Source organism: Malus domestica, chromosome 11 (genome assembly GCF_042453785.1).
Source record: "Malus domestica chromosome 11, GDT2T_hap1".
In the NCBI taxonomy this organism is placed as follows: Eukaryota; Viridiplantae; Streptophyta; class Magnoliopsida; order Rosales; family Rosaceae; genus Malus; species Malus domestica.
This window is the reverse complement of record NC_091671.1, coordinates 14,559,244-14,631,332: the sequence shown is the minus strand read 5'-3', so window position 1 is coordinate 14,631,332 and position 72,089 is coordinate 14,559,244. Positions and strand designations below refer to the sequence as shown.

The window sequence follows — 72,089 nt, the reverse complement described above, 5'->3', positions numbered from 1 at the left end:
AATATTGTAGAGCCAATTAAGGATGAGGATGATTCTGATGACTCAGATGATATTGGTGATTCTGATGATGATGATGACGATAGAAGTTCTGATGAGGTAACCAAAAGGGTTTCATAAGAATATGGCTGTTCTTTTAATAATTATAATTGAAATTTGTTCTGAATTGTCCCAAAAAGTATACAGATTATGAACTTTTTGCACACTGACGATGTCTTTTGACATCCCCTTGGCCTTTTTGTTTCATCCACAAGTTAACTTATTTTAACTGCTGTGGTTTTAGCCAATGTCTAAAATTAGTTTGAGCTTTATTTTTTTCCTCTTTAGTTCTGAAAATTTGTTCGTGGGCTGTGTTTCAACTTGTTTGTTGTTGGAGGTTCTTTGGTCAAACATTAGCTTTGGATTTAGCTTTAAGATTACCAGTTTCTTGCTTGTATCTAATAAATAACTTTCAAAATTTGCGTTTCCTATTGTAGGACATGCTTGGAGCTGATAGCAGTGATGAAGATGATGATGACAGTGAGGAAGAAGAGGAGACCCCAACTCCTAAGAAGGTAATCAAATGAATTCATTTGGTTCCCGTTTGTTTGCTTTTGGCTTCCGGATTTTTAACTTGCTATCTATGCGAGTTCTAATTGTTCATAATTTGATAATTTATCTAGAACTCCAAGAAAAGGCCCAATGAATCTACTCCAAAAACTCCTGTCTCTGCTAAGAAGGCAAAGCAAGTTACTCCACAGAAGACTGGTACTTTTCCTCTCTCACACAGAAAAGCATTATTTAGTATAATATTTCTGCGAATGATTCTTCCTGTTTTCTAGCTTTAGGAATTTATCTTGCATGTCAACATGTGATGTAAATGTATAACGATTGGGGAAACTCAACATGCAAAATTAATTCGTAATTCTATAAAATTATCTCATTTACTTAGCGCAATTGGTTGCTTCTGTTACAGATGGAAAGAAGGGTGCCCACACTGCTACACCACACCCTGCAAAGAAGGGAGGAAAGACTCCTGCTACCTCTGACAAGTCCAAGCCACAAACACCCAAGTCTGCTGGCGGCGATCACTCTTGCAAGCCATGCAACAAGTATGTTGAAATGAAAACTGTTTTTTTCTTTACTATCAGGTGTCTATCGTATTTTGTTGCTGGTTTTCATGTGGTGTTTTGCTGTTTGCAGGTCATTTAACTCGGATGGTGCTCTTTCGTCTCACAAGAAGGCCAAGCACGGCGCTAAGTAGAACGAGAGGGATGTACGGAAGCGTGACATGTCTATGATATATAATATTTTTGATAATTGAGATTACAGAGGGTTGGGCGTAGTGGTTGTCCTCGTGGTTTTTGAGATCGTCGTCGTGTCCTCATGGTTTTTGGTCCCTTTGTATTGGATATTGCTCATGAATCTGAAGTTAGGTGTAATATGTTTTGAATCTCCTAATCTCACTGCACACTCGTGACTCGTGATGTTTGTTTTTTGTTTGATTTATTCAGTTTGACAATTAGAGAGTGGTTGGTTGGCGAAAAGTGTTTGGATATCATTTTTCTTATCTAAATATCGGTTTAAATCTTATATATTATTCTTATTAGAGTTTGACAAATTGATATTTTACCATAATATAATCTCACAGCTTCAATCTAAGCCTAACATAATCAAGACTGGTGTAGAGTATGGTTAGCCGGAACACCGCAACTTGCCAAGTATGGCGGCCGGATCTTTCATTAACGTGCCGGTCTGGTTGGTGAAATGGGTTCTTGGTAATGAACACCCTAATATCAACACACTTGTGGGTGCCGTTTGTCTCCGTATATCCGAAGTTTATACTTAATAGAGAGATGCATAAAAAGAGAATTTTATCCGGATTATTAAGCATAAAGTGCACGAATTGAGGGGGCTTTAGAGTAAGAAATGCTAGCTACCTTTTCCAACTGCTTACTTTCTTTGTTCGTCGTATACAAGTGTAGAAAAAGATTGCGAGGATTAAATGGTATGGAATATAATGTACTCTAAAAATTTGGTGAATGTAAGAGGGATGTGGACTTTACATTTATAGCGGAAATGAATATACTTTAATCCCTTTGAATCCTTTCCCACGTAGCAAATGCAATCATTAAATAAGGATAATTACCTAATTACTAGGATTTAGGAATGATTTCGAATTGGTCTTAACCATTTGAAACATTCTTAAGTACAGTAAAATCTCTATAAAGTCATAATGTTGGGACTAACCACTTTAACTTTAAAGAGGTTAGTACTTAATAAAGCTATGGTTAAAAAAATATTATTTGTTGACTTATTTTCTTTAATGATTGTTGTGTTTCCCAAATGGTATTCATATGTCGTATTAAAATACTAAAAGTTGTATTTCCCAAATAGTATTCATATACGGAAATACTAAAAGTTTCTTGCCAGGAAGTTATAAACATGCTTGAGTTGTTAGAAACATTTTGGGTTCAACAAGATGGTGTCTATGTTGAAGAGGTATTACGCACTCACAGTCTCAAAATGCGATATCCTCTAAAAACTAAAACATTGTCGCTATTTTAGATAAGTATTTTAGTTCATCTTAAACTTATATATGTGACATTGCAAATTTTTGTATCATTGACAAATATTACCATATGAAAGTGTGTTTCTTTAATATGGAGTTTATTTCTATACAGAATTGGTTAGGACCGAAATTATTTTATGAGTGATATTGCATATTTTTTGTATCATTGACAAGTATTACTGTTTGAATGTGCATTTCTTTGATATGGAACCAAGAAATGTTATAACTCAAAGTGGAGTTTATTTCCATATATAACTGGTCTCAAGTTAAAATCGAAATTATTCTATTACTTGGGTCATTACTTTATAGAGTATTACTAGAGGGTTTTACTGTGACAGTAGCTGCATAACAAAATTGGACGTCCGTTGATCTATCCATGGACCTCAGAATCCCCATACTAACCTCTTTTAGCAAGCAAATTGGGGATTCAATTTAGCTGATGGGATTAAGATTTCTTATTAAAAGACAAAAAAATGAGGGAAAAAATGTGATTGGTTGCCTGCATAAATCTTAACCAGGTAAGATTACGATGGTCTTGGTCTTGGTTTGTTCACCCTTAGATAAAATGACACAAAATGCACCCTTAAGCCCTCGGATTAATAGGGTCCTCCATCCACCATGGTAGCTAATATATACAATTTTAACCTTTCTCCATGTTAATTCTTGTCCTCTGATCATCTTCAATTCATTAAATCTGACAGTAAAAAATTAAAAGAAGCGTGAAACGTAAAATGAGGTGTAGATAGCATCATACATGACAAAAACTTAATGCTTTAAAATTCACCAATATATATATGAAAAGAGACGTAATGTTGGAGAAGGATAGTCTATCATTAAAACAGAGACAACATCATATGATCATGCCAACTAAAAACATCAAATGATAATCCTTGAACATTCCGAAATGTAAACCAACTTGTTCAACAACATGAGAGATTTTGTTTGCCACACTCAACCTGCAACACAATTAGACTACTACTTTAGGCTACTACTACTACTACCAACAGTAATAACCTGCAACATTCGTTCGAGCAATGGAACACGAAGATACTTTCATACTCCTGAATCGAAACCTGAAACATCGAATAATGACATTCTCCTGAATCCTGAAACACTGCACCAGCAAACCTGTACACAAATTCCATGGTAAGCTGCAATGAAAAGAAAAAGGCTCGGACCATAGAAGCAGGGGAACCTGAACCTGCAAAACTTGTCAAGAATGTAAGATCATGACTTTTTTTTATTCCGTAAACTGAAACAGAAAAATAAATAAAGCTACAAAGGGAGAAGAAAACAAAACCCAAGACAGAACCATGACATTCGATCTTTCACTACTCTTGATTTGTGGTTGTCACAGAACCTGACTGTAAATTGTGAATGCATGAATACAAGCAAACAAATTTCACACGTCTGTAATATATCAACTAGGGATTGGTTTACATGGAAATAAAAAAAAAATGCCAATTTGATTAAACTAAGTTAGATCAGCCCCTACTGCCCAGACAGAAGTTCTTTGTTCGGGAGCTAAGAACTAAAAGTTTTTTTTTTTTTTTTTTGTTTGTTTCAAATATCCAGTTCAAATTGCGTCCTAGCATTCTTACGGCTGAAGAGATAAGGCTTTGTTGTTATTGGGCAGTAGGGGAAAAAAATATATTCAGGTATATCATGCAGGAAGCACGCAGTCATACATATGAATTAGATTAAAAAAAATGCAGTCATATCAATTCCATATCACTAGTGTGAACCTGCACACCACCTGCACATTGGAAAATGTGCCGTAAGCTATATTTATTGAACGAATGCTTGCTGTTGAAACATAAATTTCTTTTGTGATTGAGCACGCATAATATATGTTGATACGTATGCATGTGTGTACGCATGAGAGAGAGAGAGGGAGGGAGAGAGAGGGAGAGAGCGTATCTCTATATGTGTGTGTGCATCTACATATATGTATATTTACAGAGAGAGAGAGAGTGAGGCAAAACCAGACAAAAGCTTTATAATATCAGTAGTCATACCCTCATTTCTCTGGAAGTTGCTATTGCTGCTCTTACTCATGGCCATTGTACTGATTTTCCATATGTGCATGCCCATCATTGTCGCTTCTGTCAGTGTTGACCCTACTAGCATTTTCATTCTGTTCTTTTTCCCTATTCCACTGCTCAATTTTGGCCCGTCTCTCCTCACTTCCTTCTCTAACTGGACTGTGGTTTCTTCTTCTTCCAGGGCTTCTACTTCTACTGCGTCCTCTCTTTCGACCAGGGCTTAGAGTCTTGTTCCTCCGGCTCCAGCTTTCAGGATAACGATCATCATCATCATACCTTCTGCTAAGAGCACGGCTCCCATGAGAGCGCTCTTCGTAACTACGATGCCTGTAAGGGCTGCGACTCCTACTTCGACTGTGGCTGTGCCTTCTCCGATAGCTTCCAAATAATTCACGCCTCAATTCCCTGACATTGTAAGTTTATAACAAAGTATGAGTAAATTTAATTTATCAGTACATTCTGTAATAAGAAAAAAGAGGTCGCACTTGGTGCGATGGCAAGTGCCTTCGCCCATGAGCGGTAGGTCTCGGGTTCGAGACTTGGGAGCAGCCTCTCCATAAATGGGGGTAAGGCTAGCCGACATTCACCTCTCCCTGGCCTTCGTAAAGCGGGAGCCTTGTGCACTGGGTACGACCCTTTATTCTGTAATAAGAAAAGATCATCAAGTAAAGCTTACCTGCCAATCCTTTTCAGGTGCATAAAATTGCAGTATCCACCACGGTTGCATGTATTCTCCTCATATTGCCTGCAGGTGGCTTCACGGAAGTTTGTCACTGGTGAATAGTCAACAATGATAGGACGACCTGCAAATGATTTACAATGGGACAGAAGTTCAGCATATAATAACCATATAATTTAGGCCTAAATAGAGATATAAACCATACCTAGTAGAAACCTTGAGACCAAAATCCAAAGATGAAAGATACAGAGAAACACTAACCAGCATAAAATCTTCCACTCAGGTTCCGAAGTGCATTTGCAGCGTGATCTTCCTCCCTAAACTGAACGTACACATTGCCCACCTGCCCAAATTGATAAATTTCCCGGCAGAACCAAATATCAATAATCTTTCTGTTGAAACAAAAAATAAAAGAGGAAAACTGAACAAGAGCTTAACTCTCCGTTCAATATAACATACCATGTGGTCGGCTAGGTTGTCACAGACATTCAGACTTTCAATGTCGCCATACTTACTCAACTCCTGATATAGATCCTCATAAAACTCCTGCAGTTCCCATACATCAAAATTTTAATTGTCGGGCGTATCACATACAGAATACAAATGGATTTGCACAACCTCTAAAAGTTTCCAACTATTTCACAGCTGTGTATTAAGCATTCGGGGGTTTAAGGTAACAAAAGATCATACAAAAGTTTATTTTGTACCGAACGCACCCTACAACCGATTTCGTAATTTTATTCAACTCTACTTTCTCTCCTCTCCAACTAAAAATACTAGCAACAGATAAAATCTTTCAATTTCGTTTCGGACTGTTTGTTGAATAGTATTAACGATTCAATGTTTAATCACAGCAATTCAGATAAATTCACAAATGGGGCAATTGCAGAGACTCTAATATGGATAACAAAAAACCCTAATTCAGAGAAGCAGCACATAATTAAACGATAAATCAAATCAAATAAAAACAGCACAAATTCAATTCAGTTTCCGTTGAATCATGGGTTTAATTGCACAAAACAACATTACATTAAAGCAAATCCGGCAAAAGGGTTTTCAATTTTCAATACAAAGAACAAGAAAAAGAAGGTTGAGGGAGACCTCGAAGTGCCTTTGCATCTGGCGGGGGTCGATGGGCTGGCCCTGGGCGTCGACGCCGGGGGTGATCATATCGGGCCGCTGGTACATGTTGGAGAGCAGGAGCGTGGGGCTGACGCTGGGCTTGGTGTGGAGTCTGGAGCAGCGGTCGCCGTGCCTGCAAGCCCCAATTTTGAAGTAGAAAGGGCAGTTCACTCGGTCCTTCTCCGTCCCGAATATCGAAGCCAAGTGCTCCGCCATGGCTGTCTTCGATTCTGCTGTAGTTGTCAATTAATGGGCGGAGGGAGGAAGCTTGAGACGGTGGCCGGAGGCGGAGGGTGGGCTATAAATCTTGAGGAAAGGGGAGACAGGAAGTGGTTGTTTGCAATTGTGGTTCTGGTTCTTCTAGAGGGTTCGTTCCGACGTTGGACGTGTTTATGTGAAATTGGGATCACGTGAGGGTTTGCATTATGTTATGTGGCCGCTCATCAATTACACGCCGATATACGATGAAATTGAATCGGATAATTTCTTACGCGACATGTTAAAACGACACATAAATGACATGAAAGCAGTGGTGGATTCAGGATTTTAACATAGGGTGGTCTCAATATAAAAGCTCCAAAAAAAATAGACGAAAATAGCGGTGAACAAATAAATGGCAAACTACAACTTTTCATTCATAATCTTTATGCTAAACAAGCTAGAAATCCTAAATTTGTCCACAAAGGGATTTCATGCTTTGAAATCGTGTCATGATAGTTTCATTGTCAATACAAGAAAAAACATCTTTCTCAATGTAAACAACTAAGCTATCATTTAACCATTGATCCCCTATTCTGTTGCGGAGTGGACTCTTAATGATATTCATGGCAGAAAATGCTCTCTCCACTGAAGCAGTTGCAACCGGTAAAACCAAAGCCAATTCAATAAGTAAATACACATATTGAAATACTTGATGCAACCCTTTTTCCACCATTTTCTTAGCAAGATCACTAATGCTTTGCAATTGAGAAAAGTCACTTCTCGAACGCATAGAGTGAATATAAATATCGAGTTGATCTTCAAGTGCCGACAGGTCTTACTTAGTAAAATCTTGAGTGTACAATTGAGCAAGGCGAAGTAACTTTTCTTTGTCAAAAGCTATAAAAGAATCATTTGGACTCAAAGTAGCCAAACATATGAGCAATTCAGTACTTGTCTCATTGAAGTGATCGTTTAACTCTGTAAGTTGGGAATCAATGACAACAAAAAAGAGCTCAACTTTGTAACGATGACGGTTGGTCTTTTTGTGGGTATTACGGCGCGACCTCCCTTGAGCTACATATGTCTCATCTATGTTAATAATCTCCATATGATGTTGGACACAAACTAACGATACTTTATCAACCAAAAGATCAAACCCCTCATCATTCCTCATGTAGAGTAGTTGTTCTTTACATGTGTTGACTAAAGCCATTGCATTCACAATCTCTTGATCATTCTTTTGTAATGTTTGTGATAAATCATTCGTGATTCCCAATATAGATTTCATCAAAAATAGGAGAAACACAAACTCAAAAGATTGTATGTCTCTCAATAACCTATTTGCTTCGGCCACACTATCATTGGTATTATCATCAACAATCATTGGTATTATCATCAACAATCATTTCAAGCACATTGACCACAGACGAGTACATAGAAATCAAACTAATCAAAGTACCATAATGTGAATTCCATCTTGTAGCTTTGGCACATTTGAGACTAGTTTCTTGATTTAAGCTTCATCCCGTCATAAGAGAATTATTTTCAAGAGCTTTCATAAGTTCTTTTTGTTGCATCTCTCTAAGTGCATCACGACGCTTACATGAAGCTCCAATATTATTTACCACATTATTAGCCAATAGGAAAAATGTATTAACATCAACATTATCCTTTGCTACGGCAACAAAAGCTAATTGGAGTTGATGAGCAAAGCAATGAACATAGAATACACAAGGTTGTTCATTCAAAATCTTTGTTTTGAGTCCATTGAACTCACCTTTCATATTACTAGCACCATCATAACCTTGCCCTCGTAAATTGGAGAAGCTCAACTCATTGAAATTAATGAACGCATCAATAGACTATTTTAGTGTGTTTGAAGTAGTGTCGGGAACATGTTGAACTCCTACAAACCTTTCAATGACTTTCCCATTTTGAAAGCCTACCTCAGTAAAGACGTCACTGCCTGATTGTTCAAAATTGACTTTGAATAAATAGCAATAAAAGCAAAATGCAGCATCTTTAGATATACTATATTCCAACCAATGAAATTCTTTCAACCAATTACCAACGAATCGTTGCCTCTTATTCGAATGCAAAGTGAATGGAAAATCATGATATTTAGCTCTAAAAGGCTCCATTAATATGTATGCTCTTCGGACCTCATCTCAAATATTTGGAGGATAGTCCTTCATTGGAATTCTCTTTCCGGGGTCTCTCTCAAGATTATCCAAATCAACTTTTAACTATTTTGTTGTGGAGTGGAACTACCCCCAATTGGATCAGAACAATTTGGAATTGGAGCAGAAGTTGGGGAACTATTCGGAATAGGATTGGAACTATCCAAGTTTGAAGGTAACTATTTGGAATATGATTGTCCGAACTAATCAATAATGATTTTTGCTTGTAATATCGTTCCATACTTCTAATTTCTACACATATCAATTAATAAAAAAAATCTATATCAATTGATAAAACTAAAAAATATATATGAACTAACATTGTAACACAATCTTCAACAAAAAAAAAAACCTATAACACAATCCAAGTAACATCAGAATTCTAACGAATCAACAATAAATATGTATGAACTAACATTAAAATAGATATGAAAAAATCCTAAGAAATTAACAATAAATAAGGTTGATGTTGTTCAACAATCCTAAGAAAAAATCCTAAAATAGATATGAAAAACTCTAAAGCATCAACTGTAGTCTGTTCGGCCCCTTTGTTTTTAATTAGTGATGTTTTAAAAAATAAAAATAAAAAACTAAAACTAAAAATCCTAAAAAATCTGTATCAACTAACACTAAAAAGTAAGAACTAACACTAAATTAGAAAACTTACAGAAATTTTAAAGTTGATGCTGATGGGTGATGGCCTTCGGCTGACTTGGGAAGTGTGAGGAATAGCCGAACAGGAGGTTTGCTGATGGGTGATGGCTTTTGGCTGGCTTGGGAAGCGTGAGAGGCAGACAATTAGGTATATAAAAATTGGTAGTGTGAATAAGAAAGCAATCTGACTAATGAATGGGCATTTATAATATTTTAAATGATTTGACTTTTATTAAATGTATAAATTGGTGGTAGTGTGAGTGAGCATCACGTGAGTTTTAAAAAAAAAATTAATGACTTGGCTAAAAACGACGTCGTTTTGGCCAAGTCAGTTTAAAAAAAAATTTGCTTTCTTCTTCCTCTTCCTGTTTTGCACAGCGCACATCAGCCATAGATGTTGTTCTTCTCCACCACTGCCCAGATTTGGGTGGTCCTTCAAGGTCCTCACAGCCATTTATCCAAGCTTTTGGGTGGTCCTTGGACCACCTTGGTCCCTTATTAGATCCGCCTCTGCATGAAAGTAATGAGTTTTGGATTGACATGATAATTAATCGAGTCGTTATCGAGTCACACGATAAGAACTTGTTAATAACGGGTCCTAACAGATTTATACAATGGTGGCACGTGGATAACCCATTTCAACAGGTTAAAAAAATGTTAATTTGATGATTTTAATTTTTTAAACTAATAAAAAAACTTACTATAAAATATAATAGCCATAGTGTATGTGTATATATTGTATATTAAATATGTATTATTGTATTATTATTATATATAAATAAAAAAAATTAAGTTTATTTATTTATTTTTGTAGTATACAGGGCGTTTGTTTGCCCTCACTAAGTGGCACTGGACTGGACTGGACTAACAATTAGTCTAGTCTTGTGTTTGTTGTTGCACGGGACTAATGTTAATGAGACTAGCTGAGATTAGCCTAGACTAAGGGCATCGCTAGAGGTTCTTAGCAAGAGTCCCCGAAAACCATGGGACTAGCTAAGACCCCTCTCTGCTCTCTGTTTCACGAGACGTTAACCACATCGTTCCCGCTCTCCCTCTTACACCACCAGACGGCCACCACCCTCTCCCCCTTCGCTCTGAACCCACAATCACAAGACCTCAGATTCGCCCATCCCCGAGATGCTTTATCGTTGAGCTTGTTGTCGAGAGGCAACACTTCTCTGCTTAGTTCCTCGGCTTCATCGACTCCCAATCTTGCTCTCCCAAAATCATTTTTAAACATAGATCTAACGGACTTGCAACACTTCGCCAAACAACTTTTGTATTCGATCTCTCCTCATTTGATTCGTTGTGGGTATTTTGGTCATTCACTCATAACTCCACCAATCTACTCCTGGAGAAGAATTAGTCGCCACCATGTTTCTGCTGGACTGCTTCTACGCGTCATGGCAGAATGAGGCCATGATTCTATTTCTGGGTTTGGATGGCGATTGGGATGATCTGGGGACTGGGTTGCTTTGGACGAAGAAAAAAGATGGGGAGGGAGAGAATAGAAAAATGGAGAATTGTTATGAAAAAAGAAAGAATGGAGTATACTAATAATATAAATTAAATAATATAATATTAATATATATAGAGTAAATAATATAATATTAAGATTTGTTAATTATTCTGTTTTTTAGTCCGACACTGCACCAAACGCTTCACTAAGTTAGTCCAACTTAATCTAGTCTAAGCCAGTCCATCTTAGTCCCTGAAGCTAATCCAGTCCGAGATAGTCCGGTGTAACAAACGCACCCATAGGCATAGAGGGAGATTAAAAAAAAATTATAAAACACATTAAAAGTAAAAATATAAAGTAATTTAAAAATACCAAACACATTAAAAAATTATAATAATTAATTAACAAGTGCAAAAAATGTGAAAAAATAGGCAAATGCTTGTGATTGTATCCTCTACGCTTTGATGATGGGTACATCGCTGTTTGAACTTTTAGAACCATACAAACCCTCATGAATAGTGTTTTAAGGGAGTTCAAAATAAATAAAATTCATAATCATTAATGTACAAGTATGAAAAATGTGAAAGTATATATAAACGCTTGTGATTCCATCATCAACCTTGAAACGCAACTCCTTTTGTTTTGCATATCCTTGGACATGGTACTTTGTAGTAATGTACGAATGTTTTTTCAGTAGGCTTTTACTTTGGGTTATGTAATACTTGAAAGACAAATATTTTTTATGTTTTGAAGTAATATTTATGTGACAATGTGGTATGCATATACTAATTTAGTATTATATTTTTCATTTTTTGGGGTCAAATTATGTTTTTCATTTTCATTATTTATTGATTTAAAATATAATTTCTTTAAATGGTAACAGGTTGGGTCATATTACCTGATAACATTAACGGGTCGATTTTGGGTCGGGTCATATTATTTGTTTACTTTAACAGGTGTTATACGACATGACCCATTAAAATATTGAATATGTCACGAATACACCAAAAACACAACACGAATGTCAAGTTTAGATGGAATGATAGAAATAGTATAGTTTTCGAAAATAAAACTCGTCATCGGTGGGAGATTGTTACGCATGCACGACAACTATGAGAGAAATTTATAGATGGTGAATAGGCTAAATGGGGTTGCTGCTCATGCTACTTGGGAACCACCAATGGCAGGAATGATGAAAAACAACTTGTTTGTAAGAAAAGCAGAGCTACTTTCTCCTCGAGCTGTCGAATGTATTGTCGCGAGAGAAGGACTTATGTTTGCTTATGAGGTGGAGAGCATTTTGGAGAATGAAGACAATAGAGGTGTGGATGGGAACTTGGTGGAGGAGATTAAGTAGCCAAGTAGAAGATTTAGAAGTTTTGCATGTCGTTGGCAGTTAAGAGAAACAAATGCAATGTGTAAATGTGAATTTACTTAGGAATTGGATAATTTCCTAGACTTGTAATTGTGTCCTCGTTTCATAGACTTAGGCCTAGTTTTTAGGCAAATTAATTTGGGGCACAAGAGTTATCCAGATTGAGCAGATCAAGGGTTGACTATGTCTACAAGGTAATTTGCATTTGCATATCATATTAGGAAAACTATATTTTTGTGATTAAGTTTTATTAGGAATGAAATTCATAATAAAATCAATCAACATAATTATTTTCCTCTTTTTTCGCGTTAAAACCAATTCTACTTTTCCTACTCTTTTTGGAACGTGATTTCTCGTGATTAAAAAACAAAGCTTGAAGACCTTTGTTACTCACTTCTGCAAAAACTGATTTGAGAGATTTATATTGAGAGAAGAAAAGGTGAGTTCATGAAAAATTAGAATGATAAAGCAACTTTGTGAAGCTTTTTATTTCTAGTTTGCATCTTCATATTTCATATTCCATATTGGAAGCTATGTGCAATGGAAGTTATGTGCTAGCATGCTTGTTCATGAGGACCAAGTAAGGCAAGACAAAAGTATTGGGTAGATTCTTGTGTAGAGTTTATCTTCTTGAGTCTTGTAATAGTCCATTCTTAGTGGATTTCTAGAGGTTTTTCCTGGTTGGGTTTTTTCCTCGTACCATTGGGTAAAAAAATCCTTGTGTTAATTTACTTCTGCTACAAGATTTTATTAGTTTGATTTGGGATTGAAATCCTTGTCCAATCATATTTCGGTTATTTGTTTACTCTACCTGAGGCATAATTTCAATTGGCACCAGAGCATGTTTCTAAGATTTTAGAGAGATCCTAAGGGTTACCCAGGATGGAACGGCATTATGGGTCTTCTTCGCATCCTCCTCAGTTCGACGGTGAAAACTATGGAGAATGGAAAGGTAGGATGCAAGCCTATATCTGGGCACAAGGAGATGATGTTTGGGATATGGTTTTGAAAGGATATGCTACACCTACCAAGACTGAGAGAACTATTGAGAAACGGAAGATTGAGACAAAAGATGGTGTAGAAGAGAAAGATTTTGTGGTTAGTGAATTTCAAATTCCCAAGCCTAAGATAGAATGGACTGTTGAAGAAAAGGTTATGAGTGTTTATAGTCAGAAGGGCATACATACCATATTTACTGCTGTATCTACGGAACAGTTTGCACATATCAGAAATTGCAAGATGTCAAAAGAAGCATGAGATAACCTTATGATTGTTCATGAGGGGAATAACAAGGTAAGAAAGTTGAAGCAGCAAAGACTTATATCACAATTTGAAAAACTCGAAATGAGGGAGGAAGAACCTTATGTTGAATTCTATGAAAAAATTATTGGGATAGTAAATAGTTGTGCAAGCTTGAGAAAAGTTATACCAGAAGTGGAAGTAGTAGAAAAGATTCTGAGATCATTGCCTGTTAGACTTTATCCCAAGAAGACTGCCATTGAAGATGCAAGATATATAGATACTTTCTCTTGCTGATCTTAGTGGAGCCTTACAAACCTATGAGTCAGAGTTACGTCCTGTAAAGAAAGCCAACAAGAATTTAGCATTAAAAGTTATAAAAGAAGAAGATGATGATTGTAATGAGATTGATCCGAAGCAACTTGCCTTAATCACTCGTCATTTTCAAAAGCTACTGAAGAAGCAAAATTCTAAAGGAAGTGGTTCATGTACAAAATCTTCTATAAACAAGACGTCAAAAGATGGGTCTCAAAGATTCATTCCCAAGTTTGAAGGAAGGAAGTGTTATGCATGTTCATGGTATGGACATGAGGCCAAAGAGTGTGCAAATACTATCTCCAAACAAAAAGAGGAGAAGAAAGCCTTGAAAGCATCTTATAATTCTTGGAGTGACAGTGAGTCAGATATGTCCGAGGTTGAGGAGGAAGAGATTACTTTTGTTGCCCTTGAAAACAATGATGAATCTGATAATTCAGATGATGATGACGTAGATATTGAAGAAACCAGAGAAAGGTACAATTTGTATCTTAACTTTGACAAAGTGAAGAAACAAAATGATAGACTCAAGATCAAAGTGCGAAAAAATGAGGATGAGTGGCAAAGGATTGAAATATCTCTTCGAACCCAAGTCAATAACTTACTTGCTGAAAGAGACTTGTTGAAGGAACAGCTCAAGGGAGCTAAGGAAAAACTGCACGGATTGATCATAGGAGCTGAAAAACTTGACAGAATGATTGAAATTGGTAAGCCAAATGGTGACAAAATAGGTATAGGCTTGAAACCCTCATTTTCAACTAATTCTGTGACTAAATTTGTTAAACCTATTATTAACTCTAATATTGTTGCTTATGATATTGCTTCTAAAAATATGAATACAACTGTTTTACATGATAATGTTATGACTAGTTTTGTGCCAAAAAGGTTTAATCAAGTTTGTCATGGTTGTGGTGAAACAGGTCATATTAGGCCAAAATGTCAAAATAGAGTCAAAATGTTTAACAAGTTTATTGCAAAAAATCTTCAAAATCAAATTTTAGAGTTAGTATAAGAAGTTAGCAGATTGTCAGCTTTAATGCAATCTTGAACAATGAAGAACTTACTACGTTCCTTAGCCATCACTTCTAACATAGATGAGACTAATGTTGTTTGTATGGTTTCATTTACAGCTCTGAGTGCATGTCTCAAAGACAAATGGTACTTTAATAGTGGTTGTTTTAGACATATGACAGGTGATAAAAATTGGTTTGAATCTTTCGTCGATATGAAGGTAAGTGGTTCTGTAACCTTTGGTGATGATAAGAAAGCTTGCATTTTAGGTAAATGTACTATCAAGATTGTTGGCTTACATCTTTTAAATGATGTTATACTTGTTGATGGACTAACTACTAATCTCTTGAGTATTAGTAAGTTATGTGATGAGTTTGGAGAAGTTAAATTCAACACCAAAAATTACGTAGTTAGTGATCCAAGTGGCAAACAAGTTATATGTGCACCAAGATCAAAAGAGAATTGTTATTGCACTAGCATTGACAATTCGAATTTATGTTTCAGGGCAGCGGATGATCAAGTGGAGTTATGGCACAAAAGATTAGGACATGTGAACTATCGAGATTTGCTCAAGTTGTCAAAGAAGTCTTATGTTCATGAACTACCATCATTAAGTGGAAAGCCTGAAGGAGTGTGGAGGATGTCAAATTAGGAAGCAAACTAGACATCTCACAGTGCAACGAAGTTCATTGGAACCGCCAGAATTCTTAAGCTTATGCATATGGATCTAGTAGGTCCAAAGTCAACTCAAAGCATTGGTGGTAAGAAATACATTCTTGTTTTAGTTGATGACTTTTCAAGGTATGCTTGGGTAAACTTTCTTGCTGCTAAATCTGATGCATTTGATTCATTTTCTAAAATTTGTTCTAAGATTCAAAATAAGAAAAATGATAAAGTAGTTCATCATAAAATAAATCATGGGACTGAATTTGAAAATGCACCCTTTCATGATTTTTGCAATACTAATGGAATTGCTCATGAGTTTTTTGCTCCAATAACACCACAACAAAATGGTGCTGTTGAATGTAAGAATAGAGTACTGATTAAGATGAGAAGAGTCATGCTAAATGCTGCAAATCTAGCCAAGTATTTCTAGGCTGAAGCTATTAGTACAACGTGTTATACCTTAAATATAATGTATCTCAGACCAAGTACAAACACCACACCATATGAGCTATGGAAAGGTAAGAAAAAAAATGTAAGTCATCTTCTTTTGGTAGTATTTGCTACATCTACAAGGATAGAGATTTGGTGGGAAAGTTTGATGCCCGTAGTGATATCGGTACTTTTCTTGGTTACTCCTTAAATTCTAGGGCTTATAGAGTTTACAATCATTGAACCAAAATTGTCATGGAATCGATAAATGTTGTTATTGATGATTGTAAGACATATGAACCTTTTGATGAGTGTGTTGATATTACAATGCCACAAAGTTTATCTAACGTGAAGGAAGCTTCTACAACTGATCACAGTGACATTGACATTCAAGACGACATTTCCACAACCGTTGAGACTAGCAATACAAGTTCACAAGTTCAATGTCCAGGAGTCAAATAGGTTCAACGAGATCATCAAGTTACAAATATCATTAGTGATCCCAATGCTCAAAAAATGACCTGAAGTTAAAAGGTTCAACTTACAGAAGAAATAAGCTATTTATGCTATGTATCTCATCTCGAACCAAAAAATGTCAAAAAGGCTGTTGTGGACAATGAATGGATCTTAGCTATGCAAGATGAGCTTAATCAATTCATCAGAAATGATGTTTGGTATCTTGTTCCGAGACCAACTAACACCAATGTTATTGGTATAAAATGGATCATCAGAAACAGGACAGATAAAAAGGGAAATGTTGTGAGAAATAAGGCAAGACTAGTTGCTCAAGGATATACTCAAGTTGAAGGCATTGATTTCGATGAAACATTTGCTCTAGTTGCTCGCTTGGAATCCGTTAGATTGTTGCTGGCTATTGCTTGTCATCTAAAGTTCAAGTTGTGCAAAGTTAGTCACAAATCTCATGAGCACCACCACCAAGCTTCATAAAGATCTAACTGGAAAAGATGTTGACTAGATACTTTACAGGAGCATGATAGGGAGTTTACTCTACTTAACTACTAGTAGACCTAATATATCGTTTTCTGTTGTGTTTGTGCACGATTTCAGTCTTGTCCAAAAGAATCTCACTCACTAGCTATTAAAAGAATCATTAGATATGTAAGTGGTACTCTTAAATATGGAATTTATTATTCATCTGATTCCAACATTGAAATTGCAGGTTATTCGGATGCAGATTGGGCTGAAAATATTGATGATTGAAAAAGTACATATGTTGGGTGTTTCTATCTTGGAAACAATATGGTTTCATGGCACAGGAAGAAACAAAACTGTGTATCACTTTCCACAGCTGAAGCTGAGTACATCGCAGCTGAGAGTTGTTGTACTTAAGTTCTATGGATGAAGTAAATGTTGTGTGATTTTGGCTTTAATCAAGGTAAGTTGATCATTTTCTGTGATAATCAAAGTGCTATTAATATTACTAAGAATCCTGTTGAGCATTCCCGAACCAAGCATATTAATATATGCCATCATTTTATTTGTGAGTTGGTTGAAGATGGGGTTCTTCGACTTGATTATGTGAATAACGACAATCAACTTGCTGATATTTTTACAAAACCCTTGGATACTACTAGATTCAAACACCTACGAAAGTCCATTGGCATTTGTACTATCTCTTGAACAGCTAGGCTACTGTCTCAATTGCATCTCATTGTGTAAAACTTGCATTTTATTTTTATTTTCATTTAAAAAAAACATTTTCTATATATTTACTTTTGTTTTGATTGGTGTTCTTCATGGCTTGTTAGGAAATGAGCTAAACTCTCTTGAAATTGCTTCGTGTTTTCTTGATCTTAGATTGACATCTCTCCTTCCAACGTGTTTTACAACTGTGAATAATATTGAGATTGAACCTTTGAGATTAGTGGTTAAAATGATCTTTTTGCTGAGTGCTTAGATTGACAAACCATAAAAATTCTTCTTACACTTTGTCAATATTCTTGGTGTATGCTCTTATGCAGAATTCAGCTGAGGCATAGTGAGACATACATTGTCTTCGTTAGGCCATGCTTCTTATGACACTTGGACCAACTGTGTATGTGTGTGTACTTATAAAAAAAACAAAAAAAATTGAGGGGCAAATTTTTTCGAGATGACATGATGTGGAAAAAGCTACATGTAATTCCTACTGCATGGCATATTGAAAATCTTTACACCTCTCACACTTGTTGAGAACTTAAAGCCAGTGGGTTGGAGTGTATAACTACCATTGAAAAAAGGTGTCCACTGTCCCTCTGTTCAAAACTTAAATTTATGCAGGTCAACTATTCTAGGAAGCAAGGCTACATGATCACACATCGTGGGCTCTCATTAGTCGAAAACACATTATTCTTCACAGGTGTATACACCTTTGTGCTAACTCACACTACACACTTTTTCATCTTCTTAATTGAATATAAGCACTTTGCTCTCTAACTTGGCAACCTCAACTCTTGTTCCATGTTTTTGGTTTTTAATCTCTTTATTATTTGTGGTTTATGAACATCCATGTTGAGTATGTTTGCAATGCTATGCTTGTATCATACCAAATCACTTGTTGTGACGCTTTCCTTGTTCCCCCCCACAGCTCTGTTTTGCTTCCCTGTTTATCCGTTCAACATGTTTTTACATTCATTCTTATGGTTCATCTACTGCATGTGTTTGTATGGGTATAAACGCTTTTCATGATTCTTGTGTCAGTGTGCAGAGTTGTTCAGATACAGATGATGGTCATACATCTTTGACCTTCCTTTCGAAAAAGGGGGAGATTAGTGCAAACCCTACGTTAATTGGTTACTCTGCTATGATTAAGGGGGAGCCTTAGTTCTACTTAAGTGGTTATATTAAGGAGGAGAACTTGTGGTTGTGATACTCTAACAACTATATGCTATCTAATTTACTTGTGCAGAGTCGAATCCTTGATCAAGTTGAGATTGGGTGGTTTCTTTTTTTCTTGTGTTGGGGTTTTATCTAGGAAATGCCAAAGGGGAAAATTGTAAATGTGAATTTACTGAGGAATTGGCTAATTTCCTAGACTTGTAATCGTGTCCTCGTTTCATAGACTTAGGCCTTGTCTTTAGGCAAATTAATTTGGGGCACAAGACTTATCCAAATTGAGCAGATCAAGGGTTGACTATGTCTACAAAGTAATTTGCATTTGCATATCATATTAAGAAAACTATATTTTTGTGATTAAGTTTTATTAGGAATAAAATTCATAATAAAATCAATCAGGAGAATTGTTTTCCTCTTTTTTCACATTAAAACCAATTCTACTTTTTCCTTTTCTTTTTGGAACGTGATTTCTTGTGATTAAAAAACAAAATTTGAAGACCTTTGTTACTCACTTCTGCAAAAACTGATTTGAGAGATTTATATTGAGAGAAGAAAAGGTGAGTTCATGAAAAATTAGAATGATAAAGCAACTTTGTGAAGCTTTTTATTTCTAGTTTGCATCTTCATATTTCATATTCCATATTGGAAGCTGTGTGCTGACATGCTTGTTTGTGAGGATCGTCAATTCGAGAGTGTTTAAGCAAGAACCGAGTAAGGCAAGACAAAAGTATTGGGTAGATTCTTGTGTAGAGTTTATCTTCTTGAGTCTTGTAATAGTCTATTCTTAGTGGATTTCTAGAGGTTTTTCCTGATTGGGTTTTTTCCTCGTACCATTAGGTACAAAAATTCTTGTGTTAATTTACTTATGCTGCAAGATTTTATCAGTTTCATTTGGGATTGAAATCCTTGTCCAATCATATTCCGGTTATCTGTTTACTCTACCTGAGGCACGATTTCACAATGGTACAGAAGTTGGCACAATTTGCATAATGTTGTGATGATTTATAGTTTAGATTGAAGAGGCTCTTGCATGGCTGATGCCATTTTTAGAGGCAAAGTCAAGGCTACAAAGTCAATGATTTCTTTTGGTGGCAAGTAGGGATCTTCTTTTTCCTTTTGGTGGATTTTTCCAATGAAGGTCAATCAATTTATATAACTTCTAGAGAGCTTTAAGCAACAAATAAGCTTCAACTCTTTAGTGGCTTAATTTGCAACATGCAATATGAAGCATTGTTAGACATACCCTTCAATTATATTAGAAAGTCAAATGTCATAGTTCTATAAATTATTTGGACCCCCAAGGCTACGGTTTGAATGAAGCCAATTTTGGGTTATTAAAAAACTTCGGACATTTCTATCGAGATCCTGTTGGGTTCCCATGGATATGGTTCGAAGCAAACTCATTTATAGACCCTCTGAAAGCCTCATGTATTTCCTACTCCAACATTTACAAGAACTTTGAATTTGCAAACTCATTTATAGACTCTGAAGTCCCAACTACTCCAATGTTTATAAGAACTCTGAAGTTGCAAGCTTTGATAACTTTATAGCCACACTTGACAACATACAAGTATTATATCTTAGCTTCACTTACCAACGATAACAAATGGAAAGTTTTAGTAGGTGATGCACACTAGTGTCCGAAAGAGACTCATATCGTGCCGATTCCCCAACCCTTCAACAACCTAAGAATAACGCAACAAAAAATTGCCTCCCATACTGATGCTCACAATGTGTGAAGTGAAATCATATTATGTGGTTCTCCAAACCTTCAATTGCTACAACATGTGGTTAGCCTCACACACTTTTGTTTAAGAGTGTGTGAAGCAAAATCTATTTATGTGCGTTCACCCACAATTTTTGTTCCTCATGCCAAAAAAAAAGAAGCGAATTTTTTTATTATTAAATTATTAATTAATTACATAATTTCGGCATTTTGGGGAAGCCAATAGGAGCCTCAATATGTATGATACAACTAAAACATGTAGATAGCCTTGCACACTTTTGCTCATAAGTGTGCAAGCAAAATCATATTCCTCTGAACCTTTAACAACTACAACATGTAGAGCATAACTTCATAGCCTCACACACTTTTGCTCAAGAGTGTGCGAAGTCATTCAACTTATGTGGTCCTATGTTAACTTCCACCACCTTGGTACGAAATCAAGCTATGTAAGAATGAAGCTTCACATACCCATGAAGGGGGAAGCTATAAGTGCAATGCTTTACACATCCATGCATGAGGGAAGCTACAAGTGTGAAGCTTCACACACCTATGAATGATGGAAGCTACAAATACAAAGCTTGCACACATTTGCCTACTACTAAACTCAAAAAAGCCTCGCACACTTGTTCACAGGTGTGCAAAGCAAATTCTATTTTTGTGATTGCAAAAGCTTCAACCACACTTTTTATTCTTAATTAAAAAAAAACAAACAAATAGCAGAAAGAAAAAAATGCAAGCTGCCAGAAAAAAAAAAAAAGGCAACAAAAAAAAAGGCGCAAAAAAAAGGGAAAAAAGAAAAGAAGTGTTGTCCTCCAAATTTGGCTCTTTTTTTCTTCTTTCTCAACAAGAAGCAAGAATGAGTTGGGCTTAATAAAAAATAGGCCAAATTTATTTCATTATCCTTGTGATGATATTCTACTTTTAAATTGACCCCTGTGGTGAAAAAGTTATTAATCGTAAACATGTGGTAAAGTTTGTTATCAGTCATAGTTCAAATTGGATTTTACCTCTATTTTTTATCATATGTAGAGGCAAAAATGTCATTTTAGATTCTATTGATTGCATTAGCCAATCATAAAGCGCCATATCGACATGCATTTTTTGTTTATTTTTAAAACTACTATAATAAAAAATAAAAAATAAAAAACAAGAAAATTACAAGGTTCATATTATCAGACTAGCCGTCAACGAACATATTCTACTTCCCCACTTTAAGAGGGGCAAGAGTCCAAAACCAAGATTCAAAAAATCACAAAGTACCTCACCGCATCTAGATTAGAATTATCAACTATTATGCAAACATTGAATTTAGTTTGATTTTAGAATAACATGGTTGGCGGGGATGGTTGAGGTGGATGATAAGGGTGGGGAATGGGGGAATTGGATCCGCTCCAGACCTTAGTGTCCGGAGCCTATGGATCAAATCATTTGGGCCTCTAATTGTTGTGTAAAAGAAATCATAGCCGTTGGTTTTGTGTGGTGGGCCAAGAAAATGAGTTAATGGAGACCGTTGGATTGAATTTGTGTGGCCCAGATGAATTGATCCCTAGGCTCCGGACACTAAGGTCCGGAGCGGATCCAATTCTGGGATTGGGGAGAGATTTCTAATATTTTTTTTTCTATTTTGGTTGATAAAAAAATAGAATTACCAAAAAAAAAAAAGAATAGAATGAACTTTTGACATAAATTTCAATTTGGTCTACAATTGATAACGAACTTCACCGTAGAATTATGATTAATAGTTTTTTTTTTTTTTTGGCCACAAGGGTCGAGTTGATTTAAAGTAGTGTCTCACCATAGGGATCATGAAAAAAATTTGGCCTAGAAAAAAATATGTGTATACTTGGGCTAAAGTATATGCAAGGAAGTCTAATAGTATTCATCTTCACTTGTATGTGAGAGGTCTTAGGTTCGATTTTCACCAAAGGGAAATTTGAACCCCATTACTATAGCAAGGAAAGAGGGATAAATTTTTTGAAGTCAATTGTTCATTCGGCGACTCGAAAAAATTAGAACACCTCATTCGGTAACTCTCCTCGCTCAAAGACTCGGAGGAACTCCCACCATATGCTAAATCCACTTTGGCACTCAGAAGTTTCGTCATCATTAAGTGACTTGGATTTTGCAAGTTTCTAACTGAGACGCTTTTCTCACTTGAGAACTTGGAGAGTACTGTTTGTACTATACTTCACCAATCCCAGAACTACCGAACACCTATCAACTTTATACCTTTAGATACTCACTAAAGGATTCGTATTGAGGCACCCTTGCCTAAGCACAAGTGTTTCTTTCCAACCAGGAGGCCAATCACAATGCGACATGCGACAACATTAGAATAAAGCTCCTAGAGTCTCATATCGACCGCAAACAAAAGCCAAAGACTCTCCTCAACTATGGAAGAAGATCATTCTCCTACAATTAATCCCTAATGACACTATTCCCCTTAACCCTTATTAGAACTTACTAATAATGACTATGCTTGAACCTTTGTACTATGGAAACTCTACACTGATAATGAGAATTCCTCAATCCTCGTGGACGTAGCCCAATTTAGAGTAAACCACGTTTATCTTGTGTTTGTTTCCCTATCTCTCTCTTTACATATTTAACTACACTTGTGAACTGTGCAACCTTGCGAAAGGTCACACCCTAACACTTTACATTGTTCCAAAGTTTACCCGATTTAGTACATCGACAAAATTCATCTTTAACTATAAAAAAAAAAACTAAGAAGTAACATAGTGGCGGTTAGTTATGAATAACATTAGTAAGAAAAAAAATGAATTAGTGAAATATAATTAACATAGTTCTATAAAAATTGATTAACGATTTTGTTTTTCTATAATATATGTTACTTTTTGGATCCTAATTAGGCCTAGGGTTTTGATTATTGCTCACCTTAGCTTATATTAGTGAAAGGAGTATTGCTTTCCTTGACTAGATACCAACTATTTTAGTTTTTGGGATTTTAATTTTTGTTTGTAGATGAGTGCGCAAGTGAAGAAAAAAAAAACTAGAACTTATGTTTCACATTTGAATGAGGCCTGTTCAACATCACTTGTCAAGCATACCGAATTATGTGTAAGAGGCATTTTATCGAACAATTTATGGACATTCTCAGGTCCCATATTAGATGATTATAGAGTCCTCCAATGACTTTTTCTCTATATTTCTCGACTTCAATAGAGTGTTGAAATCTAAGAGGACTTCTCATTTGATCCACCACTGATTACAACAACAAAATTTTGGGTCTTGCAAACTTACACTTTCATAGGACCATGAGTGCGAGAGAGAAAAAATGAGTTGGGTGAGTTTGGGTTTCAAACAATGAATCTATATTTTATAATCGCTTATGCTAAACGTGCTTTTATTATAAACACATTACTTTAAAAAAAAATTAAGAGTACTTCGTGAAGAAACGCTTGGTAATGCTTTTCAAAGCAGTATATGCTTTGAAAACTATGTGTTATTGTTTAATCATTTCAAAAATATTTTGTAAGAAGAATGATTTATATAAAACGAATTCACTATCACATTTGGTCCGATTCACAATCCTCTAGGGTTTAGGAAACCGATATTTGCTTCTAATTTGTTTTATATAATTTGACTCACAAATTCCACATGACAATTTAATTGTGTGATGCATGAAACAAATATATATATTGACAAATATATGAACATAGACAATATATATATCAAAAGGAAAATATAAACATAGAGGGGTTCATGCATCATGGGAAATGTTTTCATGCTTCTTGGACGTTTCAAATATCTTCTTTTATTTTAAGCGTACTTGATTAGTAGAAAACGAATAAGCCCTTGAATTTGGTGGATGATAGACTCCACCTATGATGCGTCAATTCCTCAGCTTCTGGTAAGAGCGTGCTGATAACGTGTTGTAGGCCTATTTGATTGAACGATCTAAGATTTCGAGAGAGAGGGGGGGGATATTAAGGGAGAAGAGAGTGATTTAATTGTGAGGTGTGCTTGATTCACCCCATTGTGCCTTTATTTATAGTAGTAGGATGGGTAAAAACCTTTCCCTTTAGTATTATAACATTTAATAGGTAATAGGAATATAAGATACATTCCCATATCTACTAGGATTTATACAATCACATTCATATTCTAAATATGATTGCAACATGTTGTAGGCTTATTTGATTGAATGATCTAAGGTTTAGAGAGAGAAGGGCCTGGCAATATTGAGGGAGAAGAGAGAGTGATTTAATTATGATGTGTGTTTGATTCACCCCATTGTGCCTGTATTTATAGTAGTAGGATAGGTAAAAACCTTTCCTTTTGGGATTACAACATTTAATAGGTAATCTACTCCTAATAGGAATATAAGATACATTCCCATATCTACTAGGATTTACACAATCACATTCCTATTCTAAATATGATTGCAACACTCACCCTTGAGTGTGTAAATACTCAACAAACCATCGCATCAGATCTTTAACAAATAAGGTAGCATAGTTGATAAAGTCATCGGCATAACGGGTGATCACGAGTCTCAAATTTAAGTGAAGTATACATTTGTAGTAAAACTCACAAAACCTCACTATGGTAAAACCCAAGGCATGGGGAAAACCATAGACTAAGGAGAAAAGTGAGAAGTATGCATAATGTCTTTAAACAAACGTCAAATATGACGAAAGTAGTGAACTCAACGGAGTATGATCATCCCAGGATGTGTGCCTCATTAAAACCTCGTTAGGTAGCAAAAACCTAGTGGGAAAAAAATGCTTCTATTCGTAGGAAAAATAGTACATTAAGATCATGTGAGTATGCTTCTAGATACTCCCCCTAAGTTAGACATAACTTCTAAACAAGAGAACTACAAGCGATTCAACTCAGATAATTTATGCATACCGATTCCTTTGACGAGCTTTTGAAAAGTAGACTTAGGCAATGACTTGGTGAAGAGATAGGCCAAGTTGTCTTGGGAACGGATTTGCTTGACTTCAATGTTCTGATGCTGCTGCTACTGGTGTGAGTAAAAGAACTTTAGCGCTATGTGCTTGGTGTTGTCTCCCTTGATGTATCCCTTTTTCAACTGCTCGATACATGCCGCATTGTCTTCAAAGATCGCTGTAGGAAGGTCAACGACTAATGTAAGACCACTAGTACTTCGAATATATCCCATAACTTCTCTCAGCCAAAAGCACTCACGCGATGCTTTATGTAGGGCGAGAATCTCAGCATGGTTAGATGAAGTCGCAACTAGTTTTTGCTTGGTAGACCTCCAAGATATAACGGTGTCTCTAACGGCAAAGACATAGCTCGTTTGAGAACGTGCTCTATGTGGGTCAGACAGATATCTAGCATCCACTGTACCCTTGAGGTAGCGAATGAGATGTTAGGTTTAGTGCACTGAGCCAAGTACAATAAAGCCTCAACTGGACTTAGGTAAGGAACTTTGGGTTCCAAAATCTCTTCCTTATCCTCATTTGGATGTAAGAGATCTCGTTTAGCATCTAGAGTCCGAACAATCAAGGGTGTACTTGAATGCTTCGCTTTATCCTCATTAAAATGACGCAACACTTTTTGGGTGTAGTTCGATTGATGTACTAGGATTCCATCCAAACAATGCTCAATCTCCAGGCCGAGACAATATCGAGTTTTCCCAAGATCCTTCATCTCAAATTTCGATTTCAAGTGTGCAACAATTTCCTCAAGTTTTACGGGAGACCTAATGAGGTTCATGTCATCGACATAAACTGCAACAATTGCAAATCCGGAATGTGACTTCTTTATGAACACGCATGGGCATAATTCATTTTTCACATAACCTTGACTTGTCAAATATTCACTCAGACGTTTATACCACATATGCCCGGATTGTTTCAATCCGTAGAGTGACCTCCTTAACCTATTGAGATAGTGTTTCGTGGTCTAGAACTATTTGAACCGGTCAATGGAAGTCATTATGGAACTTTCATGTAAATTTCCGTATCTAGATCCTCATAGAGATACGTGGTTACCATGTCCATAAGCTACATATTCAGTTTTTCAGAAACTACCAAACTGATTAGGTAGCATAACGTTATAACATCCATTATGGAGAATACGTCACCTCATAATCAATCCCAGGGCACTGAGAGAATCTTTGCGCTACGAGGCGTGCTTTGTATCGCACTATTTCATTCTTCTCATTATGCTTCCTTATGAAAACCCACTTGTAGCCAACATGCTTCACGCGTGGTGGTGTAAGAATGATAGTTCCAAACACCTTACGTTTCGTAAGCGAATCGAGTTCGACCTGGATTGCTTATTCCTAGTTTGACCAATTGGTTCTACATCGGCATTCATCGACAGAACGTGATTCAATATCATCGCTAAGTATGATGTCAGTAGCTACTGAGTATGCGAATATATCATCGACCATCATCTCATTCCTATTCCAAACCTCATCTAATACTACGTAATGGACTGAAATCTCACGATTCTCGAAAGGCTGACATGTTTCATCTGAAACATCACCATAATCTAAAATAACCTCATGCATTGGAACGGATGAGTGAGCGATGGTCGGATTCAAACCAGGGTCACTAGTTTATGCCATTTTCCTATTCCGGGGTTGTGAATCCTTTGAACCAAGGGGTCTGCCACGCTTCAGGGTCGGAGCAGATGATTGGCTAGTCGCCAATATACCTTACCGTGTGGAGGGTGCGGCCTCCCCACCTTCGGGGATGGTCTGGCTTTCCCAAGCGGGTTGTTGACGTACACAGGGTACCTGTATCCTTGCAGGTGTGTTTACAGTGGGTATATGTGATCTTGTCACCTTTGTTAGATCATTAAAAGCATCCGGCATGCTTTGAGCAATGCTTTGAGCAATGAGAAATAGTGGGAGCATACCACGACAATCGCGGTGTTCTACGGGAATGTTAACATGCTTATCTCCTCTTAATGACGGGAAGACTGTCTTATCAAAGTGACATTCTACAAAACGTGCGGTAAAAATATCTCTTGTCAAGGGTTCTAAATAGCGAACAATTGATGGCGAATCATAACCAACATAAATTCCCATTTTTCTTTGAGGACCCATTTTGGTACGTAGTGGCAGCGCTATTGGCACATAAATGGTGCACCAAAACACCTGTAAATGCGAGACGTCAGGCTCGTATCTAGTGACCAACTATAATGGTAAATGTGGTTGAGTAGTGGTGGGCCTCAGGTAGACCAACATAGCTGCATGCAATATTGCATAGCCCTAGGCAATATTGGTAGTTTGGTTCTCATAACCAAAGTCTGAGCTATCAATTGAAGACGTTTTATGAAAGCTTCTGCCAAGCCGTTTTAGGTGTGAGCATGGGGTATAAGATGATCCACATCAATCCCTACTGACATGCAATAATTGTCAAAAGTCCGTGACGTAAACTTTCCAGCGTTATCCAGTAGAATCGAGTTAATCGAATAATCAGGGTGGTGAACCCTTAGCTTCATGATTTGAGCTAGGAGTTTAGCAAATGCGGCGCTGCGTGTGGACAATAAGCAAACATGTGACCATCTTGTTGATGCATCAATCAACACCAAAAAGTATCTAAATGGTCCGCAGGTTGGTTGAATAGGTCCACAAATGTCCCTTTGAATCCTCTGAAGAAACTTAGGGGGGTCGTGAATAATCTTTGTATATAAGGGTTGAGTACTCAACTTCCCTAAAGAATACGCTTTGCATGGCTGAAGTCCAACATAAGGATGTAACTTATGCCTGTGTGAAGATTTGAGGATACGGCGCATCATGTCACGTCCATGATGTCCCAAACGGTCATGCCAAAGCAACAAAGTGTCCTGGAACTCGGGCATAGGGTCGGCCACACTGTGGGCTTCTATGCCGCAAATGGTTATGATGTGCAACCCACTCGGCAGACGTTCCAACTTCTCGTGAATATGCTTCTGGCCATATTCGTATGAAGTGATACAAAGAAATTCAGAACCATTATCTTCATTGGTTTCAATATGATATTGATTATCTCAAATATCTCTAAAACTCAACAACGTTCTTCCGGAACGTGGAGAATAGAGTGCCTCCTTAATTGTCAAAATTGTACAATTAGACAACATGATACATGTCTTTCTGTATCCTTCAATCAGGTTGGATGAGCCTGAGAAAGTTGTCAAATGAGCTTTCTTGGGTATTAAGTTAGTAAAATAGTGTCGTTCACGCAAGATGGTGTGTGTGGTTGCACTATCTGCCAGACAACTAACTTCCCCACTGGACATACCTAGAAATAAATTGATTGAATTGGTCACATGCATAAATATAAGTCAATTCATTCAATTAAGCAATTCGAGAGAATAATATCCATTCAAATAACAATCCATAATTCAAAACAAACCAAAACCAAACAAATTATTCCAAATACTTATAAAAATTGTTCAAAATTAAACCATAAACCTAGAAAATAGGGGGTAGGGCCGGCCACTAGGGGTAAACACCCTAAAAACATGTCTAATTTAATGATCCATAGGCGCTGACACCTCCTGAAAATCTGATATCTCAATTGATGTAGTTGCATCTTCCGGATGATCCACATGTGCAAAGTTAGACTCACGACGGGAATGATATTGGGCAATAGCCTCAGGGGAAGCTCGGCATACGCGTGACCAATGATCCCTTGATCCACAACGATAACACATGTCCAGTTCAGTAGAAGCGGGCTGAACGAGAGCTTAGCCTTTGTTCTTGAACTTTGGGGCCTTAGGGGTGAGTGGTGGATGCAGCTGGGTCACATTTCTTCCTTTAGGTGCGGCACTCTGTTGACCTTGGGCATGTGGTTGGGCTTGCCACCCATTTCCACAGCCACAACGATTCTTTTGTCATTTATGGCTGCTAGAATAGATCGCATACGCTTCAGGCGCGGCGTTCGAGCCAGTAGGTCGAGCTTGATGATTCTTCATCAAAAGCTGGTTCTGCTTTTCAGCAAGAAGTAAAATAGAGATCAAATCTGAAAACATGGTGAATTCATGTGCCCTATATTGTTGCTGCATGACAATATTGCTGCATGACAATATTGGCGGCATAGAATGTCGAATAGGTCTTCTCCAGGACATTTGATTCGGTGAGTTCCACTTTGCAGAATTTCAACAATGAACGGATTCTACAAACTTCAAAGTTGTATTCATTCACAGTCTTAAAATCCTGGAAGGGAAGATGCTGTCAGTCGTGTCTTGCTTCAGGCAAGTATATGTCTTTCTGGTGATCGAAACGGTCAACCAGAGCAAGCCAGAGGGTGCGTGGGTCATCTTCAGTGAGATACTCAGTCTGCTGTGCATCATAGATGTGTCTTCGAATAAAGATCATTGCAGTAGCCTTCTGAGCTTCGTCAATAGGTTTATCGGCGATAGGTGCCTCGATAGTGGCTCTAATGCCCTTTGCAGTTAGATGAAGCTTCACGTCTTGAACCCACTTCAGATAGTTTCTTCCAAAGACTTCTAGAGCGGAGAAATCGAGCTTGTTTAAGTTCGACATGTCCCTAAAACAGAGGGAAAAAACGTGAGTAGTCATATGGTAAGCCATAGACATATATCGTAGAACATACAGGTTCTATAGACATGTATTGGTTTAATTTATGCATGAAAACTATAGGTTTCATGTGGTATGTTTTGAATGAAAACTTCGGATTTCAAAGACACTAAATTTGAAACTACATGTTCAATTTAGTTTTATGAACAATTAGTTCATAATGAGAGGTTCTTTCAAGAAACACATGATGCAATATACTAATTTGAATATAGTGGATTAAAGGTTCTTCGAGAACTCAAGTGTGAGAGCTTCGTTACTATGAAAGTATGTGACGGTTCAAAGTATAAAAATAAATTATTGAATCGTTAATGTCCAAAAGTGATATTCATGTCAATAATTTTGGATTCATTATTAGATTAATGGACTGTAGGTCACTTTTAATTAATTCAATAAATCGGGCAAGACGGGGTCGATTGTAGAAGCAAAATAATATTATTGGATCGAAAATATAGCCCAAAAAAAAATTTGGGCTCGGGTTAGGTGCCTTGAGTAAAAAGACATAGCCCAAAAAGGGTCTCGGGTGTGGGCTATAGGCCACAGGAGGTGAGGAGAAACCCCAGCTGTAGCTAGGTTTCAGTGTGGGCTGAAGGGAGGGGGTGCACGGGACAACAAAACCCAGCCCGTGGGCTGGCATGTGGGATCGTATAGGAGCCCAGCCTAAAAAAAGGCTGGTGTCATGGCTCCGAGCCAATGTAGCAGGATGGGCATGAGGCTTCAGGCCCTGCCGAGGTGAGTGCTAGGCTGAGGCCTGGTAGCTACTTCCACAGTGATGGTGCGGTGGTGTGCCGCACCATATCCAATCCTTTGTTTTTTCTTTCAAAATCCTCTAGGGTTTAGGAAACCATATTTGCTTCGAATTTATTCTAGATAATTTGACTCATAAATTCTACATAACAATTTAATTGTGCGATGCATGAAACAATTATATATATTGACAAATATATGAACATAGACAATATGTATATCGAAAAGAAAATATAAACATAGAGGGTTCATGCATCATGGGAAATGTTTCCATGCATCATGGACGTTTCAAATATCTTCTTTTATTTTAAGCGTACCTAATTAGCAGAAAATGAATAAGCCTTTGATTTTGGTGAATGATAACCTCCACCTACGATGCGTCAATTCTTCAACTTCTGGTATGGGCATCTTGATGACGTGTTTTAGGATCTATGTAAGTTGCTCTCGTTTTGAGGGTGTGGTCTCCACTCTCCCCAATGCATCATCTTTTTCACTCTCGACGTTATCCTTTCCTTCCTTCCCTGAAATTCAACTGCCGAACTCAATCTTTCTCTCTCAGTTCTTCGAAATTTCTTCTTTTATACTCTAATCTTCAGTCAAACTCCAACCCTTCGATTCCCCATCTTCCATTTTTCTTCCAATCTTCTTGAATTCCCAACCCTCCTAAAACCCAAGCCAGTTCCTTAGCCAAATAAACCAGAAATTCCAGAGGCGCCACCACAGCAGCATTCCCTTTAGAATCAGTGGATATCGTGTGTTGGGTATGTCCTGTTAGTTTGCGATTTCTGTCCTAAATATATAGTTGCTTAGAATTTTGTTAATCCATTTTTCAAGTTTGTTAGATAAGTATGCAAGGATTTCTTACCACTTTCCCCAATCAAATTTTCTTCAAACCCTTCATTTTTAAACCCGATATTGTTCATAAGCTTCCATTAACGAAAACTAGGGTCTTAGCTCGAAAGCTTGAGGTGGGTTTTTCGAGAAGATATTGTTTAAGTGTAGGAAGAGATAATACTGCTGTTAGTTCTAGGAGTGTTGATGGTGGCGATGATAGCGGTGAACAAGAAGAGAAAGGAGATGGGAATTTGGATTGGGAGTTGGAGTTTCTTGGGGAGCTTGACCCTTTGGGTTTCCAGGCCCCTAGGAAGAGGAAAAAGGAGCAAAATGCTAAGTTGGTTGAAAGTGAGGGAATGGATTGGTGTGTGAGGGCGAGAAAGACTGCGCTGAAAGTGATCGAGGCGAAGGGATGGTCTGAGGCAATGGAGGATATGATTACTGTAAAGAAGAAAAAGAAGAAGAACAAGAAGAAGGTGGGGAAAGTAGAGAAAATGGGAAAGAAAATCAAGGAAATTGAAGAAGATTTAGATGTAGATTCGGAGGAAGACTTTGATATGCCGGACATGAATAGTCTGGACAGTGCTAGTCATTTAAGAAGAACTGTGAGTGTGCTGGGGGGTGGGATGTTTGAAGAGAAGAAGGAGAAAACTAGGGAAAAGTTTGTTCAGAGGCTATCCCAATTCTCGGGGCCATCAGATCGCAAGAAAGAAATCAACTTGAATAGAGCAATTATTGAGGCACAGACTGCGGAAGAAGTGTTGGAAGTTACTGCGGAGACAATCATGGCTGTTGGGAAGGGCTTGAGTCCCTCACCTCTCTCTCCTTTAAACATTGCCACTGCTCTTCATCGGATTGCTAAGAACATGGAGCAAGTTGCAATGACAGAGACACGTAGGTTGGCTTTTGCTCGTCAAAGAGAGATGTCTATGCTTGTGGGAATAGCAATGACAGCCTTGCCAGAGTGCTCAGCTCAAGGTATCTCTAATATCTCGTGGGCGTTGTCTAAGATCGGCGGTGATCTACTTTACTTGTCAGAAATGGATAGAGTTGCGGAGGTGGCCTTAACCAAGGTCGAGGAGTTTAATTCACAGAATGTGGCTAATGTTGCCGGTGCTTTTGCTTCAATGAAGCACTCCGCTCCTGATCTCTTTTCTGAATTATCAAAACAGGCATCAGATATAATTCACACTTTCCACGAGCAAGAGCTTGCTCAGGTGTTGTGGGCTTTTGCTTCGTTATCAGAGTCTGCTGAACGTTTGCTGGACTCCTTAGATATTGTTTTCAAAGAGTCCAGCCAATTTTTATGCTTCTCAAGCAAAGAAAAATCAGAATTTTACAGAGAAAAGAGTGTGGACAACATAGAAGATCTTGACTTTGATGGCAGCGATGTAAGCGCTCCCGTGCTCAGTTTCCGTAGGGATCAGCTTGGGAGTATAGCATGGTCTTATGCTGTTTTTGGACAAATGGATCGGACTTTCTTTTCCCATGTGTGGAGAACTCTGAGCCAATTTGAAGAGCAAAGGATTTCAGAGCAGTATAGGGAAGATATCATGTTTGCGTCTCAGGTTCATCTAGTGAACCAGTGCTTGAAGCTTGAGTACCCGCACCTTCATTTATCTCTACGGGAAGATCTTGGGGAGAAAATTGCTCGGGCTGGTAAAACTAAGAGATTTAATCAGAAAATGACATCGTCATTTCAAAAGGAGGTCGCTCGTCTTCTTGTCAGCACTGGTCTTGATTGGGTCAAAGAATATGTGGTGGACGGGTACACTCTAGATGCCGTCGTGATTGATAAGAAGGTTGCTATGGAGATTGATGGCCCAACGCATTTCTCAAGAAATACTTGTGAGTATCCTTCACATAATCTTACAGCTTCTTCTTTGCGCTTGTTTTCATTTGAGCCATTGACTACTCTTAATGTCCTAATTAGTATTCAACTGATCTCATTATGCTTCGTGCAGGGATTCCCTTGGGACATACTATGTTGAAACGCCGCTACATAACTGCTGCTGGTTGGAAAGTAGTGTCAGTGGCTCATCAAGAGGTGAGTTCCCACATCTCACATCCATGAATTATCACAACACGCACAGAGTAATACCTAAAAAATAAAATCTGGCTGATCAGTAGTAAAAACTACCTACATGTTTATCGGGTATGAGTGGTTTCCAGATGTTTTTAACGTAATTATTTTCTGTTTCTTGTAGTGGGAAGAACTTCAAGGTGGTTTTGAGCAGCTCGAGTACCTGCGAGAAATTCTGAAGGAGCACTTGTATGTAGACAACACCGTCCAAGTATAGACAGTGGGAAAGGTAGTTTCTCATGGAATTGACTTGTTGAAAATTCTTGGCCGATGAGTACAGTTGAATACATAGTTAGCTAGTGAATTGCAAAATATAATTTTAGCAGATGCATTAGTCTTGAAGCAGCTAAGTTTTGAGCGGGTCTGAGTAGCTAAACTAATATAAGTGTAGATCCCTCCGTCATTCATATTAAAACGTGCCTCACGCAGCATTTTGGTTCCTACCAACACTACAGTCTCATCAGAACAACTGTTCTTCTGGTTGTCACCGATCACTCCTTTCATGTCTTTTTATTTTCTGTAGAGCTCTGAGAGTAGAGCACTGAACAACTCCAAGGGAGCTCATTCTCCAGGTGAGGATGTATCGAGGTTTAGGTTATTTAGGATGACGTCGTAGCTTGAATAGCAAGGCTTACTCCGCTTGTCAGTTACTAGTTAAAGTCCATCTCTTGAACCAATTTTCTATTTTTCTTGGGGGGCTAAGTGAGTTAACTTTTTGTTCATTTCTAATGATATTGGATTTGCTGAACAACTTTGCATCCTTGGTGCTGTTACTCTGAAAAATTGACAGATGAGAGAATTGCAATTAGTCTAATACCGAACCCAAAACGAAAGAGTGGTTGCAACTGATAGCATCCTTGCATAACTTTAAATTCCACCGGTACATTAGATTGGAAGAACTGACACACCCTGACCAGAGTCGAGGCGTGCTGGCCGTCACCCGAAGGTGACGTAACCAAAAGTGCAAGTGATGTAAGAAAAATGTGGAAAAATTAAAACCAAAACTAGAACTTGATTAAAATAATAAAGTGAGTGCGCAGTAGTGGGTAGAACTCATAGAATACAAATATTTAGAGCATAGATATCAACAGTAGTGCAATTGAAACTAATTAAGTGTTTAGTACACGATCGGAAATCAGTTCGCACTTTTAAATGGAGTATGTCAGAATCACCAACTATTTCTCGTATGCCATAGGGATAATCAGCTAACTAGGACCTGGAGGGGCGAAAAACAGAAGGGTGAGTGGGCACAAAAATAAAGGTTTATAAAATCCATTTGTTTTCTGAACATACTAACCCCTCGTTGTAAAACAAGTATAGTTTCCCAAAAATCATACTATGTATAAATATGAAATCAAATGCATGCCAACAATAAATCTAGAAATATGCCACAACAAAATATCTCAACGGCAATATGAATATAATCATGTGCTCAATAATCTATACTAGCACGCAAGTAGGAGTCACCTAATGCAACTTGTACGACTACACCTATGTTCATCAATCTATGCTAGCACACGAGTCGGAGTCGCATAATGTGACCTGTACGACATGTTAGGTGTAATAATATACGATCTAGTGCTACAATCACGTGAAGCTAGAGCTATGCGCGGTCACCTACGAGTCGGAGTCGCCTATTATACTTGTACGACAGGCTAGCACCTACTTGGAAAGACGAGCGTGCAGTGCGAGAGGTGAACATACATGTGAAGGACTGGCCCTGGCCTGAGGTGGGAGCACAAACACCGGGGTGCAACAATGATGAGCACTACATGAATACATGCATGCCATAATGATTCTATGATTGCAACAATATAATAACTTACATACGTATCCCGTACGATTATTTTAGCATCTCATAACAGTGCAATAGTTACGAGCAGGTAAAATGTATATGAATATGCCATGACAATATATAAATCTCAACCGCGTAACAGCATTTTAAAAATTAAGTAAATCATGGCATAAAATGCATAAATCAATTTAAAAGCATTTGTGGAAATTATAAAGTTTATAAATATATATAAGAAAACAAAATGCCCACTCATTGGTATGTCGAAGGATCGTAGCCCCTAATCTCGCTTGTCCACGTATATCCTTAGGGTAAGTCTCCCCTATATGTGAAACAACTAATAATAATTACTTAACTAACACATATGCAAAAAAAACTAGGAAAGACTTCCCATAATTTGCTCAAACGAAATGTTTGAATATGCGAAAATGTTCTACTCGAAGTCACAGACCCATACGTGTCAACCACTCACGGACATGAGGCCGGACGGGCCCTCACACGCTGTCCAACCCATAGCCACGAGCAAGCACGTGCACGGTAGAAGCTGATGGAACTCAAACGGACGTTAGGAATATTCCGTCAGAACTGACGGAATATTTTGTTAAATAGTAACAGTGTTACTTGACGCCGTCAGAATATTCCGTGAACTTTGACAGAATATTCCTTGTCTTCTCCGGTGAGCCTCGTCGTTCGCCGCCGCCGTTTGGTTCGTTGGAAATTGGAAAAAATGGCTAGTTTATGGGGAAAATTTCAAAGCTTTATAACTTCTTCATTTCTCAACCATTTTCGATGAAATTTATATGGAAATGAAGCACTTAAGGGGTAGAACAAGTCTATACCTTTTGGAAGTCCAAAAAGTGGACAGAAGTGGCCTGAAAATGGCTTGAAAGGTTCGGCCAAAAACTTGACTCCTAGAACTCATACATCCTCGCGTCAACTCCACTCCAAACTTAGTCTAGCGACCTCGAGGAGTCACTTAGAAGCTTCCACAACCTTCAAAACTCCGTGACTCAGCCTGCAACTCGTCGGACCTTACAAGTTGGACATCCAAGACTCGGTCAAAACGTAATCTGAGAGTACGGCTGAGTTTGTAGTGTTGTGAGGAGTACAATGGTGTAGTTTGTAGGTTCTATCTATAAATTTTGATGGTGAGGAGAGAGGGAAGATAAGAGAGAGAGACTGACAACTTCTGATTGAGGAGAGGTGTGAGGAGAGGTTCTGATTGGTAGTGAGGGTTTTAGGGAAAAATGAGTGAATGTGAGGGATTTGAGGGCACACGAGACATATTTTTGAATAAGAAAATGGATAGGGTATGTACAAAGGTAATTAGACGAAATCTATCCAAAACAGTGTTCCCAACACTAAATAATTAATGCATCCGTGAATAAAACTACCCGTTTTTAACTCATTTTAAAGTATCGTAACTTTTCTGTCACAACTCTGATTCGAGTCTAACTCGCCCTCACGCGTTTGTAATAATGAGTACTATTTAATTAAATAGCAAGTAAATAAATTAAGAGCGAATAAACACATCCACGTCAGTTTGCCAACAAGGGTATAAACATCATTTTACACATTTGGGGAGAAATTACATAGAAAATTAGAGACGGGTCGTCACAAGAACTCTGTCAAAATCATAAAATTTGAAATCTTACATTCTGAAAGCCAAGTATTAAAATTCTTAACTTGGATCTCCTTGTGATTATTTAATTTATGTTGTTTAAAGAAAAATTGCATATCCATATGTACTGTCTCCATTCAATATGTTTTAGGATATCATTTCGTTTCAAGTTTTCGGAAAATGTTGCTTTGCTTATAATGTTTTTCTTATGTCTCACATCTTGTGTGGTTTATAAACTTCAGTTCCATTCTCTTAAGACCCCATGGTCCAAGAAAATGGTCACCGTTTAATCCAATAGTAATTAGTGGTTTAAATTTTGTTGTTGTACTTTTTTCTTAACCGTTGGACTAAGATCAAATACTGGGTGACCACAATTATCTTAGACAATGAGGTCGAGGAGAACGAGACTCTTATAAATTTGGGCCCTTTAGTAGGAGATGTAGAATTCGAATGTAAAAATCCACATTGATTTTGTGACTAAACTTTTTCTTTTCCTAAATGTATGTGATCTTGTTTTATTTCTTTCACAAGCTCTCTCAAATATTTTGCTTTCGTTCATTTCTTTTGCTGGCATATTGTTTCTTAATTTTCTTTCTTTTTGATACATTTGAGGGTCCAAAGGCCCAAAACAGCAAAAACTAAACCAGATACTACAGGGCCTACTGGGCCTAATACTTTTACTTTTGTGGGTACTGTCAGGGTTCGTTTGGGTTGGATCTTCTAGTTTTGGTGGTAAATTATACAACTGAGTTTAAGGCTGATTTAGAGCTGTTTGATAACAATTTCATTTTCAGTTTGAAAATTATATTTATTTATAAATTCTCTTGGCAGGTGGGTAATATCTGGAGTAGCTATTTATGACCAGCTCGATAAGGAATTACATGAGCTTTTGGGAAAACTGAAATCTTGTTTGGTAACTAATTCTAATTTTTAGTTTTTAGAAAATGAAAAATACTTTATTGAGTTTTCAAAATTTGGCTTGAGTTTTCACTTTTTGGTTTTTAGTTTTCATTTGAAAAAAAAAATTAAAAGTAGTTACCAACTTACCGATAAGATTTCAATTTTCAAAAAGTGAGAATGAAAACCAAAAACTGAAAACGAAATGATTACCAAATAGCTTCTTAGCAGTATAGCTCACAATGCATGCTGCCACTCTTTTGGAGCAATATTACTATTCTAAATTACACTAAGGCCTTCTACAGTAGGCCGGAAAAAAAGTGTGTTATACCAATATTTTGAGCACGGAGGAATCACCCTACAATGGGCCAGAAAACTTTGAATGTGATACCAATATATTAAACCATGATAGTGATAGCTATAACATAATTGAGTTGGGTCCCACCACTTTATGTATTATATTTTTAATGGGGGGTATTTTAGCTCACCACTATAAACTATAATGCATGCTTATCATGTACCTAATAATTTGTCACGTTTCCTTTTATTTAACCTTGATTAATTTTTCGTTGAGTTGAAAGTACTAATTCTAATCAAATGGTGCTACATTTTGTCATTCACTTTGTGATTTTGTACTGTTGGTGGAAAAAAGGGGTCCAAAATATAGGAAAGTTGAAGACCGCTTTGGAGGATGGTTGGGTAGTAAGAGCATGCTGAAGATGGCATATATACTTGGTTGGTGTCGGTGGGCAGCGAGACAATGATCTCTCCGCCATGTCATAAAGACTCGCATCATTTTGCATATAACATGATTACTGACAACGAGCGGGCGGAGTGTGAGGATGAGGATGAGGATTAGGAGGGCCGACCGACAGTATGATGGGGTCGCTCGACCATACAATTATAGGCTGGATTGGACTCTCTTTTATTATGTTGCTGCTTATTTCACATTCTTTAAGTTTTCTCACTGCGCGGTGCCATGGTTTATTATGGTTGTACTAAAAAAATCTGACCAAATAAATAAAAGGAAAATTAATGAAAAAGGTTTGAAAATTTTGAGTTTTAACGATAAAGATAAAATAAAGGGTAAAATGAATAGTACCATGATTGACTTTTTAGTGTAAAAATATGGTTTTTCATTAAAGTGAACAGTACCATGAGTTTTTCGTTAAAGTTTCAATAAATAAATGAACATATTTAAAGATAATCAATATTAAGCTTGTATTAAAGATCTTATTGGAGTAAACTCACTCTAGCTTAGTAGCTGGGTTGAATTTTGGGATTTGATGGCGGACTTAAAAAGCTTTAGGTTGGCATAACAAATAAAGAGCGTGTCAAGAAACAACACATACCCCTTTGGGACTTGTGTAACAATAGTGCTAAGAATCAAACTTAAGCAGTCTGATTTCTATATGTAGGTATTACACTCACCTAAAACTACTATAGAACGCCCAAGGAAAGCAGATAGAATTTGAACTTAGGACACAATGAAATGAAAACAAAAACTCTATCTACCAAGGCAATCCACCACTCTCTTATCTTCATACACTTAAAAAGTTCTGTTTTGTAAGAAACTCCTTTTTAACTGCCATCAATACATCTCGACAACATATCCAATGCAAGAAATGCACGACTCGAAAATACTAAAATGTCCCCTTACTACAATGTAAAATATGTTAAACTATGGTCCAATTTAGATGTCTAAGAATTACTAAAATGTTCTTACTCTTATTGGTTCAAACATTTATTAATGGGTCCAACCACTAATAATCCGAGTCGAAATAGCAAATTTTTAGGCAAATTCATATCGTATTAACGGTTTGTGTACATCTTAATACTCTTACCAGTTCTAAAAGAAAGTTAACAAATTTGTATCGTGGTAATTGATCATTTACAATGTACAATGTAACAGCTGGGTTACTTCAATTTTTAAGTGTTTGCGTGTGTTTATGAACGGGTTGGGTTTTGTGAGTAACTTAGTTGGGTTTTTGATGGGCAGGTAAAGGGTTGGGGTTGGGTATAGGGAGTAATTAGTTAGCAAAACCTTGAGGGGTAAGTTGTGTTTTGTCAACTCACTCCCCTCCAATACTCTGCCATTTGGTTTCCATAATTTAAGCTCGATTGGACATACTTTTAAAATGATTGAAAATGTTTTTGGTGAAATTCATTTTGAATTCTAAAAGTACTGTGGAAGAAGCACTAGATATGTGTTTCTTGCAGGAAACAATTCAAGTGCTTTTTCAGGATCTACTTCTACTTAGATTTTTACTAAGGATTTATTTCAAAAACATTTTCACCAAAAGCGCTTTCAGTTATTTTAAAGGAATTTCCAAACAAGCCCCTGAATTAGATAGATAACTATATTTAAGATATGTTGAGTAATAAACAAAACCAATTGTGTTCCATTTGAAGGTTCTTCACTTATAAGTGAGATGCTTTAAGTTTAACTCAGTGATTGCAAATACCAGTTACAAAATACTCCATTAGTGTTTAAATTGTAAAAATAGTACCAACCATTTCATCAATTTCTTTCTTCCCTAGAAAATAAATGCAAGCAACCAATTAAACAAAAGGGTAAGGGAAAGGTTAGAATTGCGTGCAAAACATGTTAATTATGTTAATTCCAGCAGGAAATTTGGACTTTTGGCCATCCATTTCTGCATTAATTCCAGGGGATATGTTGTGTTATATATAATATAGGAATGTGATATCCACACACTTCCTTTTACTTCTTCCACACTTTTTTAGTTTTCGACCGTCGGATTGGATGAATTGAAGAGGATCAACGGATATAAATTAACAAGGAGTGTGTGAGAAGTAAAATAGGATGTGTGAATAGCACATATGCTTACACATGCTTCATCCGTTAATTACTCTCTTATAATTTCTATTTTAATTACTGTGGATCGATGTGGCTCTTTAATATTTCTTCCTTCTGTTTGCCGTATACTCCAACATCATCATCATCAACATCCCATAGATTCAGATTTCAGACTCAACATGTTACACGCTTATTCTCAATGGCGTGTGTCAACCTATGTATGTGTGTGTGTATATATATGTGTATGTATATTTATATACATTATACACACAGATGTACTAACTACTTAGATTAGATCTGCTTAATTTCTATGTTACAGCTTACAAGAAAGGGGTTTGGTCCAACCAGAAAAACAAGTCACATGCACAACTAAACTACTCTATTTATGTGACAGCTCTACAATATGTAAAATATTAAATAATTTTAAATAGGGCTTGTGTTGGATTGTTTATGTAGAAAGTTTTCCGCTCATAAGCGATTTTAATAGAAGTGTTTTAACTAGAAACACGTTGAATCACCTGTTAGGTGTTCCTCTAAACAAAAAAAACATATAATTTTTTGTCAAATATTATCATAAAAACGTTTTTAACTTTTTCGAAAGTAATTTAGAGCAGAACTTTTTACGCTTCTGTTCAACAATGATGAGGAGGTGAGAGACAGAAAGTGTGAGAAACATGTGGAATATTATTAAAAGGAAAACTAATGAAAAGGGCTTGAAAACTTTGAGTTTTAATGATAAGGACAAAATAAAGGGTAAAGTGAATAGTATCAGGATTGACTTTTTAGTGTAAAAATGTGGTTTTTCGTTAAAGTGAACAATATCGGGTGTTTTTCGTTAAAGTTCCTATTATTAAATGGGTGTTGCCCCATCGTCGCAGAAGAAATGGGCCTAATGTATTTCCAAAGGCAGATACGTCAATACAAGAATTGATGCTTCAGTTCATGATTGAGGCAATGGTCAATACACGACAATACTCAAACCAAAAACCAATTAGCCCAAGAGAAGCCAGCGCATGGCATCAGTGTGGTAGTGGGACTGTGAGGACCAACTCTTGAGATAGTTTCTAACCAATTTGAGTGCGCTATGGTCACTGGCACAGAGATATACGTGGACGATTTCAGACTGTTCATGTATTTGAAACTTATAATGCATAAACAATCGTCTGCGTAGAAAATTAATGATAGCACGTTTCATATGTGGACGACTGATTGTTTAACTCTTTAAATAGTTGTTCTACGTGAAGAAGCATTCCATTTGCTAATATTGTAGGTGTTAGCTGGCCATGTTCAATTGGAGAAGGAGTACCCACTCCACTTGGCACTTGCTCTTAGCAGGCAGGATTGCATCTATAGGCATTGCATTGTCCTATTTTGCCAACTACTCTTGTCAGCAATCCCACATTGTGTGTTTTTCACATTATTGTCCACATATTTGTGGTTCCTACAAAACTTCTTAACCCAAGCTTTGTTTTACATTAATACATATATGTATGTGTATATATGTGCATACTTTCTTCACCTTGGTCATTGGATATATACCTTTGGTTCTCTTTTTCTTTTTCTTTTTTTGTTTAACAAAAGGTTGAACCCCATAAATCTAGACTTGCTTGATGAAAGCTTTTCTTAATTTAGATCAAATTTGGCAAATAATACACATTGCTTAGGTTATAATGCGAGGTAAGTCATTGATTAGTCTAAACATAAAACTCACATTACACCAATCAAACAGTTATTAGTGATTTATGCATGTGTGAGTGACGCATAGCAATGCAATTTGTGATATGAAAAAAAAAAAAAACCTAATATGTAATTAGAAGTTTTTCTGCATCAGTATATTGTATCTCAAAATGAAGAGATTCTCTCATGTAACTAGTTTACTATATATCCTTCGTTTTTTTTTTAAATCATTAATAATAAGTGACTTTTTAAACACATAACAATCGTTTATTAAACTATAACACTACAAAGACTAAAAATGAGTTCCATGAATTTCTTCTTAAAATGGTAATGCTTGGGAGAGTCAAATGATCCATATGAGGTGAAAGCATGTATTGAAGTGTCGGCAATTTTGTGATTAACTCCAACATATCACATAGCTTTATGACCACAAAATTAAATAATTGATTTTCTTACGATAGCATATTTTTTTAAAGTTGCACATGTTCTAGTAGATACTTGCATCAGTGTACATACATTAGTTGTCTTTTCAACTTCCCTACATAAATTTAAAGTACTTTAATCAAATATTAATAGAAAACACAAAAATAATTGATTAATTTGAAGTACTTTAATCAAATATTAATAGAAAACATAAAAATAATTGATTAATTAGTCTCACTATATCTTGAACTGACAGAAAGATAATTAGGGCAGACGGCAATCCAAATCCAAATTGGTGTTATTTATATTAATTTAGTACAGTGGAAAGCAATAACGGGAGGATATGCCCTCTTTGATTGCTCCCTACCCAAGAAAAAATCAATTAATCTTTTTGCCCTTTCTTATATGATATCCTCATCAATAATTAAATGTAACGCTTAAACCATTACACACAGTTGTTTTTAATAGAATTTGGCTTAGTGATGGATTGTTTTGGTGGTTGGTGTTTTTCACTTCAACCCGCTGTATCTTAGATAAAACTCTTTCTTCTGCTTTTAGTGTAAAATATTACTTGTAAGAAAAATAAAATAGCATTTGGCTTAGTGGTAGTTATTTTTACTTTGTATGAGAAAGTCTAAAGTTCAAATCACACATGTAAATGAAATATCTTTTATGTTGAGTACTTAGTTATGTTTGGCTCTATTATGATTCCGCATCTCTGTTGTGTGTGTGCTCTATCTCGTTGTAAAAATATTTTTGTAAAAGCCTTATTGTTTGTCAGAAAAAAAAAAATCGATAATTCTACTTGACCATGCAAAAACTAACACACTTCTAGACATACTCTTTAATAAAAATGAATCTTACTATTGTATGTAGAACCTATTACAAAGTGTCAACATTATTAACATTTTTACTGGTAGTGCTATCCACATACCCTTTGTTAATTTTTGTAATATGATCTTGTTAAATTCATTCAATTCGACAACTGAAAATTAAGAAAGAAGTGTAGAAGATGAAAATGGATAGCACCACCGAATAAAAATTATGTATTTAGGCTTGTTGCTCAGCAACTCCATATCTGTTGTTAATTATAAGTATGGTAACTCTCTCAGTTGATCAAAAGTTTGATGAAAGATGGTTGTTCATCCAATTAATCAGCCCATTGTATTTCTGCCATATTAATATTATCTCTTGCTGACAGACCTATCGGAGCAACTTGCTCTGCTTTCAAAGTTACAAAAAACTAATTTACCTAATTAGACAATTATTGATAACTTTTCAAGTTAATTAAAAAAAATTGCTTCTCTAACAAACAGCTTTAATCTCTCTTTAATATTAACTTTATCTAAACTATTATTATTGTTACAGCACCTGCATTGGGGCGAGGTTATTATACTGCCTGCAGGTCTCCGAGACACTCATTGATGCAAGCAAAGAAAAAGTTTAAGACAGATAATGACCCTTGAAGAACAAGTAATCCATAGACCGTGGCTAGCTACTTTATTATTTTAACCTATTTTCTCCAAAATTAAACTTATCTTTTGATCAGTTAATTGCTTAAACACAACAAGGCAGTAAAGGTGAACACTGAGAAGTTGATGAGTATCATCATTGGGTATAAATTTATGATTGAGACAAGGCACGAGTGCCCTTCCCCACTTGTCACAAGTGTTGAAATTAAATTTGCACATTACTGTGAGTAATGGAGATGCCTAAACTCGTTAACTTGTAACAGAACAAACTGCCATAAGAAAGCTAAAGACCGGGCCGGGCCTCTGGGGGGTGCGGTATGTTAGTCAAAGGCTCTCTGACAATCTAATTAGTAAGCAATATTAAGATTCAAGCACTCAACACAAGTCTTTTTCTTTTTTTTTGCTGCATTACAGGTTTACAACATGGGTGAGCAGCGCAAACCTTAGCAAAAGGTCAGTGTACTCCAGCTGTAAAATGTCAGTATACTTATCCAAGTGTTTTTCTCATTCCTCTTTTTCCTTTATTCCACTTTTGCTTTATGCTTTTTCTCGGTTTTTCTGCTTTTTGTAATGATCTCCGAGACTGATCGAGTAGTGGGTGGGGTTTTTGTTTCCCACTCCCTTTCCTGCAACTTTCAAAACTGCAGGGGTTGGCAGCAGGAAATCTGATCTCTACAGTCAACTTACATCCATCATTTTGACGTCGAGCATCCATCTCCTTCCATGGAGGTGCGTCGGGAGCATAACGAGGCCCTCTTTGACTGCACCCATAGTAGAATTTCGAGTAGCTGGACTTCCAAACATCAATTGCCTCACGCCCCTTTTCATTCTGCTTTGTGTTCATAACCAAGCGCTGGGAGTACCACTCGAGATCAGACGCCAAGATTTGGATCACTTAACATCTGTAGAATCGAATGAGGTATAATACGCTGAAGTGGAAGTTCAATTGATGCAAAAAGCCCAATTACTGAGGTGATCGTCCGCACAAACTCTTCTCGAAATCTCCAGCTTTTGTGCACCCAGGCACTAGATCCTGCTCTTTCAACAATGATTGTCGGAGAAGAAACCTCTATGAGAGTAAGCAGGAGCATCCGAGCGGCATCGCGAACAGGCTGTTTGCCATCGCCCAAACGCTCGACGACGGTGGGAACAAGCGTATTGAAATGGAGCTTGAGGTGGTCGCCGGAGAGCACGGTGGCGGAGGCCAGTGCCTGCAGAGCGCCCTGAGAGACTAGGAAGTTGTTGTCCTTGAGAAGATCCTAGCAGCAATCAATGAGCTACGTCACCTCTGACGAACTTAGGCTTTTTCTGAACGCTTCCAGAAGCTGATGCAGGCGCTCCACTCCCGCCATGCGCTCCTTGGTAGGGGTGGACACTTAGAACCGAAACCGAAACACGAACCAAATTGAACCGCACCGAACGGTTTGGTTTTGCAGTTTTGAAACCAAACAGCAACATAGAAAACGGTTTGGTTTCAGTTTTGGCTTTTGAAAACCGCACTGAAACCGAACTGCACCGCAAATATTAATAAACATTTAATTAAACGTCCATATTATATTTCATGTTTTAATTGGTTGTTTGTTAGAATCCATACACTTAGTATGGGACTCAACCACACTAGAATATCATCATTTATCACTTTCTTTCATTCATTAACTTGAAGGACCTTTGTTATTTTATACCATCACACACACATATATATGTACAAGGGTGGACTAATCTTGTTATCAAGAGTCGAACAATGATCTAATGAAGTCCACTCATTTGAAGCATGATATCACATATTCTAGTATCAAAGTTTCGCTCATGTTTAATGAATTCAAATTTATTCAACTTGTTTTATGATAAACAATGTAAGGGACACCCTTTTGTTGCACAAACATGTTTTAACATCACAACTGCATGTAACATGCTAATTGTTTACATAACAAATGTCTTTTTCCTATTACTATTGGGAAATGCTTATTAATATGTTAAATTGCAAATTGTACATTTTTTCTTAAAAACCAAATCAAAACCGTTTGAAACCACATCGAACCGAACTAAACGGTTTGGTTTCATTTCGGTTTTGGCTTCAAAACCGTACCAAACTAAACCGTAAAAAATTTCGGTTTCGGTTTTGGTTTCACTTAAAACCGCACCAAACCAAACCGTGCCCACCCCTACTCCTTAGTGTCCTTGGCACGCGCGAGCTCCAGCGTTTCCTCCATCGGAGCAATTTTAGGGTTCTCTGGGGGCGTGATCTAGTGTAGTCGGGCTCAGATCTGGTGAATTAGGTGCCTAATGAGGGCATAAGATAGAGAGAGAAAGTGGGGAGAGAGATGCGGAGGATGATTGTGGCTGAATTTACAAGGTATTCCCTCTCTCTTCTGAGTCCAAAGGTTGAAGACGATGTTTGGTTCGAATTTTAGAGAGAGAAAGTTTTAGAGAGAGGGAGAGGGTGAAATCTGGAGTTAAAGACATGAAAAGACGCGGTGGTAGCTGTGTTGTTGAGAGAGAGATGGAAACTGCAATTTCAAAGAAGGTACAGATAATGGAGAGAAAGATGGAAACGGCAGAGAGTTGGAGGTTTCCGAGATGGCTGACAAACATGGTGGTAGCTGTGTTGTTGCCAAAGTTGCAGATGATAGTCCAGGCGACGGGTCTTTGTCTCTGTCTTTAAATTGGGCAGTTTTTTTTTGGGAGAAAAATGGGGCAGAAGATTCAAGATAAAGAAAAATGGGTTTTTGGATGGTTTCTTAAAACTGTACAGTGTCTGCGAAGGTTTTCTGGAAAAGCCCAAAGAGTGAGGTTTTATGGGTTCTTGGGTATCTGCAATTTCACGGTGGTAAGATGAAAAAATAAAAGAGAACCGACATAGCTTTTTGTGTCGTTTCCCACAGACGGCGCCAAATATTGATGCATAAAACCGGAGGGGTCTTGGGACAACGTAAATCCGACTGTGAATTTGCAAGAAAGTAAAGAACACAAGATGTATCGTGGTTCACCCCAATGTTTGGGCTACGTCCACACTGATGTTAATATGGTTTCACTCTGAATGATGAATATATAAGGAGGTTAGAGGTAGTGTGCTATCTAGCCTATTTTCTGTGTGCTTTCTTCCCATGGCCTAAAACTTGACCTCCCCTAATGAGGAGGGTGTGGAGTCCTTTTATAGAATAAAGACTCCTTACTTATTACATATTTGCCCCTTCATTTATCACATAATTACATCTGAGTCCCCCCAAGTATTTATACGAGGTCTAAATACGGAGGCCCCAAATATGGTGCAAACAATGAGGGTTAAAGAGAAAGGAAGGGGAAGACCAAGCCATAAATGGAGATTCCCTTGAAGCCTAGAGGAGAACCCTTCATTTACAAAATGAGGGAGATAAGCCATTAGAGGGATGAGTAACACAAAGAGATAGAAATGAACACAGAAAGAGAGAGCCACCTAGGAAACAAGCCTAGAGAATTCCATTTAGCCCAGAAACATACTTCAAGACTCAAGAATGATCATCCATGCTACCTTAGTAATTCCCACAATCTTCCATTTAAGATCCTAACCATTAGAAGCCTTGTTACTACCTTAGGAAAGCCTAAATTATCCAGCCAAGAATGCCATGTAACAATGCAAACCCCTTCTCTCTCATGTTAAACTAGTAATCTTCTAGCTTTCATACCACACTTCACTTGAGCAAGTCCTTATCTTGATCAATCATGCTATCTTTGAGTTGTTGATATCACTGGGGTATTTCCTATGACAAGCCAACTCTTTTGAGATATTCCGGGACTTTGTACGAATCCGAACCAAGGGAGACAAGAGGACGTTCTCAAAGCCCAAGTCCGCCTCGACCTAAAAGTTCACCCCCCAAACAACTTGTTAAGATAACGAGTTTGACAAGATACAACCCATTTAAGATAACGAATATGACATAAAAACGACACAAATACAAAAACCATGACCCGTTTGCCAAGTGTAGTTATGAGGGTGCTTGGTCAACGAATTTCTCAATTTTCTTGGATGCTGCTTTTAGTAAACTAATGAAAAGGGCTTGAAAATTTTGAGTTTTAACGATAAGGACAAAATAAAGGGTAAAGTGAATAGTACCATGATTGACTTTTTAGTGTAAAAATGTGGTTTTTCGTTAAAGTGAACAGTACTGTGAGCTTTTCGTTAAAGTTCCCTTCTATATGCCATTGGGGTCCTTACAATGACAAATCTCCGACTCCGAGTCAGACAGGAAATGTGCATGCCCCAAACTTTACAAATTTTGTTGCATTGCACTGCATGCTGGCTATTAATTAATAACTATTAGTAATGCTAGAGTTTTGTAAATAATCAACAGTATGGGATGCGACCATGACAGTATACTCGTATTATATAAGTTTTGTTCTTGTAAAATGTTCACACAAAATTCAGTAGGCCTAAAGAAATTTGATGATCATTAGCCATTTCTTGAGATGCTCGCATAATAAACGCGTACACCGATATTTTTGGCCATTAAATTATATTGTTCTTGAATATTTGATCGTACATCCAATCAGTCGCTCTAGTGAAATGCCATATAGTAGAGCATAGTAGAAATCTTTCCAAACTCTTCCGAATAACGGCTTTGCTATATTTATCTCACCGATACAAAAGCAGACGATCGACTCCCAGTTGCTGATTTACTCTATGTAATACAAAAGCAAATGTTTACTCTATGTAATAATTGAGATGGATCGATTTGGTAGGATCTAAAATCACTACTCATATATGATGATTATCCAATGAGAAGTAAATTATGATTACAAGTTCAACTAATTTGGTTTTTTCTCCACCCAAGAGCTTATTCCCCACAATCCAAGGAAGGCTATAAGAGGCAAACCCAAGAAAGAAGAACAAAACTTCACAATTACAAGCAATCTATTTGAAAGAAAATAGTACTATCTCCTTGTCCTTGAAAAAGAAAATGACATCTGCCTCTCTTACTTCACAATTCACTCTGTATAATGTATTTAAATTACTAACACCATTTGTTCTTTCTCTGAAAAATTCCATGTTTACTCGAACGATGACATGAAATTCGTTGAGGAAGATGCAGTAAGAACCTTTCTGTTTTCCACCAGCACGATGAATTTTAATGAACTGCACTTACTTAAATCTGTGTTGAAGAGGAGAAAGATGCTGGCATGGCATGAGAAACAATAACCGGTCTGTGTCTATTAAATCTATATAGAATTTAACTATGAGCTGGGGATGATGGTTCCAACGTAGCCAAATCCACAGATCAGGAACGTAATGGTTTGGAGGAAGAGGTATATGAAGTAGTTGTTCTTCCCGTGCACAAAGTCATAGCATCCACAGATGAACAGAAACACCCCGAATCCCAGCTCCAATAGGTGAAGCCTGTTAAAATTGAATATTAGGTGAGAATGGTAGTAAAAAATAAAGAGTAGACGAACAATCTCGGTATGCTTTCTTGTCACCACCGGATAACATTAATTTTACAATTAATAAACTCATTTGAGGTTGGATTGGATTAACTAATGCAAAGATTCTGATTTACAATAACGAAAAGGGTAAAACCGAAAAAATTATTCTTACTTGGGGCTGAGGGATTAGGTTTGTAGGAAAAGAATTAAAACTTAAGGAGCATGTGATTGGTTTTGTGCCAATTATTAGAGTTATGCAGAGAAGACAGGGTTCTCTATTTGCCAGTTAAAAATGTGGTGTCAATGCAAATAGTTACAAATTTCTATGCACATTGCACATGTCAAAATCAATTAAGAATTAAGAGCAAGTCTGCAGTAGGAAGAACATATAGTGTTAGCGAAATTTTACCTGTTTCCGAACTTGAATCGTGGCCTTTTGAAGAGTTTGCTGGCAGGTTTAGTCTTGTTAGCATCTGCTGTTTTGTTCTTGGCAGCCTCTGCTGCTTTGTTTTTGACAATATCTCCGAGCTTTTCTGTGACAACCCACTCGTTAGATCTCGCAGTCTCTAGCAGGCCAATCAATGTAGCCTTGGTCCGGTGCAAAGACATCACATTCTCAAAAAGAATCCAGTAAAACAGAAGGTGAATTGACCTGTAATGTTCAAGAATAATATTAAGTACTTTAATCCTATAGAAGAAACACGTAACGAAAGACAATTGATCAAGAAATGAAGGGGAGAGTCTACAAGACCTTGGAGTTCCAACGGAGTTCAGAATGGTGATGATGGAAGGAATATATACTGCCCCCCAGATTGGAACATAAACTTCAGGAACCAAAATGGTCAGAGGAAGTACAACACAGTAAAAGAAGAAGGTCACCATGTGAGCAATGATCTTCCGGACAAAGAAGAAACTGTATATGGTGTAAAATTTCTTCCACACTGTAACTTTCTGCAGCAGTACAGACAATAAACACAATTAGAAGCCATGAATAAGAAGGAAGAAGAAGAAACTGCACTAGAAGAACATGTGAATAGTGCAACTAAACTGAACTCACCTTAGTTCTGATAATTTCCATCGCCATTTTCCTAAACAGATTAGCAGGACCACAAGACCATCGGTGCTGCTGGAAACGGAAGGCGTTGAAAGTACTAGGAAGTTCACTTTTCACCTGAAACGAAGACAATAATCAGAAATTGTGTTCGTGTCATGTAATTGGATAGTCATGAAATTTAAGTGCTAATCACGAACCAAATAGTTTGTACAATGTAGTATACACATTCGGTTAACAGATACCTGTAGGTCACCGAGATACAAGAATTTCCAGCCTCTGAGACTAGCACGGACAGCAAGATCCATATCCTCCACCGTCGTTCGGTCTTTCCACCCGCCTGCCTCATTGATAGCAGCAATTCTCCATACACCAGCAGTCCCTGCAATGTATTCGTATGTCAACTTCAAGACTACAAATCTAAAAATAAATAAATGCAGTAGAAAGTTACTTGAAGAAGAAGTAATTAGTAATTACTGTGGCTTATTAGTAACTTGACAATGAAATTGCAACCTTCATAGATTCTCAGTTGACTCTTTATGCAAGACAGTTTGCTTCTGTTCTAAAAGTCAACTTTTGCAACGGTGTGATTCCAAATTTTTTTATTCCAAAACCTATTAAATCGTAAATTAATGATGATCATGATAATTATTATCTAATTATGATGAAGATGATGGCAGCATTACATTTCTCCCTCCACTGCAGACTCGGATCAATTTTCTACTTTTCTCACATACCAACCATCTGTATTTTTAATTAACAAGCAACAATAAAGAAAGAGATATATTACTGAAAATAAAATAAATAATAGAAGAAATGGTTTTTGATAAAAAAAAATATATATATAGGAAGTATACCATTGAAGCCAAAGAAAGCATGTGTTGCTGACCCAACTTCTTGCTCAACTGTGAAATGGTAATCCAACGACATCTCCTGCATTCTTGTCAACAAGCACTCGTCCGAATTCACTGCAGGACCAAACCACATACCCAAATTTAGCACGAGCACAACAATATTTTAAACTACTCTAAATTACGAAGAAATGGACACAAACACATTATTATGTTCAATTAACCTAACTCGCGTATTGGAGCAAGTAGGTGTAACATAACCGACAAAAAGAAATGTACATGTAAAATAACTAAAATAATGTCAATGAAATTAATGATAAAAAATAATAACATGTGGACCTCGTCAGTAATAGGAAAAGTAGGGAGTTGGTCTCGTGGTCACGTGACACAATTCAGGGTCGGCCATGCTAGCAAGAGCACGACAATCCAAGTGTCGGTAAAGTAGGGAATAAATAAAATTTTTAGTGTGTTGAAAACACGCCGCAATGTACTAAATATGATTATACAGAAATTTGTTTTTTAAACATTCAAATACATATATTACAATACTTGATGCATTGTACCGTGTTTCCGAAACATCAAAAAATTTCTCTCAAGGAATGAGGTCCACCACGGTAGCATGAGCACGACAAACAATACAACACCACGTGGACAGTGCCCCAGTAGGTAAGGGTCACCCTTGGGAAAGTAAATGACGAAATCGACCCATTTACATTCCGGAAATTGATCCGGTTCCGGCATCTCGCTGAATAGTTTGAGCCGTACACCTTACTCGTTGTTTTGCCGTAGAATGAAAAACCTACTCCGCAGTTCCAGCAAATGATCGTGCCGGTTCACATCGTGAAGGTGACACTGACTATGTGACTTAGGGGAGGATAAGGACTCATATGTCCTATGTTAAGGACACTCTCACGTCATTTGAAACAATCAAGGTTAAATCGTTATCTCATAAAATGACATATTGCAATGTTGTGCTATTAGAGACTCTGAATCACAACCAGAACGCTAATGTCTAAATCACGGATGGACTCTGTAGTGTGCAATTCACTGACTCGATTAACAATCTGATATAATAACATATATTTGGCTTTAAATTAGGGCAATTGAAACGTAATCTGCAAGAGAGAGACACTGATTAATGGCACTAAAACTGACAAATTAAATAAATAATCACGCTAATCAGCTGAACCAATACTTTCTTTATACTTCCTCATGTGGGTTCCAATCTATACCCTTGATGTAGGCAAGCAGACAAACAGGTGTCGAAATCAGAGATGACCAATAAGGGCTGCTAAGTGGGCCCGACCCCGTGATCGACGGTTTTCTCTCTCTCAGCATATTAAAAGACCACCGACACTCTCCGGAAAAAAATACTTAGCGCAATTAAAGCGTAAACAAACCCAAATAATATCATATAATTAACAATTTAATAATAATAAAAAATAAGGTATGGGAATTAAAATTCAGAAGCTAATTACCGAATCTCCATCGAGCTTGAACCAAGGCAATGTCAGGGTTGTGGACCAAGAAGGGGATGGCTCGGCGGAGGTAGTCGGGCTCGGGGCGGAAATCGGCGTCGAAGATGGCAACGTACTCGCAGTGTTTGACGTAGCTGCGTTTGAGTCCTTCCTTTAGGGCACCTGCCTTGTAGCCTCCCCTGGTTTCTCTGATTTGGTACCTTATGTTTATGCCCTTGCTTGCCCACCTCTGGCATTCCAGCTCCACCATTTGCTGCAACAATTTCAGATTAATTTTTATTAATTTATTTGCCATTTTTGTTGAAACCCCACTTGGACATTGCGCATTGGAACAACCCCATGTCAGAAATTGAGATCCTTGGAGCTCTGCTAATGGACTAAAAGGAAAAGGACCCATCGAAAGGATGAGATTCTTTATACCTTGATTGTAGGGTCGGTTGAATCATCAAGGACTTGGATCACGAGACGGTCGGACGGCCATGAAAGTCCACATGCAGCTCCGATGGAGACCTTGTAGACCTGACCCCAAACACAAAACACAATCGTGAGATTGAGCATACACAAAAAGCACCATACTTTAAGGCTTTTTGTTTGATTTTCTCACAAACCCAGAAAATAAAAATGGCAAAAACAATCATATCTATACATATATGTGTGTGTTTATAACTTTATATACCTCTCTTTCATTGAACATAGGGATTTGGATGAGAACAACGGGGAAATTGGAGCTTCCCACTTCAAGGTCGTCCTGAATGGGCTCGTATTTGTAGCGTTCTTCTGGTTTCTTCCAGAAGAGCTTGACCAGAACGATGACCACTCCCATGTAAACCCTCTCAAAGAAGAGCATGAGAGACATGGCCAATGAGACATAGACCCCAACTGTGAGCAGAGGAACTATCAATGGCGCTTTGATTAGCTCCCAAATCAGCCCAAGTTGCCCTGCAATGTCATATGTCGTCCCCTGAAACGTTTCTGGTATCAGAACTTGGGTTGTGGTCTCAGCCATTGTACCCACTCCTCTCTCTCCACTCTTTCTCTCTCTAGATAAGAAAGAGATTGAGATACCAATGAACAAACTGGTTGTTCTTCAGATCTCTCTCCTCTGCTTTCTCTCTCTTGCTTTTGGTAGATGAAATGTGGGCAATGTGAATGTGGCTCAAGGTTTTATACGGAGGAAAATGAATCAATTCAATGGGCTGGAAAATCCTTTAATTCAAGGAAAACCGAGAAAGGGAAATTAATATGCACAACAATACAGATTGGCTCTCTCTCTCCCTCTCTCTTCACTCAGAAGTGGAAAGCACAGAACGAAATCTGAGCTTTCCTTCTCTCTCTCTGACCTCACTTTCTCTCTCTAAGATCTGTGCCAAGCCAATGCCAGTTCTGCCTCTTGGCAAAATGAAGCAGAAGGCAGGACAGTGGTGGGGGAGTAAGAGAGTGGTGAGGGAGAGAGAATATATGAAGGGACTGTGAGGCAGAGAGAGAAAAAAGAGGGTCTTTTATAGTAAGTTTTGGTCCTATTTGGGATTTTTATATTAATTTGTATTTATTATTATTATTATTTTTTTAATTTTTTCCTACTTTTGCCAGACCATTTGTACTCTAATTCACTCTCTTTTTCTAGGTAGGTATCATCCTTGTGCAATCAAGAGAATCCTCTCTTTAACTGTGACTCTATTCATTATTTTGCCCATCTTTTTACTTGCTTGTTGCCATTTACAAGGTATATTTTCTTTTTCTTTTTTGGTAAATTGGTATAGTTTCTTTTTCTATTTTGTCTTGAAATGGGTATTAACTTATTTGACAAAAACAAAAAAGGATATTAAATAATTACTTCCAGATCAGGTCATTAATGATGCCGCAATAACTATTTAATATTACAGTCTAACTTATTTTTTTCTATTTTACTTGTAAAGTAAAAGTCTAAGTTTCACTGATGTAACATATTCCATACTATTTAGTGTAAATACATCATCATATTAAAAAATTAAAAAAAATTAAAAACCTATGTCACACCAAGACAGAATGAGTCCCAATTAGGGCCAATGACATTTAGCACTCTTCAGGTTTTTGGGCGACGAAGAACAGAAACAGAAGCCTTTCAACTCACTCCCCATTCTCTCTTAAATAAAGCTCGCCCTCGAGCCCTGTGGCCATGAGGTTTTATCAATTTTTGTCTTTTGTCTACCAAATTATTTGAACCTTCATTAGATTAATGAAATGGTGGGCGTGGAACTCGTAATTAGGTTAACATAGAAGCCACATTTGTATCTAATTGACTAAAACACTCATCAATTTAATGGAGAAACATACGTTTGAATACACAAAATGTATAAATAATATAATTATAAAATATTATGGTGCAATGTGAGAAAATAAAATATCATGACCCAATTTAAAAATTGGGATATTTTGGATGCGGTCCCTAATCCTTAACATTCTTTGATTAAAACATTTGAATAGTATTCAAAGTTTGATCAAGGTCCCTTGACTTTGTACACCTCATTATATTACTATTAATATTTATATTTTTATAGTTTTGACATTAATTGTTTAATATTTTATCTGTACCCTAATTTATTTTTAATGTACCCATTCTTCTTTATTAATGTACCACTTTGTTATATGTGAAATGTACCATTTTTTTAACACTATGGATACATTCTTTTGCCATTTATTATTTCTTATTTTTACATAGTTTTTATCCATTTATTCAATCAAAATGTTTAAATTTTTTTATTGTAACCGTTTCTAATAGTATTATAATGAGGGATTTTAAATTTATAGGATTATAAATCTCAAAAAATATTAAACAATTAATGTCAAAACTATAAAAATATAAATATTAATAGTAATATAATGAGGTGTATAAAGTCAAGGGACCTTGATCAAACTTTGAATACTATTAAGGTTTTAATAAAAGAATGTTAAGGATTAGGGACCGCATCCAAAATATCCCTTTTATTTAATTGAAACAAACATCACAAGAATAATATAATAGGGAAAATTAGGTTCACATCTTTCTTTTTGTTACTCCATTGATTAAAATCCTATTCATTTTCAATTTTTTATCAAGGTCTTTGGGTATTAATAACATCATTAATTATTTGAATAATAAAATATTTTTATTTTTAAATATATTCCTTTAATGTTAAAAATGTTACAATTAGTATATTTATATTTATGGCTAAATTTTTTATCATATATTTTTATTTTTAGTTTGTACCTATTTTTAATTTGCAAATATTTTTTAATTTGTACCAATTTTCTTTTCATTTTTAATTTGTACCCATATATTAGTTTCTTTTTGTGCCCATATTTTTTAAAGTTTTATTTGTGTTTATACCCATGTGTATACCGCCACGTGACATTGTATATTTAATCAATGATAGCAAAATTACATATGGTATATTTATGTTTTATGCCTAAACTTTGTATCATATATTTATATTTTTAGTTTGTACCCACTTTTAATTTGCAACATTTTTTAAAAAAATTTAGTATTTTCTTTTTTAGTTTTATTTTGTACCCATGTATTAATTTCTTTTAGCGCCTATATTTTTAAAAATTCATTTGTATTCATAATTTTTAATCTTTTATCTGTACCCTAATTTATTTATAATGTACTCATTCTTCTTTATTAATTTACTACTTTGTTATATGTGAAATGTACCAATTTTTATAACACTATGGATACATTCTTTTGCCATTTATTATTTCTTATTTTTACATAGTTTTTTATCCATTTATTCAATCAAAATGTTTGAATTTTTTTATTGTAACTGTTTCTAATTGTATTATAATGAGGGATTTTAAATTCATAGGATTATAAAACTCATAAAATATTAAACAATTAATGTCAAAACTATAAAAATATAAATATTAATAGTAATATAATGAGGTGTACAAAGTCAAGGGATCTTGATCAAACTTTGAATACTATTAAGGTTTTAATCAAAGAATGTTAAAGATTAGGGACCGCATCCAAAATATCTCAAAAAAAAAAAATCAAACTCATGTTTTGAATCTCCAAGCATGTTAGCTTGGACAAGAAAAGTACTTTACAAGTTACAACTAACTAGCACAATAAAAAATGACAAAATAAATCTCGAATCCGACTTGTACCACAGAATATGCTTTTCAGCATATGATTTTGATTTTGTAAAGGGGTGTTTTGATATAAGTGCCTGAGTTTTCAACTCTATAGACTAAACATTTGTTGGTTTTAGAGATTTAATTAAACATTTTTCCTAAAAATTTGGAGTCTCATCTATCATAAATATCCTTTATTTGTACCAAAATTACAGATCTTACCACTGCCTAAATTCTTCACGTCAGGAAAAAAATGCAGAGATAATGAATTTGAAACAAATTCCTACAATCTAGGTCGTTTGATTCCCTCTAAAGATAATTATACAAAAAGAAAATGATTATATACAATTTATTAAGGAATAAAATACCCTGCCGTTTGCTTTTTTTTTTTCCTTGCAATGAAGAAATAAAATACCATTTAAGATATTTGTAGGAATCCATATATAAATTTTTGTAGTAATTCATATAAGAAAATAACATCGAGAATGATACAAACGTACCAATAAAAAAATATATGTATGAAAACAAACCTACTAAAACCGGAAATAAACGTACTAGTAAACAACGTTGAAGAACAAAAGTAAATGTACCAATCAACGATATGTATAATATTAATCGTACCCATATGATACTAAATGGTACAATCCATAATGTATACAAAAACAATCGTAACAAAATCGTGAAAAAAAATCTATCAATCAACGAGAACAAAACTAAACGTACCGGAAGCTAAAACTAAACGTATTGAAAGTTAAAATAAAACGTACCAAAAACTATAAATAAACGTACCAATCAACGATATGTACACTCAAAAATTAAAAATAAACGTACCAATCAATACAAAACGAATATATGATAACCAACAATAAACGTACCATTATCACTAATCAACAATATGTACAAATTCAAATGTATACAAAATAATTATCTAACAAAAAGTATACTAAATAATAAACAAACAAAAAAATCTAAGCGTCCATCATTTCAATTTTAGGATAAAAAAATGTTTTGAACGAAAACAAAAATTAAAAGAGATAATTGGATAAATATGTTGAGCGAAAAAACCAAAATTATCTCCTAAAAAAGAGTCCACAACTCCTAAAATACATGAATAAAAAAATGGCCGGATGAAAAAAAAATTCTCTCAACTAATTAAAAGGACAAATTTAGAAATCAATATGTAAAATTTTAACTTAAAAATTTTAAAAATAAGAAATATTAATGTGGCCTAATATACCAAAGCGTCTTGATCAAAATTTTAAAAGGCATGGATGTTTAATAAAAGAAATTCAAATTTTGAGTATTTAAATCTAATTAACTCTTTTTTAAAAGCTTAAGGGTTCATATAATAGTCCCAAATGAACTCTTCACAAAAATGTTCGATTGTCCCTTTTCCTTTGTAAAGGCAAATTAAGGAACACACACAAGGATTGTACCTTAACCAAAACTTAGACTTCACCGACGGGGTCACCCATGCCTTATATATCCTCAAAATTATTTGCCTAGCAAAGGTAAAAAATGTTCGAAGAGAAGTGAGCACAACTACCTAATTACCTAGCCCTAAAAAGGGGCAAGGTCTATTGGAGGAAAGAAAAGGCCATACTTACAAAATATAAAGGACAATAGTTAATTTGTTAACAATTTATTCAACAACTTTATACTCATACGCAATTGGTAGATTGCTCTAGTGGTTAGAGCGTTCTTTATTCCACTACGTTCTCAGTTTCAAATCCTCCTCCGTCCCGTTACTATAGAATATCATTAGTACTAAAAAATAATTGTTATGTGACTTAGCCCAAGTCTCTCACCTCCATAAATTGGTTGTTTAGTGCTCATAAGCAACTTTACACTCTTTCAAAGAAAAATTGAATTGCTGGATCATATTAATATAGTGTTCGTTATTTGAAAAGAGATCGATATTACATGATTTTCTCAATGAAGTTAACATATACGAAAAAAGGTTAACCGTTTCAATCTTCAAAATGTTTCAATCAATAATATAAATAATGCTTTATCTCTCATAATCTTTCTCCATTTAGAAAAATAAAAAACCACCTTATTTTGCACGAAGACTCTTTCTATTTTTTTCATCGAAAATGATCGCTGCAGTATATGAACGAGATCTCCAATAATTTAAAGTGGGATTAAACTTTACAACTCAACAAAACAGTGAAATTATATTTTTACCTCGAAAATTTTATAATTTTCTTTGAAAATTTCAAAAAGTTAATAGAACAAATACACTGCGTCCACCTATTCATATGCTATGGCATGAGCCCATTGCCAAAGCCAGTGCAGCTAAAAAGGGAAGGATAAGAAGGTTTTATATTAACGAAAAAAAAAATATCTAATTACAAAAGTGATTTCAATGACCTTGATCATAAATTGTAATTTTTGATGGTGTATCCACACATATATTTTTACCTTTCACACACACTTGTTAATTTTTATCTTTTAATATTTTTTTCATTCATTTAATTCAACAGCTAAGATTGAGAGAGTGTGTGAGAAATAAATAATGTACAAAATTCATTTCCCTATAGACCGGTTGTTACTTGATCTCAGTTTAGATTGGAAAGAGTAATTTCTGCACACTCATCTTTACGTTTTATCTTTGATTATTGTTTGATTTATTTAATTGAGAGGTCGAAAAAATAAAATGATGTACAAAATTCATTTCCCTATAGACTGGAGGAGCTTCCACAAATGCAATGATGATCTATATTTCCAGTGAGTTCGATATTAAACTTTAAGATCTCCAATAATTTAAAGTGGGATTAAACTTACAAGTCAACAAAACAGTTAAATTATATTTTTACCTCGAAAATTTTATAATTTTCTTTGAAAAATTCAAAAAGATAATAGAACAAATTGACTGCGTCCATCTATTCATATGCCATGGCATGAGCCAATTGCCAAAGCCAGTGCAGCTTAAAAAGGGAAGCATAAGAAGGTTTTATATTTACAAAAAAAAAAAAAAATCTGTAATTACAAAAGTGATAGAATCAAAGGAGAACTAATGAAAAAGGTTTGAAAACTTTGAGTTTTAACGATAAGGACAAAATAAAGGGTAAAATGAATAGTACCAGGTTTGATTTTTTAGTGTAAAAATATGGTTTTTCGTTAAAGTGAACAGTACCACAGGTTTTTCATTAAAACTCCCTATAATCAATGTTCCTTTGTACTTGATCATAGGTTGCATTTTTTTTTGTGGTGTATCCACACACTTATTTTTATCTTTCACACACCACTTGTTAATTTTTGTCCTTTGATCTTTTGTCATTCATTTGATCCGATGGCTAAGATTGAGAGGGTATGTAAAAAGTAAAATGATGTACAAAATTCATTTCCCTATAGACTGGTTGGTCTAGCGATACTTGATCTCTATTTAGATTGGAAGAGTAATTTTTGCACACTCCTCTTCATTCTTGGTCTTTGATCCTTGTTTAATTTGTTTAATCGACAAGTCGAAAAAATAAAATGATGTACAAAATTCATTTCCCTATAGACTGGAGGAGCTTCCGCAAATGCAATGATGATCTATATTTCCAATGAGTTTGATATTAAATTGGGGAGCTAACTACATTTTACATCCTTAACGTTTGAAGTAATTTTTAAGGGAAAATTAGGTTCACATCCTTTTTTTTGTTACTCCATTGATTCAAATCCTATTCTTTTTCAATTTTTGATCAAGGTGATAAAAACTATGTAAAAATAAGAAATAATAAATGGCAAAAGAATGTATCCATAGTGTTAAAAAAATGGTACATTTCACATATAACAAAGTGGTACATTAATAAAGAAGAATGGGTACATTAAAAATAAATTAGGGTACAGATAAAATATTAAACAATTAATGTCAAAACTATAAAAATATAAATATTAATAGTAATATAATGAGGTGTACAAAGTCAAGGGACCTTGATCAAACTTTGAATACTATTAAGGTTTTAATCAAAGAATGTTAAGGATTAGGGACCGCATAAAATTAGGTTCACATCTTTCTTTTTGTTACTCCATTGATTCAAATCCTATTCTTTTTCAATTTTTGATCAAGGTCCTTGGGTATTAATAACATCATTAATTAATTGAATAATAAAATATTTTTATTTTTAAATATATTCCTTTAATGTTAAAAATGTTACAATTAGTATATTTATATTTATGGCTAAATTTTTTATCATATATTTTTATTTTTAGTTTGCAAATTTTTTTTAATTTGTACCAATTTTCTTTTCATTTTTAATTTGTACCCATATATTAGTTTCTTTTTGTGCCCATATTTTTTAAAGTTTTATCTGTGTTTGTACCCATGTGTATACCGTCATGTGACATTGTCTGTTTAATCAATGATAGAAAAATTACATATGGTATATTTATGTTTTATGCCTAAACTTTATATCATATATTTATATTTTTAGTTTGTACCCACTTTTAATTTGCAACATTTTTTTCTATATTTTTATTATTCTCTTTTTTAGTTTTATTTTGTACCCATGTATTAATTTTTTTAGCGCCTATATTTTTAAAAGGAGAAATTAGATTCTCATCATTCCTTTTGCTACTTCATTGATTAAAATCCTATTCTTTTTCAATTTTTATCGAGGTCCTTGGGAATTAATAACATCATTAATTATTTCAATAATAAAATATTTTTTTATTTCTAAATATATTCATTTAATGTTAAAAATGTTACAATTAGTATATTTATATTTATGACTAAATTTTTTATCATATATTTTTAGTTTTAGTTTTTACCCATTTTTAATTTGTAATTCTTTTTTAACTTGTACCAATTTTCTTTTCAATTTTAATTTGTACCCATATATTAATTTCTTTTTGTGCCCATATTTTTTAAAGTTTATTTGTATTTGTACCCATATATATATTTTTTATTTGTACATTTTATTTTGCTAAATGTACGCAGTCAATTTTTTATTTGTACCCATATATATATATTTTATTTGTACGCAGTCAATTTGTTCTATTATCTTTTTGAATTTTTCAAAGAAAATTATAAAATTTTCAAGGTAAAAATATAATTTCACTGTTTTGTTGACTTGTAAAATTTAATCCCACTTTAAATTATTGGAGATCTTGCAAAGTTTAATATCGAACTCACTGGAAATATAGATCATCATTGCATTTGTGGAAGCTCCTCCAGTCTATAGGGAAATGAATTTTGTACATCATTTTATTTTTTCGACCTCTCAATTAAACAAATCAAACAATAATCAAAGAAAAAACATAAAGAGGAGTGTGCAGAAATTACTCGTTCCAATCTAAATAGAGATCAAGTAACAAACGGTCTATAGGGAAATGAATTTTGTACATCATTTATATCTCACACACTCTCTCAATCTTAGCTGTTGAATTAAATGAATGAAAAAAATATTAAAGGACAAAAATTAACAATGTGTGAAAGGTAAAAATATATGCGTGGATACACCATCAAAAATTGCAATTTATGATCAAGGTCATTGATTCTATCACTTTTGTAATTAGAGATTTTTTTTTCGTTAATGTAAAACCTTCTTATCCTTCCCTTTTTAGTTGCACTGGCTTTGGCAATGGGCTCATGCCATAGCATATGAATAGGTGGACGCAGTGAATTTGTTCTATTAACTTTTTGAAATTTTCAAAGAAAATTATAAAATTTTCGAGGTAAAAATATAATTTCACTGTTTTGTTGACTTGTAAAGTTTAATCCCACTTTAAATTATTGGAGATCTCGTTCATATACTGCAGCGATCATTTTCGATGAAAAAAATAGAAAGAGACTTCGTGCAAAATAAGGTGGTTTTTTATTTTTCTAAATGGAGAAAGATTATGAGAGATAAAGCATTATTTATATTATTGATTGAAACATTTTGAAGATTGAAACGGTTAACCTTTTTTCGTATATGTTAACTTCATTGTGAAAATCATGTAATATCGATCTCTTTTCAAATAACGAAGACTATAGTAATATGATCCAGCGATTCAATTTTTCTTTGAAAGAGTGTAAAGTTGCTTATGAGCACTAAACAACCAATTTATGGAGGTGAGAGACTTGGGCTAAGTCACATAACAATTATTTTTTAGTAGGTGAGAGACTTGGGCTAAGTCACATAACAATTATTTTTTAGTACTAGTGATATTCTACAGTAACGGGACGGAGGAGGATTTGAAACTGAGAATGTAGTGGAATAAAGAACGCTCTAACCACTAGAGCAATCTACCAATTGCGTATGAGTATAAAGTTGTTGAATAAATTGTTAACAAATTAACTATTGTCCTTTATATTTTGTAAGTATGGCCTTTTCTTTCCTCCAATAGACCTTGCCCCTTTTTAGGGCTAGGTAATTAGGTAGTTGTGCTCACTTCTCTTCGAACATTTTTTACCTTTGCTAGGCAAATAATTTTGAGGATATATAAGGCATGGGTGACCCCGTCGGTGAAGACTAAGTTTTGGTTAAGGTACAATCCTTGTGTGTGTTCCTTAATTTGCCTTTACAAAGGAAAAGGGACAATCTAACATTTTTGTGAAGAGTTCATTTGGGACTATTAGACCATCTCCAATTCTGACCTAAAACCTACAAATATTTAGCTCAGAAAGTTTAGGTTTTAGCCCAGAAACAGCTTTTCTACTCCAACCCTTTTGGCCTAAAATTTTAGCCCCAAATTATCAAAAAATGAATTAAGGCTAATTTTTTTTTTTAAATTAACTTTAAAAAAAAAATTATGTAGACTATCCTAAATTAATTTTATGAACATTTTAACCTAAAAATATTTAAATTCCGATAAATTTTGAAAAATCACTAAATCAATACATGAAAATCATGATAAACCACATAAACTTAAAAAAAAAAAAAAATTATTCTAGCCATTGGAAAAAAATATTTAAATTCCGATAAATTTTAAAATTATTCTAGCCATTGGATTTAAATTTGGACCGTTAGATCTTTTTTTTTACCGTTAGATTTGATTATATTCGATTTAAGCCGTTTGATTCAATAAATATATAAATATAAAAAAAAATTGAATGTGGACCGTTGGATTAACCAACGGTCCAATTACCACCACCACCCGATGAAGAAAAGTAGCCGTTGGCTACAGGACAAGGCCCACTTTTTACTCTCATCCGTGTGTCCCAACAACTTTTGTGGGCTAAATTTGTGACCTATATTTACCTTCATTTTAAGTTTTAGGTTTTAGGTTTGGTTTAGGTTTTGGGTTGGAGTGGATTTGGGGGGGAAAAGAAGGGAAAAATTTAGGTTATAAGCCACCATTGGAGATGGTCTTATATGAACCCTTGTGGCCCAAGCTTTTAAAAAATCAAAATCATATGCTGAAAAGCATATTCTATGGTACAAGTCGGATTCGAGATTTATTTTGTCATTTTTTATTGTGCTAGTTAGTTGTAACTTGTAAAGTACTTTTCTTGTCCAAGCTAACATGCTTGGAGATTCAAAACATGAGTTTGATTTTTTTTTCTTTATAAGTAGCTAGGGTTTTCAAGTTACAATCTAATCCCTCCATCCGATCATTCTAATTAAATAAAAGTTTGTCCATAAGGAGGGTTTATTTAGGGAGAAATTAGATTCTCATCATTCATTTTGCTACTTCATTGATTAAAATTCTATTCTTTTTCAATTTTTTATCAAGGTCCTTGGGAATTAATAACATAATTAATTATTTCAATAATAAAATATTTTTTTATTTCTAAATATATTCATTTAATGTTAAAAATGTTACAATTAGTATATTTATATTTATGACTAAATTTTTTATCATATATTTTTAGTTTTAGTTTGTACCCATTTTTAATTTGTAATTCTTTTTTAACTTGTACCAATTTTATTTTCAATTTTAATTTGTACCCATATATTAATTTCTTTTTGTGCCCATATTTTTTAAAATTTATTTGTATTTGTACCCATATATATATTTTTTATTTGTACGTTTTATTTTGCTAAATGTACCCATTCTTAAATATACCAATTTGTTATATGTAAAATGTACCTTTTATATATATATATATATAAAATCTATTCAATTTTTTTCTAATCCATTTTTAAATACTTATATGGGTACATTCTTTTTTCTTTGATTTTAAAATGTATCAATGTCAAGTTTAATCGAAGAAATTTATTAATGTTATTAAGCCTAATATCGTTTTTTTTTTGTTGTGATTTTGAAGAATGTACCCATGTTTTTATACAATAATTTTTTTGGTTAATTTTGATGAATGTACCCATGTACACACACACACACACACAATAGTATATTTATATTTTAATATTTTCAATCCCACAAATTATGTTTATTTATTTATTTAAAATCTCATTTATATAAACAACTAAAATTTCTAATTTTTAATTTAAAAAATATAGTAACATTCATAGAAATAAATTATCACATTAATTTCAGGGACCTTGATAAAAAATTAAAAACCAACAAGGTTTCAATCAAAGAATATTCACAACTAAGGACCGCATCCAAAGTCTCCCGTTTATTTAGTGGTGCAAAATAACCTCGTTAGATTTGTAAGTGAAAGATTCTAAGTTTAACTTCTTTGAATGACGAGTTTAATATCATACTATGGCTTACTCATTATGGCCAACACAAATCCTACAATGAGAGGTCCGACGACCTTAATTTCTTATCCTAGAAAACACAACCGACAATTATACAAACACAAATTAAGAACTCAAGCAAAGAAAAAAATGCCTCGTAATCGAAAATAAAAGAGGAAAAATCCCTCATACATATATCCAATTGTGGATTTTTTTTGTGTGCGTTTCTGTCATTATCAAGTCAATTTTTACTTATTGAGTTTGATTTGTTTCCTCTAGATTTTGATGTTGTCTAGGACTTGTTTGTGAAAAGCTGTATTTACACTAAGGGGTGAAGGACTTGAGTTAAGCCACACGACGGGTTAGCTGTAGTAATTTATTTAGAATTCACCATCAACAAAAATTGTATCTAAGATATCCAACTTTCAAGTATGAGGAATACCACTACATATGAAAAGTAAAGCTCTTATTTTGAAGGTCCTACCTTTGTTCTTTTCTCTTTTTATACGGTTAAAATTCATAAACTCATGCATGAGCATGATATGTATCATATATATGTGCAAGAACTTGAAAGTCCTATATAATGAATTGACAGAATAATGCTGAGTGTAGATAAAGACACCAATTTTCAACCTTGAAAGACTAGTTGTTGTGTACAAGATCAATTCAACCTATCAACTACCATTATCAACGGAGTGAAAAGGGCTAGTTTTTGTATAACTTGTATCCAATCACTCCGCCCATAATTGCACTAGACAGGGTGTTTGGTTTTATGGCTCAAGGATGATTTTGTTACTGCTTTCTCCTTTTGTTGTGTATCAATTTAGGGAGGGAGAGAGAGAGAGAGAGAGAGAGAGAGAGAGCTCAAATTTTCTGGTTTTGGTATCTACGTATATAGAGGTTTATATTTACATTACTTCTTCTAGGGTTTAGGAATTCCTTAACAGATACAGTAAGTAAATGGGCTGAGAACATTTTCTCCCTGCGTATTGTCGATGTGGTGTCAATATATTATTGAAGTGGCTATCAATATATTGTCGATAATTTTGCTTCATGAATAGTAGAGCGGCATCCCCTACATATACATATAGTTTGTGGAAAGACTGCTTATTCTTACAGCTGGTCATAGAGGGATTAATTGGTTGAGAAATGTTAAGAGGACTCTCTTAAAATGGGACTCTGTCAACCCACAGTTTAATATTAATTATCGTGCAACATTGTAAAACATTGTATAAAAAACATGAAGTGACATAGCGTTCATAAAAGAGTTCCACTTTTGAAAGAATTTCTTAGCATTTCTCTAATTTCTCTAATTTTGTTTTAATTGACAGCCATAACACTAATAATTAAGTTGTGAAAGTATCGTCTTCCCATTGCAACAGCTGCGCGCATGCTATGCATACAATGGAACGTGAAACTTGCTAATGAAACCAAATTAAGGAATTTGATCATGTGGATTATTAATGACATGAATTTCAGAACTCCACCAGGTTAATGTTTACAGTATTGATATTTAAGCCAATACAAACCATTCAAGCATTCGTACCAGAACCTTGATTGAAGCGTCATGTCTGTCATTTTGGCAAAACTGTGGATTGTTTTTTCGTTTAACTTGTTCTTTTTGTCAGAAAAGTAATAGAAGGGAAAACCCTATTCCCAGTATTAATTATTTGCACCAACTAACTGTTAGGAGTGTACAACTCACAGTAAATTCTAAAAATTGAAACTGGCCAAACTATTTGTTAATTTATCATGCACGTTTTTGTGGTGCAATCTTTATTAAGCTCGTAAGTTTGATTCCATTTTTAAAGTAACAAGAATTGATTTCTTAGAAATTATAAAAAACGTACATAGGACAAACATGTTGAGGATAACATAGAGGTCACACACGCTAAAAGAAATACCATACAAATTCACAATTACAAACTCATCATGATTCATGAATACAATACAATTCTTCAACCACTAAGAAAGCCCCACAACTAACCAACAAAAAAAATAACAACTTGTAGAACCATTGTAGAGAGATCAGGAGGAAGAGACCGCACTACCTCTGTTAAACTTGCAATCGTCAGCAAAGAGCACTGCTATGACTTATCTCCAACAAATATTGAGTTCCCTCCTCATAGTCATCTGCCATGCGCACAAAGATAAATAAAAACAAAAACCAAATTTAACTCTAAACAAAAGCCACCGCTCAAGGATCTAAGTGTAATCTGTAAGCCATAGACGCCACAAAGGCTCTCCTCGACATAGGGAGAGAGCAACCATAACTACGAAGACTTTTCTTACTACAGCGAAAGAGCGACCATAACAACAAAAGAAACACAAAAGGGAAAAGAGGAAGGAGACCAAAGAGAGAATGCCACTGACCCCAAGGCCAACAATCAAGGGGATCAGTGGCTGAGGATTTTTTTTCTTTCTGTTTTTCTTACTAGATATCGGCTAGGTTTTTATTTTTTATTTATTTTTTTATTTTTTTAAGCATTATTCCTATTTGTAAATGATCAACTGTTTAAGAGAGTGAAAAAAAAAAACTCACCTATAAAAAATAGATGGATCATACAATTAATATATAAAACCGATCTTCTCCAACCATTGTAATAATAATCAAACTCAAAGAGGCTGATATATATATTTCAAATGTAAGAATATATGAATACTCTAGTGTGACACGGTCCATGTGATATATTCAGTATAATGAATACTGTTTTTGGATGCAATCTCATTATTCAAAGTTTGAGAAATAGTGTTGGGTTTCTACCCAAGCGTTCCGGATTCGAAACTTTCCATTCTCTAAATTAATGTAAAAGTTTCGAACTCGTCACTCTCCCTATAATAATAGTAAATTTCAAAAAATAAATTAAAATAAAAGCATGAGAAATGATTTCCTATTTTAATATCGTGATGGGTGGTAGTTGATTATGGACTTTAATAGAAAACATGCATGTCATCTATCTACCTATAACAGTGCACATATCCATCTAATGTGTATATTGATGGGTGGTAGTTGTTTTTGGACGCAATCCCATTGGTCGAAGGCCTTATTGCACCATAATTTATCATATTTGGCATTTCGTATTATGGATCTTGTTAGAGCATCTTTAATTGAGAGATACAAATTTAATATGTAAAACCCACAGTTACATTTTCACTTACATCTCATTATATTTTCGAGAGAGGTAAAAAAAGATGTAACTTACAATTTTATTTATCTTTTTCGGCCGAAATAAATATTTTACATTTCTTTGAAAATTAACTATTGGCGAACAAAAAATGTAAAATGCCAAGGAATTTACATATCCCATTAGATAGGGAAGGTGAAGCTAACTATTTCATTGGGGTAATTGAAATTTGAGTGGTATGTTAAACCTTGATCTCTAGTTACTTTGGATGCTGGAAATTCTCCAAAACTCTTTGGGAAGGTGAAGCTAATCAAAAGAGGATAATGTGCCAAAAAGTTAGACAATGTGACCTACTCCCCCATTTAAGAGGGGTATTTGGGACCTCCCCATGTAATAATATGCCATTCTTGTCTTTGATTGAACTTTTTCTACTACTAGCTCTTTAGTAGTGTTTTTGGTGAGAAAGAGAGAAAGTATCAATTTCTTGACACAAAAGAAAAGCATACTTACTTGTTTCCAGAGAAAAATAAGAAAAACAAATCCCATATGACCTTTTTGGCGACTTTAAAAAGTTAAAGAGGAAGAAACACAACACATGGAGTGAAAAAGAAAGAGCACATTGAGAAAAAAGTTCCGGAAGAAAAACGCAGTTGGTTGGTTTCGAGGAACACTAGATATCATATATTATATAGTAGCAGACTAGCAGTACTGCAGACCGACAAAAAAAAAAACGGATTTAGTAGTAGTACTGTACACAAAAGCCCTAGATTAAAAGTTGAGATGTCTGGGTTAATTAATTTATATAATATAAATATAGCTACTGGTGAAGCTTTTTTCATCCTGTATTGCTAATTCATTGTGAGCTACTTTCTTACCTTTTAATATAGGTAATCTCGTTTGTTTTTTTTTTTGTTTGTCTTTTAAAAGAATGAAAGGATTTTTTTTTTTTTGGTTTCTTGACACTAAATATATACGCTTTCTTATCAAATTTTCCATAGCTTTTCCTTTTTATTCTTCCTTGCTATTTCAATAACTTGAGTGTCCCACGACTGTATTATTTTTTTCATTGCAAGTTTGTAAACATTTACATATTGCCATCATATTGATATATATACATATATATATTAACGTCTTCTTAATCTGTAAAGTCAGGTTCATTTTCAGTCTTCCAATTTACAGTCTATCTTATCTGTTAATCTTCTAAGTATGTTTGTTCGACTCCCCAACCAAACAGTAAGACGTGTTCCAAACAATAAGTCTCAGGAGAGGCATGAGCGGATCACATGAGTGGGGAAGGAGTTTAGCTAATACCCGAGGAAGGTGACGCATTTAAGTTTTTTGTATTTTGTTTGTCTGTATTGTGAACTTTATGAGTAGATTATTTAGATCTAATTCAATGGTCAGCACTAGCTCTAGATCCAGTCTAAGCACAATTCCAGATGTGGAGCCAAAAATAATCACAAGGCGACATGTGGATTTTTGACAAAAAAAGACAAAACTACCCTTGAGGTATACCGGGATTTCTACGTGCAATCAGCAGACAATTATCCTCCAACCAAGTCAAAAGTGCCCAAAATAGGTATCAACTTAAAACCTAATTTATTCATACATTTCCCATTTCATTATTTAGCTAATCAATTAGCTAAATAATATACTTATTCCTTTCATATTTCCTAAAATTGACTAATTAAGGGATTAATTACCTAATCAATCCCTTAATTATCAACTAAACCTCCAAATTATAACCAAAAACCCACTAGGGCCGGCCATGCCCTTTATTTTCTGTTTGTTGCTGCCATTTTCTCCCTCTTTTTATGACATTCAAATAGCTAGTTAATTAGGTTATTACTATTTGCTAATTAACTAGCCAATTATTTCCATAACTCCCCAAAATAACTAGCCCATTATCTCCATAACCCCCCAAAATAAATCACCATTTCCTCTCCTATAAATTGGGTCCCATTTTCACAAAACACTAGTTCCAATTCTCTTACAAAAAATCCCAAATATTCTAAACACTATTTCTCTCTAAAATTCTAACTTTGGCATCGGAGGTTCTTCGGCCAAAGCCCCCCCATTCATCATGGGCGCGTGAGGCTCTTGGCCTTAACCTAAGGTGCTAGTTGTTTTGTAGGTGCAAAATCGTCCCAGGTCGAAGAGGAGAAAATTTGCATCCACAAATTGGTGCTTTCATTGAGAGTTGAAATCCATACTCGTAGAAGACTCTTGCACAAAAAGGTTTTTTCTTTATTTTCTAGTCCATTTGAATATTTTTCATACATTCTTATTATTAGAATTTTTTACTTGCAAAGGCTCTTTGATAAAACGTATAAGCAAAATATAATGGCTAGAAATTTAGAAAATTCCACGAGTGAAAATTCTAATGTTCAAGAAATGGGATTGCAGAGATCCGTGAGGCTAAATGCGACAATAAGTGGAGCAGCACCACCACCACGAGTTTCCACCATGGTAACCACCACGGTGGCTACCTCGGTAGCCACCTGTGGCGAGGTCCATGGTACCTTCACCACGGCTCGAGCCGTGCCATCCAAGGCTCACGACACCAAGGCCACGGCCCAAGTATTGCCATCCAAGTTTGCACGGGCCCGGGCCCAAGCCTCGCATTCGCTTGCATCACATTTTAAGCAGTCTGCTCCCGCCAAGCAAGGTGCTCTCGCGGCCCAGCCTGCTCCTGCCAAGCAGCCTGCTCTCGTGACCCAGCCTGCTCCCGACGATCAGCCTACTCCCGTGGCCCAGCCTGCTCCCGCCAAGCAACCTGCTCTCGTGGCCCAGCCTGCTCCCGACGAGCAGCCCACTCCCGTGGTCCAGCCTGCTCCCGACAAGCAGCCCACTCCCGTGGTCCAGCCTGCTTCCGTCGAGCAGCCCACTCCCATGGCCCAGCCTGCTCCCGCCAAGCAACCTGCTCTCGCGACCCAGCCTGCTCCTGCCAAGCAGCCTGCTCTCGTGACTCAGCTTGCTCCCGACGAGCAGCCCACTCCCGTGGTCCAGCCTGCTTCCGTCGAGCAGCCCACTCTCACGGCCCAACCTGCTCCTGCCAAGCAGCCTGCTCTCGTGACCCAGTCTGCTTCCATCGAGCAGCCCACTCCCGTGGCCCAGCCTGCTTCCGTCGAGCAGCCCACTCCCGTGGCCCAGCCTG

General features: G+C 35.7%; 4 protein-coding genes and 1 long non-coding RNA gene across 7 annotated transcripts in view; 3 read left to right on the top strand and 2 right to left on the bottom strand.

The window, feature by feature from the left end:
• The window catches only part of LOC103448002 (histone deacetylase HDT1), a 3,543-nt gene extending 1,974 nt beyond the window's left edge, over positions 1–1,569 (top strand). The window contains exons 6-10 of the mRNA XM_008387238.4: positions 1–96; positions 474–551; positions 660–744; positions 953–1,088; positions 1,180–1,569. The exon at positions 1–96 is cut by the window's left edge and continues 77 nt beyond it. Of these exons, the coding sequence (XP_008385460.1) occupies positions 1–96; positions 474–551; positions 660–744; positions 953–1,088; positions 1,180–1,240 (456 nt within the window). The 3' untranslated portion in view covers positions 1,241–1,569. The remainder of the gene's footprint in view (positions 97–473; positions 552–659; positions 745–952; positions 1,089–1,179) is intronic.
• Positions 1,570–3,317: 1,748 nt separating this feature from the next.
• On the bottom strand, positions 3,318–6,836 carry LOC103448000 (splicing factor U2af small subunit B). Of its 3 annotated transcripts, none has more exons than XM_008387237.4 (6): positions 6,374–6,836; positions 5,732–5,818; positions 5,534–5,615; positions 5,270–5,396; positions 4,567–4,998; positions 3,318–4,304 (listed from the first exon to the last, which is right to left on the bottom strand). In XM_008387237.4, exons 1-5 carry the CDS (start codon positions 6,608–6,610, stop codon positions 4,599–4,601), a joined length of 933 nt encoding a protein of 310 aa, XP_008385459.1. In that variant the 5' UTR covers positions 6,611–6,836; the 3' UTR covers positions 3,318–4,304; positions 4,567–4,598. The 3 variants fall into 3 exon arrangements, with proteins under 3 accessions (XP_008385459.1, XP_008385458.1, XP_008385457.1); XM_008387236.4 differs by having other exon boundaries at positions 3,318–3,749; XM_008387235.4 differs by having other exon boundaries at positions 3,318–3,676.
• A 24,321-nt stretch (positions 6,837–31,157) lies between these two features.
• On the top strand, positions 31,158–34,124 carry LOC103447999 (RAP domain-containing protein, chloroplastic). Its single transcript, XM_008387234.4, has 3 exons — positions 31,158–33,442; positions 33,559–33,641; positions 33,802–34,124. Exons 1-3 carry the CDS (start codon positions 31,609–31,611, stop codon positions 33,892–33,894), a joined length of 2,010 nt encoding a protein of 669 aa, XP_008385456.1. The 5' UTR covers positions 31,158–31,608; the 3' UTR covers positions 33,895–34,124.
• Positions 34,125–44,554: 10,430 nt separating this feature from the next.
• On the top strand, positions 44,555–45,930 carry LOC139189379 (uncharacterized). The gene is made up of 2 exons (XR_011573303.1): positions 44,555–44,695; positions 44,795–45,930. It is a non-coding gene; the product is annotated as an uncharacterized lncRNA (long non-coding RNA).
• A 3,158-nt stretch (positions 45,931–49,088) lies between these two features.
• On the bottom strand, positions 49,089–54,660 carry LOC103447998 (glucomannan 4-beta-mannosyltransferase 2). Its single transcript, XM_029088625.2, has 9 exons — positions 53,834–54,660; positions 53,578–53,676; positions 53,158–53,410; positions 51,686–51,796; positions 51,074–51,210; positions 50,835–50,948; positions 50,529–50,728; positions 50,187–50,429; positions 49,089–49,751 (listed from the first exon to the last, which is right to left on the bottom strand). Exons 1-9 carry the CDS (start codon positions 54,161–54,163, stop codon positions 49,589–49,591), a joined length of 1,650 nt encoding a protein of 549 aa, XP_028944458.1. The 5' UTR covers positions 54,164–54,660; the 3' UTR covers positions 49,089–49,588.
• Between the last annotated feature and the right edge of the window lie 17,429 nt (positions 54,661–72,089).

Coding starts and splice junctions, on each gene's coding strand:
- LOC103448000 (XM_008387237.4), bottom strand. CDS start 6,610: ATGGCGGAGCACTTGGCTTCGATATTCGGGACGGAGAAGGACCGAGTG. Junction 5,819..6,373: donor AGATGCAAAGGCACTTCGAG/GTCTCCCTCAAC, acceptor TGGGAACTGCAG/GAGTTTTATGAGGATCTATA. Junction 4,999..5,269: donor CACCTGAAAAGGATTGGCAG/GTAAGCTTTACT, acceptor TTACAATGTCAG/GGAATTGAGGCGTGAATTAT.
- LOC103447999 (XM_008387234.4), top strand. CDS start 31,609: ATGCAAGGATTTCTTACCACTTTCCCCAATCAAATTTTCTTCAAACCC. Junction 33,443..33,558: donor GCATTTCTCAAGAAATACTT/GTGAGTATCCTT, acceptor TGCTTCGTGCAG/GGATTCCCTTGGGACATACT. Junction 33,642..33,801: donor TGTCAGTGGCTCATCAAGAG/GTGAGTTCCCAC, acceptor TGTTTCTTGTAG/TGGGAAGAACTTCAAGGTGG.
- LOC103447998 (XM_029088625.2), bottom strand. CDS start 54,163: ATGGCTGAGACCACAACCCAAGTTCTGATACCAGAAACGTTTCAGGGG. Junction 53,411..53,577: donor CAACCGACCCTACAATCAAG/GTATAAAGAATC, acceptor AAATTGTTGCAG/CAAATGGTGGAGCTGGAATG. Junction 50,430..50,528: donor AACTCCGTTGGAACTCCAAG/GTCTTGTAGACT, acceptor TGAACATTACAG/GTCAATTCACCTTCTGTTTT.